We start from the raw sequence: 58498 nt of genomic DNA, 5'->3' as shown, positions 1-58498 counted from the left end.
TGCGTTTAGAAACTAAGACGCATATATGTTAAAGTTATTTTCTTTTGTACTCTGGACATGGCCTTATGCTGAATTCTGTTTTGCGTTACTAAAATAAGTTGCGTTTGGTTACTCATACATTTATATCTGATTTTGACAAGACACTATTTTGAGTTTATTAATTAAGTAAATTGTAGGTGCGTTAAAACATTATCAAAAGGGTTATTTTAGTTATCAGTACCGGTTCTTTTTTTTGTGTTTATTCTTAATATTAAATTAAATGAGGATGGTACATATATCCATATGTTGACGAGACGATAAACCAAGCAATGGGATTTGTAAGTTTGATCGGGTTAACATAGAATATGCGATACGGCTGCGATTGGATAAAGCAGTGGCAGCAGAACAACGTTTGGCATCGCGCTGATGGTGCGAATGATCCGGGTGGACGTCGGGGTATTGTGCGCGAGCGGTGCTGTTTTCTGGCACAAGGTGCCTGGAGTCGGCATGCGATCGTTGGACGTTTGGACAAGCGAGGACCAGCGCTACTTTGATCAACCTGAGCAGACTTGAATTGGTCAAACTCGACCTGGCTAAAGTCGACCTACGCAAAAACATTAGATGGCGCGCACGCGGAAGTCGAAAAAGGGGAAATCACTCCTATAAAAGGCGAGAGCGGACTGGCCTCGAGGTCAGTCGGTCGTTAGAATCAGTCGTTCTTAATAGAAGCTGGTCGGTTCGTAAATTGTAACCCGATCCTGTCTCCGTACAAAGCGGTTAATTTTGTAAATTGAAATACGCGTAACACGGAAAGACTTTTTGTAGAATTGTTGCACGATAAAGAAAGGAAAAGAAGAAGAAGTAAAATATTTAAATTCAATTCAATACTTACCTTGTTGAATACTTACTTCGTCAATTGCCTTTCTTGATCCGACATTGAGCGGACCGTGGATCGAATAGCGGTGCCGTAGACGCGAAGGCTGAAGCTGGAGGATCGTGAAGCTGTGGAGCTGCAGAAAACCTGGATATTTCGGAAAAATCCGGTCAGAATCAGTTCATTCGAAGAAGCTCGAGTCGAGTATTGACCCGGAAAATACTTACCTTTCCACTTGGCGGTTAAAGTGGATGACGACCGTGGCCTGCAATTCAGATGAGAGAGGTGTAGTGTAGGTCTTCGGGGTGTGCTCGGGTAGAGCGTCTTAATAGGCCCTATAGGGGACCAATAAATTTGAACGGTTTGGTCACAACCTAACGTAGGCCATTCCCTCCGCCCTGCGAAATGCAAGCAAATAGAGGGTCATCCTCGAGCGGGAATCGTTGTCCGATGACAGACACGAGAGTTCCGCTCGGGGGTAGTCCCTCCACAGGTGTTCACTCGCCACCGCCAGGCGGCATGGATACTCTCTCCGCTGTGGTCCGTCCACAATCTTGTGGACGAGGACCTCCTGATGGCCATATTTCTCTCGGCTACTTAGCTCGAGAGACCGGCCGAGGGGTCGGACCTCCAGTTGGAGATGGAACGACTCCGGGGCATCATGACTGACGCGTGCAACGTGTCGATGCCCCGGGTCAGGACCGGCCCTGAGACCAAAAAGCCCGCCTATTGGTGGACCGAGGAGATTGAGCGATTGCATCACTCCTCGGTCCGCAACAAGCAGGAGTACTCTCGGGCCAAGAGGAGAAACAGGCCGAGAGAGGTTGTGACACAGATATAACGTCTACCGCGATAAGCGGGACCTCATGCGGGCTGCCATCAGGAGGTCCAAGGCCAGGGCCTGGGAAGAGCTCCTCGCTCTTTTGGATGAAGATATTTGAAGACGCCTGTATCAAATAGTTGAAAAAGTTTCGACACGACAGCCCCCAGCGACAGCGGGAGGGTCCCGTTAGCACACATCCCGATAGCACACAACCACACATATTGACCAATGCCTAGGGTAACCAACACGGTTAGTCAATCAGAAGGTTCAATTGTTCATTGGCCAATTAGCATTGTGCGCTATCGGATCCCGTCCGCGACAGCCACCTTAGCTCCGGATATTTTGGAACGAGCCGTCAGCACATTATTCCCGGATGACCCCGGGACACGTGTCGGCAACGTATTTCCTCTCCCGACAACAGAGGGGGGAACCATAGCTCTGGAATAAAGTCCGCAGCTTGAGGTGACGAGCGAGGAGCTAGGGGAGTGCCGGAAAAGATTCCGGGGTAATAAGGCCCCGGGACCGGACGACATCCCCGTAAGGTCTGGGCCCTGGCCTATGAAGAAATAGCGCCAATACTGGCGCGTGTGTGCAATGCCGCATTGCGCACAGGCGAGTTCCCCCCACAATGGAAAAGGGCCAATGTGATCCTCTTCCATAAGGAGGGCAAGGACGCTGTTACGCCCTCGTCGTTCCGGCCGATATGCTTTTTGGACGAGGCGGGTAAAATTCTCGAGAGAATTATAGTTAACCGTTTCGTTCGGCATATGGGAAGACATGGGCCAGATCTGGATGATCGCCAGTACGGATTCCGCGGAGGCCGATCAACCGTAGACGCGATCTTACGCGTTCGGGCCTTCGCGGAGTCCGCAGGGAAGGAGGGCAGGATGGTGATTGGAGTGTTGTTAGACATTTCTAACGCATTCAACACCCTCCTGCCCTAGAGGTACATCCGGGAATCGCTGGTTCGCTTCCGCGTCCCGGGATATTTCTAGGCGATCATCCGGAGCTACCTCAGCGGCCGTTCCCTGTCATATACCAACAGGGACGCCGTTGAGGTAACACGACAAGTAGAGCGCGGGGTTCCACAGGGGTCGGTTCTTGAACCCTTGTTGTGGGACCTTGCATACAACAGCGTCCTAAAGACCTCCCTTCCCCCCGGCTGCACTGTTGTATGCTACGCAGACGACACCATAGTGCTAGCCGAGGGAGAGGAGTGGGAGGACACGGCGGAGCTGGCCATAGCGGCAGTGGGCCGTGTGGTGCGGGCCGTGAAGAACCTGGGTCTCCGGGTGGCTGCCCATAAGACCGAGGCCATGAGCTTCTACGATGGTCCTCGATCGGGCTAATGCCCCCGGACACCCAGGTCCAAGTGGAGGACGTGCCAGTCCGGGTTGGATCCCAGATGTCATATCTGCTCCGCCGAGGGTGTGCCACTTTGTCGTGGTGGGAGGACTTAACCCCGGGCTGATCATCGGGTCCTAGGACCCATGAATTGGCTGGGGTTGCCAAGAGCACACCTAGGAGAAGGAAGACTCCGATTCAAAGCCGGTGGTTGCCCCGTAGAAGTGGGAAAACACTCCAGCGTCCGAGTCAAGCTCGCTAAAAAACCGGGTCATGGCTTTGTTATGCCACCATTTACAAAACTATGAACATGCAAGAAGAAAAAAGTGAGAAGCTTACCGTCCAGGAGGCTTTCGGACTCTCCAGGGCCGGCGCAAATGCCAATATTGTCCCAGTTGGTGCTGCGTCGTCATGGAACAATGAGCTAACCGGAGTGTTGCTAGCGGGCATTTCGGCGGAATTGGCTACCGCTAACAATTCGATGGATACCACGGAAAGCAAACCGTCAATAGGTTTGGTGCTGAACCCCAGAGTGGTCTTGACCCCAATATCCAGGTCATCCTCGATGACGTCCGTCAAATCGATGGCCTCGAGAAAGAGGAAGGACTTTCCGATGTAAACGAAAGTCGAATAAAAGAGGACTAGAAACACCGGTCCACCGGTTTGTGTGGACCTCACAGACGTCACCTCATCTGGTGTTTATAGTAGCCAGGAGTCTACGATCCCCACGACTGAATACGAGTCCGATAACAAAACCTTCACTGAGAAGGCGACATGTTCTGGAGAAGGAACTGAGTCTACTGAGAAATCAGTAGTCAGGAGGAAAGCGCTCTCCAGGAAGAATAGGAGCATTAAAAAGGCTGGCTCCCATCGAGGCCATTAGAAAGGATCCCAGATAAGTTTGGATCCATGGATATCATGGAGATGACGGCACCTGTCCTGTGCGATCTGGCCATTGAATGGCTGGACGAAATAAACGAAGTCCGAAAGAACTCAGGCAAGCTACAGGGCAGGTTCAGCGGAATTATAAAGTCCAGAGTCTACGGACTTATCGAGGTGGTCAAAACTCTAACGGGCAAAGTGGAGGCTCAAGGAGATGGGGAACTCCTTAGGAAGAAGAACCAAAAGTTGAAAGCAAAACTTGCGACGGCCACCAGAGAAGAGCAACGCCTCCTTAGAGAGCTTAAGAAGGAGAGGAAGGATAGGCTTGAGTTAGAAACCGAAAGGGATGGACTTCTCGATAAAATAAAAGAGGATTCAAAAAAACGGAAATATCACCAAAAAATTGGCAAGGTAGAGGAGGATTATACTCCCACACCGCGGTCCGTCTATGCGGAATCTAAGAAGTTAGATCCAAAAAATGAAAATGCCAGCTGGCCCACCCTTGGTGGCGTGGCCAAGCCACCCCATACACAGCTTAGTACCTCTGTCCTCAGCGACAAGGCCCGTGAGGCTGAGCTGAGTAAGCAGATTGCTAATCTTGTGAGTATAAAGAAGGAGGTCAGAGAAGCTATCACCGCTGAGTCTGCCGTCGAATTTGCAGTCCCCCAGGAACTCTCCCCCGAGACCTGCAAAAGGAAAAATAAGGGGATCAAGGTGGTAGATAACGTTCAGGTTGCCCCACCACGACAGACTGCTAACCCAAAGAGGTTATCTCATCCCGACAGTCTATCAAGCCCAAAGAGGTTGCTGCTAGCAGCGATGCGGATTGGGTAGAGGTCGAGAGATTCAGGAAGAAAAGGAAAAAGCAGGAACAAGCTCCGGCAAGAAGTCGACCCGTCTCCAAGTCTCGCCAGACACTCGCGGAGACCAATAGGAATCCCGCCAAGGGTCTCAGTGCGGCCAAAAAGGAGAGGGCCACTAAAAGAAGAAGACTACCCAAAACCGCAGCAGTGTCCATTAAGGGGTGCACGGAGGACTTCTCGTACGCAGAAGCTTTACGCACCGCACGCGAGAGAATCTTCTTGGACAAGCTGGGAATCCAGTCATCAAAGATTCGCAATGCGGCAAATGATAAGATCATTATTGAAATCCCAGGGACGGGTGAAGCCCGAAAAGCGGATTCCTTGGCCGCCCAGCTGAAGGAAGTCCTACTAGGCATTGCCAAGATAGCGAGAGCAACAATTAATGGAGAGCTAAAAATCTCCGGGTTTGATGTTTCGGTGAACTCAGAGGAAATGATACACGCTATTGCAGAGGCAGGATCGTGTGCTGTGGACGATGTCACGAATCGGCCAATTAGGAGACTGACCAATGGCCTCAACACCATCTGGGTCAAATACCCACTTACCGCGGCATTAAAGATCTCAAAGGTAGGAAAGATCCGACTAGGCTGGGCCATAGTAAGCGCTGAAATCTTGAAAGCGAGACCAGTCTAATGCTATAAAGGCTGGAAATTCGGACATATTAAGGAAGTATGCAAGGCCGAGAAAAACCGTAGTAGATCTTGCTTCCGCTGCGGGGAAGTTAATCACCCGGCGAAAGTCTGCCAGCGGATCCCCAGGTGTGTGGTCTGTTTTAAATCCGGTAGAAAGCCTGGACATCGTCTAGAATCTAACATCTGCAAGGCGACCAAGGAGCTAGTTAAGGCATAATCAGCTTCCAAATTGAGTGAACCATCTCATAGAGTGAAGGACTGAGGAAATGGAGACCAATGATGGTACGGTTACTGCAATGCAACCTTAACCACAGTTGGCGTGCCCATGATGACCTCATGGCTCAGCACATGCTAGAGGCGAAGATCGGTGTGTGCTGTCTCGGAACTCAGACACGTCCCGGACTCTCAGTTTTGGTTAGCCAGCGAGAACGGCCTTGCGGCCATCCACTGGAAACCGGAGCTCACATCAACACCCTGTATGATGGTGAAGAAATGTAAGGATTTTGTTGTGGCCAAATGTGAGGACTTTCACATAGTCTCATGTTACATCTCGTCCAATACTACTAGCGTGGTCCTCTCAGGGTTCCTGGATGAATTGTGAAAAGTGATCACGCGTTTGGGGACTAAGGTTCTGGTATGCGGAGACTTTAACACGGCGTTTATCTTATAGGGATCTACCACCTCCAATAGTAGAGGACATCTCGTCAAAGCGTGGGCCGCGGAGTGCGACCTCCAATTGATAAATGTAGGCTCCACACCAACATGTGTGAGACCCCAAGGGTCATCTGTGGTGGACTTCACTTGGGCATCATACAGCCTTGCTGGTATGACCAGCATCATATATCAGAGATTGGAAGGTGCTACAGGAAACGGAGACCCTATCTGATCACTGTTACATCTTGTTTGAGATTAATATCACCCCGTAAGACAGCAAAAACGCATAAGAACGCGTTCCCGAGATGGAACTGGCGCAGGATGGATATTGACAAATTCATCGTCTCCCTGGAATGGAGTTGCTGTGATGGCTCTCAATTGGAAGGCGATACCATCAACGCTAAAGGTAGAGAGGGATGGCTGCGGAAGACAATGAGGGACGCTTGTGATTCAGCCGCGCCAAGGATTAAGAATGGCAACCCTAAAAAGTCTGCATATTGGTGGAATTCTACGATAACTCACCCGAGACAAAAATGTTGCAGAGCCAAAAGGTTGTGGTTCAAAATAAAATTCAAAAATAAAAGGAGGCAAAACACGGACGAGAGGGAATCTTGTGCTAGGAACTACAAGTTAGCCAGGAACGCCTTTAGATTTGAGATAAAAAAAGCCAAGTCTGCGGCATGGCAGAAACTTCTGCGGACCATCGAGCAGGATCCCTGGGGCTTCTTTGCAAGGTGGTCCTTAACAGATTGCGCAGGGCCTCTTTTGGCCTTACAGAGACCATAAAGGAAGGAAACTTAAACCTCTTGTTGAACTGTCTATTCCCGTGGGATGAGGCATCCAATCCATCCGAACGTTGGGACAATACTTGGGAGTGGAATGAAGAGTAGAAGATTAAGACCTGCAAAACGCGAGCAATCCTAACGAGGAGAGACATTAAGAACTCAGCTCCTGGGCCAGATGGGGTCCTGGCGACAGTTTGAAAGATGGTCCCGCAGGAAATGATACAAGCAGTAACGGACGGGTGGGGGTGACACATTGCTGTGCCACTCCCACAGGGGGGATTAAGGTGGGGAAGATGGGCCGGGAATGGCGTGGGTGGGATGGGTGGTGGGTGGGCTGAGATTGGAATGGGGTTTGGGATGAGAAAAGGAAGTGAGCCTCTCCTTTGGAGAAAGGGAATGGTTGAGAGGTTGGGACGGGGCTGGAGCGGGTGGGAAGATTGGTGGGTGGATTGGGATTGGGACTGGGGTTTGGGTACGGGGAATAGGGATAGGGAAGGGATGGGTCTGGAAAGCGGTGGGAAGATCCAGGAAGGGAGCGCCAAATGGCGCAGTCTGCCGGGGCCACAGTAGTCATGCGGAAAGCAGAGCCCGTGACTCTGGCTACAAGACAAAATGGTGGTCCTGCACAGGAGGGTTCTTAGTCGGTATTCCGTCCGAGGCAGTTTTCCTGTTCGGCGGCGAATCCGATACACCCCCGCCGGAAGGACGGCAAGGTATGCGTAAATGCATTTTCCTCCCTGTCGCAAAAAAAAGATGTCATATCTGGGCCTCCTCCTTTTTTTTACAAGGAAGAAATGCTTTTACGCATCCCCGGTACGATGACGGTGGGCCGGGGTATATGGAACTCGCCCTTCCGCTATTATACGGAAGGGAATACCCACTAAAACCTCCTTGAGTGGCCTATCCCTGGCGCTTAGTGGGGGACTCCCGGAACGTGCACTTGCATTACTTCAGGAGCCTCGCGCGCCCTCTCCCAAATAAGGAAATCTTCTCGGGAAGGATAGGAAGGCAATTCTCTACCTTCCATAATGGTCATCTTGCTGTTATAATGGGAGGGCCACTACCTCCTTCCACCTGACTCTACTGGGGGGAGGGGAAAAGGGACCTTAAGGACCCTTCGCCGCCCCCGCGGACGTGAGTCATCCGACCCCGTCTTTGCTTTTTGCTCGTTTTAGCCGGGAACCTCTCCCGGTGTGAACAGTGGCAGGATGGTCGGGTGGTCGACCTCTGACCCCGAGTTCTCCGGTCGGACTCGGCCATGTTTACCTCCGCAACCATTGGGGGGAGGAAGACCCTCCCTACGGTGCGGATGCAGCAGGCACTAATCCTTAGCGACCTCAGCGGGGGAGGTTTGCAACATGACGTCGCACATCCCTCCTCGCATCTGAGTCGCTCCATCGCAAATATCAGGGGAGATCTGTGACATAAAGTCACAGACCTCCCCCCCGACCCGCGATGCCTCCACAAAGGGAGGCCTGCACTGTCATCCCCCGCGTGGCTGGGCCTCATCCTGGACAATGGCGCTTCATCGCCCATTTTATCTGTCTGGCCCCGAGGCTTGACGCAGCGGCGGCCTCATTGGGTCGCCTGCTGCCCAACCTCGGTGGTGGGCGTGTAAGGAAGCTGTATGGGTGGACGGTCCTGTCCATGGCTCTTTATAGGGCCCCGGTATGGGCGGCCGATATACGGGAGAACCTTTCAGTTCTCCCGATTTTATGCAGGGTCCAGCGCAAGGTGGCCCTGCGGGCCGCCCGGGCGTATAGGACCGTCGCCCATACAGCCGCCGTAGCCCTGGCGGGGACTTCGCCTGCGGAGCTCTTAGCCCAAATGTACGCCGACGTATATCGGCGTATACGGGAGCTTCGTGAAGGGGCGGGACCCAACACCATTATCCCCCACCAGGATGTGGCAGGCGGTGAAGCGTCGCGCTCGGCGATGCCTGTTGGAGAGCTGGCAAGACCAGCTGCTCCACGTTGGCCCCGGCTAGCCGGGCCACAGGATCGCCGACGCGATTGGGCTCTATCTACCAGAATAAGTGGACAAGGTTTTTGATGGCACGTCCTACTAAATGACGCAGGTGATTTCCGGGCATAGGTGCTTCGGGGAATACCTGTGTCGCATTGAGAGGAAGCCCGCACTACGGTGCCACCACTGTGGAGCGAGAAATGATACCACTGACTTCAATTTCTTTGGCGTCAGTAGTATCATGACGGGGGCGGTGGACTCGGCACAGCACACGCTCGAGTACTGCTTGGCGTGGAGCGAGCTTCGCCGGGTTCTTATCGACCAGATCGGCGATGACCTCGATCTGTGGGCCGTGGTGCAAGCCATGGTCCGCAGCGAGGTCAACTGGCGGCCCCTTTAATAGTGCGCCACCTTGACGTGGTGGAGGGACTCTATCCCGAAGCTCCGGGAAACCAGGGTGTAAGGATAGCTAAGAGCGCACCGATAGCCGGATACCTTCGTGGGCCCCGGCTCGGACAGGATGGATAGCACCGGCATGCATACCTGGGTGTCGGACGACTACGACTCGGTCTCCGCTACGGACGTGACGGTCACGGCCGAAATGATGGCGAACGCCACATAGGACATCGGGGCGGAATCCCTTAAGCCGGAGCGTGGCTGGGCGGGGGCTGGGGAGTAACGAAGACACTACGCGAGGGCCTTAGCGTGCCCGCCTGAAGAGCGTCCTTCCTTCCGGAGGAGTCCTCTTCAGAAGAGCCGATCGGATAGAGAGGCGCGCGAAGCTTAAGGCTCCCGGGTTCTGATCCTGAGGTGAGGCTTACGTGTCGCCTAAACCCAACTGGACGGGAGGCAAACGGTTGGGACACGGCTTCTTGAAGGAGGCGGACCTTCGGGTACCGACGAGCCTCCTGGGACGGTCGTTGCTTCCGAGCCGCCCGGTGGTGGGAGGTCTGTCGTTCCTTTGGGGATGGCGGGTCTCACCGGCACTATGCGGTCGTTTTAAAGTAAACGTACACTCTACGATGTAAAGTTTAAGTGAGACCTCGACCTGTTGGCTTGACAACAGGACGAGGCATCAGAGGTCCATTCCCCCCTGATTCGGTGGTTTTGGTGGTGGGTGATACAGGGATCTTCGGCTAAATTCGAATCCCAAAGTCACTCAACACCGCAACAGGGGTTCCTTTTCCCCTGTATAAAAAAATGTCGAAAGGTCCGGTGGCAAGATGCCCAATGTGGATTGAAGGACTACGATCCCGATGGTACACACGGTACGCACAGGGGTCCGCCTTCTTTCCTTGTAAAAAACGCGAAGGCGGGGACACGGGTTAGGAAGCCCGATGTGGATTGACGGACAATGGTCCCGATGCTACACACGGTTCGCACAGGAGTACGCTTACCCCCTGTATAAAAACTCGGAGGCGTTCGGCACAGGATGTTCATCGGCATGCGATAACATCCTGGAAATGGTATGACCTGACCGGCGGCAATCGGCACGTACCGGATTTGGGCGTCGTTGCACAGAAAACCCACTGGGCCAAAAATACCCTTGGGCCAGTTTGTCTCGACTCCTTCCCTGGGAACTCGTCCAAGGGGAAGCGCCCTGCTGGATCGGGGACCTTAAACGGGTACCTGTTAGTAGTGGAACCCCGAGAGGGGTTTCTGCGAAAGCAGGGCCCTGTGGATGAGCCTTATCAAGGTGGGGACCCGTGAAGGTGGCGACCGGTCTGTCAACACAGGCGTCCGTCTAATGGTAACTCGTCTCGCCCACTATAAAAATCGAAAGACGCACGCGAAACGGCTATCCTCCGAGGGTGTACACTGGAGACAGAACGCCAGGGGTGTCACCTGGGGGATGCGAAAAACGGTGTGGCCCGGGCGAGCTAGGAGCCAAAGGGGATATCGCCCGGTCCGGTCAAACGGCACGGCCCGCACCACCGTGTACGTGGCCGGACCATACGGGCCATCTATCGACCCTCTTCGGAGGGTGCACCACCCTGACGGTGCGCCACCTTGTCGTGGTAGGGGAGTTCACCCCGAAGGTGACCCCGGTGTGATCATCGAATCTTAGGACTCACGAACCCTGGGCGATTCAGAGGGGTGTAAGAGCGCACCAAAGAGAAGAAGCACCATGAAAGTCACACCAATTGTGAAGACCTTCGTAGTTTCGGATGCTACGGACCGGCGGAAGGGGGTATCGTCCCTGCCCTCCCTTTGTCGTCATCCTGCGAAGGGCCACCTAGGGATTGACGGCGAGTCCCCCGGGGGCATGGGTTATCGCCAATGAGACGAGGAACCCCATGGTTCTCATTGATATGGCCTTGAGGACATACTTCAAGGGATATTTGAGAGGGGCGGATCTTGAAACCACGATCCGGAAGAGATGGAGGAAATTTTGTGGGCTTGACCCGGACGAGGAGACCCGCGAGTGTGCCCTTGGTCTTGTGAGGGCAGGCGAGGATATCCTGGAGGCGGTCATATACCTCACAGAATTTCTAAGGAAAGGCTTTAGTGGATGGTGCTTGTGTAAGGATCCCTCATTACACAGTGACACTAAGGCCCCCTCGAGGGATGCCTCTACACAAACGGAGGCAACAGCAGTGGACACCCCCACTGATGTGGGAGCGTTCACGGAAGTAAAGAAGGCGTTGTGGCGCCTGATCAGAGAGGAGGTAGGGCTCATCCTTGCTGAAAGGCTGGATGGACCCACACGTCCCCTTCCTCTAAAAGAGAACACGACCATCGTGTCAGAAACGGGGTCATCACCGAGTGGCCCCGTTCCTATGGAGATGGAGGCACCACCCTTTGGGGAGGTTTGTTTCTCCCCTCTTCCTTCTCCTCCTCAAAAGAGGAAGAAGAAGAGAGAGGCTCCCTTTCCGCGGGACTCCCGCCTTCCTTTGGGGGGTGTTAGTTCCCCCGGAAAGATTGGTCCCTCTTTGGATGGAGGGACTCATTTTCCTCTTCGGAGAGGATGGATATCTCCCCCGTCGTTGTAGAGAGACGCAGTCCCGTCGTAGCCCCAGGGCAGCGGTGGCACCTGTCGTGAGGTGGGTGCAGGGGACACTTCCATCCTGACGCCTCTGCGGGGACTTTGGAGTCCCGGCTGCTCACCCTTTGGGGAAGGGGGACTATGCTCCCGTTCCCTGAGGGTGATACCGCAAAAGGATCCTCTCCGCCCGCTATCTAGGAGAACCGGTGGTGGGGATGAGTGGAGAGTAGTGGCGAGGAGGCCAGAAGGGAGAGGAGACGAGAGCGAGGACGGCTAAGCCGTCAAACCGGTGTCCCTCCCTGCTTTCCCTGTCCTTCCTTCCTTGTGGTGACGTGTCTGCATCCCACTTCGGCGGGCGTCTCATGGGGTTGGGGAGGGGCAGTGAACACAGGGTCGGTATATTTAATATGTCGACCTCTCGCCTCTCTGCCGCGGGAGCCGGTCGCAAATGGGGAGCGCGCTGGGGGAGCACACCCCAGTGTCCCCTCCTGTCTCCCCTCTTCCGGAACACCAATCCCACGGCGCGTGTAGGCAGGGGTGGAGGATTGGGGCACGGCGAGTTAACGCGTAAGCGTGCGCTTCTGGGCTCTGACTCCCTCCTCCGCTGGACAGTTAATGTGTGAGCCGTTCCCACGAATGGGAAAGGCCCGTGCTACCTCGCCCTTTCAGGCATACGCCACATATTTACATCTACTGTGTATCGGAACCGCCCCGAGATGGGCGATGGAAAAATCCAGTAGCGCCTGCTGGTTCGTTTGTGCAGGATGGACAGTTTGGCCACGACGAATAAGCCCATCCTTCCTTCCTTAGGTTGACATAAACTCCGCCGGCTGGCATTCGCCACTATCCGACTCCTTCATCCCGCTATCTTATCCGTCGTGCCCACGGGGACCACGGGGAGGCCTGTCCATTTGCATCCCGACCTGGATGAACGCTTCTGACCCTGTTGGGCGAAGGGAGTAGTGGGATAGGTGGGCGTGTTAAAGTAAAGTGGAATCCTACCTAATTCTTTTTTTAACGCGACGCGAACGCTGCTCGAGAGCGTGGTTGTCCCGAGAAGATTACGGGGTCACACCCCCATACCTGAAGGCTCCGACCTCTTCGGTTGAACAACGGACCTACCTTATATATAATCTACGATTCGTATCCCTTCAGCCAGAGGGATTCTCGGCAATTTTCCGCTGGACAGGGAAGGGGACTCGGGCGGGAAACCTGGGTCTTTTTTCATCCAACCTCTCCAGTGAAGAGTGGCGGAGTGATTGGTGCACACTCCGCCATTGGGCCATTAAATAGGCCAGTAAAGAAAATGTGGCCCAACAACATCTGGGCTACAGTGAAGGGAGTTCCCTCTTGGGGTGAACTCAGGCCAGGGAAGGATCGCGGGATAATGCCGCTGGCATGGAACGCATAAGAAGGAGGGAGAGATCAGGCAGGTCATCCCCCCTATACTCCCCGTGGACCCTGACCCCCCGTGGTTCAGTGACGAAGGTAGCGGGGAGGAGGCGAGGAAGGGGAGAGAGCGGATGATGTTAAGAGGGGAGAAGAGTAACTCCCCTCTCATATCCCCCCTCTGGTGCATCGTCTTTATTACCCCTTTCCCTTTCCCTATTAAGCCTCCTCTCTTGCCATAAAGGAGCCGTGAAGTTGGGGTTTACCTTGAATTGGTAACTCCTCGCCCCGACACATAGCCGCCGGGGAAGGGTTGGATGGGATGGAAGAGGCTTTCCCCCTGTTAATCCGTCTGGCCTCCAACCTCTATTAAGCTGGATCCCTCACCATCTCCAAATAAGATCGCACCTATCAAAAAATTTAGTGCTAATTATGTGCTAATTTGTTGCCGTAGTCCGGATTTTGTTACTCTTATCGTTTAGCAGGAATTTACGTTCAAAATGGTGGAGGGGGCCAGCTTGACATTAAGCTAGCCCCTCCCATAATGAAAAAAAATATATAGAGTGTTCGAAACAAAAAATCGTTTGCACTAGAATTTGTTGCTATTTTGTTGCTCTAAGATAACGTGAAAAGAATTTTAAAAAATTATATAGAAATATGAAAACTTGATATCTTGTCGTTGTGTAACAGATACGCCGCGCACTAAAATCATTATAATTCCATAAAAAATGTGTTGCCAGCATGTATATGGTACTAAACTAATCTGTGAGCAATATACTATCGAAATATATATGTTATTGAATTTGTTGCTCGTTATAAAGTATCGAAAATCGACACTTTGTCGTGATACCGACTCTGTAACGACAAAGTGTCGATTTTCGACACTTTAAAACGAGCAACAAATTCAAAAACGTATATGTTTCGATAGAATATTGTCCACAGATTATTTTGCTACCAATAACACACGAGCAATCAATTTTTTTAATTAAGACGCGTAGGGTCTGCGACGACAAAGTGTCGCTTTTCGACACTTTAAAACGAGTAACAAATTCAAATAAAATTTTCATTTATGACGGAGGAATATATTCTTGCTGGGATAGTTAATTTCAAGCCACCTGCAAAACAAACAAGAAATACTATGGATCAAAATATTGGCCATTATACTGCCATTAATTATCGACGAAATAAGTGGATAGAGTACGATGATTGTAAAGAAGCAGAAACAATTTTAAAAGATAGTGGTATTGTTTGCCCACATAGAATTTTATATACAGCATAATTATAAAAAAGAGGTATTAAATATTACACACACATGCACGCGCACGTACATGCACACGCACGCACACACAATAAGCACGCATATATATATATATATGTATATATATATATATATATATAATATATAGACATATGTGTATATAGTAATACTTGTCATACCTTATGTTTTTAGATTATTACTTTTTCAACAATTACACTAAGAGAAAGTCTTCCATGTAGATTTACATGTTGATATATAAAATTAACTTAGAAAATATATTAACTTATATGGATTTGCATATATATATATATATATATATATATATATATATATATATCTGAAAGCTAGTATGCATATACCTTTTGAAATATGCTTTACTAAATAGTATTTCTTTTTTCTTATCATTTATTTTTTATAATAATTATGAAAATGTAAGATTTATAATTGATAAAGTGATTGTTAGTATGTTTTAATTTTGATATACTAACATAATTAATTTGCAAGTATTTCTCTTACGATCGCGTAATTTATTTATTGAATTTCAACGATTCTTATTATAGTAATATATATATATATTTTTATATATTTTAATAGAGAAAATTTTTACTTCTATTTAGAAAATCAATATATAGTAGTACAATGATTGCAATTTTATAAATTTTTTTTTATTGATAAGGGTCAGTATTATTTTGTTAATACTTCTATGTAAGCAAGCAATATCCAATTTAATAGCTATATAATATTTTGCTCGATTAAATATTTTATTAAGCTGAATTTGAGAGATATACGTATATCTCATAGCATGTTTTATAATAATTCTAGCGGTATGTTTATTTTTTGAAAAATTTAATTTGAAATTTTTTTGCGAGACGTTACACGATGTAGATTTACATGTTAATATATAAGATTAACTTAGAAAATATATTAACTTATATGGATTTGCATATATATATATATATATCTGAAAGCTAGTATGCATATATCTTTTGAAATATGCTTTACTAAATAGTATTTCCTTTTTTCCTTATTATTTATTTTTTTATTAATAATTATGAAATTGTAAGATTTGTAATTGATAAAGCGATCGTTAGTATGATTTTGTTATAATAATATAATTGATTTCTAAATATTTCTATTACAATCGCATGATCTATTTATTAAATTTCAACGATTCCTATATTTTAATGAAGAAAATTTCAACTTTTATTTAGAAAATCAATATATAGTAATCTGATGATTGCAATTTTATGATTTCTTTACTGATAAGAGTCAGTATTATTTTGTTAATATTTCTATAAGCAAGCAATATCCAATTTAAGGGGATACCGTACCGTACTACCTTACCGATCAAAACGATTGTTTAGTTTTTAAAAGAAATTATTAAATTGGTGGCACAGAATGAAAAATGCTTCTCCATGATTAAAGTACATATAATAACGAACCAGGTTATGTTCAATTTTCAGTTAAAAACAAGAAAAAAAAATTACAGTTTTAAATTATCAACTGCTAGCGTCAAGTCATACATATATTTGTTTAATATAAAAGTTTTGCAATTTGCGCGTACAAAATAAGATAGATTCCCGCTTGGAAATGCATGAAAGAATATATGTAAACTTTTAGAAATGATTTTGAGATCTAGTAAAAATAATTTCGTTTTAAAACACTTTCGTGTATATTATCATATGAAAATCGAGGATAAATGGATAAAAAAGAGCAGTAGATTAGTGCACCAGCAGATTGATTGGTGTCGCGATAGTCAGAGCTCTAATCTTTTTCTGTGACAAGGAAGGACAATAGTACTATCCTTGTCTGTTTCATGCGTAGAGTAATATACATGCACGCCGGTGATACCGAACCGGACCCGTATGACACACACACAAGCGCGAGCCGTTTACATGTGAGCTTGGCACGTGCGCGGTGCTACATATACACGACTCGCGCTTGTGTGTACGTCATACGGAAAGTGAGCCATGCATCTAATTTGGCATTACTGATGCACGCTCTAATATTGTTTAGTGTAGTGAAGTTATTTGTGTAGTGTTAGTTATTTATGGGTCAACAGCACGATTGGAAATATTTGTCTCTCTGTCAACGTAGAGTTTTCTTCAAGGAAGGCTGGATGAAAAGGTTAATATTTTCATTTATATAAAAGGAAATGTTTTAATGTTGTTATATCATATGTTATTTATTATATTATATTGTTATCCAAATATGTTATGGCATATCGTTTTCGAATGAAAGATTTCATTACTCAAAGAGCGATCTTATTTTCCAATAAATTTATATTTTTTATCAAATATGAATTTTGATTCATAAGTTATATATAAATAATATATACATATACAGGGTGTCCCATAATTCGCGAACCACCTGTTACGTGCAGGTAAAGTAGGTTAAACTGAGTAAAAAAATTATCTACCATTTTGCAATTTTCGCAATAGTTAATGAGATATTAATTATAAGAAATCAGCCAATCGGCGCTCGGCAGGAGCGCGCGGCACAAAGGAGCCTCCCATTGTTACTTGATACTAGGCGCGCCGAAGTGGTGGGAGGAATGCTCTGCATTGACAACATGAAGAGTCACACACACATATCGGCGCGCCTAGTATCAAGTAACAGTGAGAGGCTTCTTCGTACCGCGCGTTCTTGCCGATTGACTGATCTCTTCTAATTAATATCTCATTAACTATTGCGAAAATTGCAAAATGGTAGATAATTTTTTTACTTAGTTTAATCTACTCTACCTGCACGTAACGGGTGGTTCGCGAATTATGGGACACCCTGTATAATATATATATATATATATATATATATATATATATATATATATATATATATATATATATATGTAAAATATAATAATATATAATATTATTTAAATAATATAATATATATAGAGAAAGTTACAATGTCCCATTTGACACTTTCACTTTTATAAAGCACATACTTTATTCTCTAATAATTAAATTATCAAAATAATAAAATAATGTTATCATGTTCTTGAAATTGTCCATTGATCTAAAAATCCAAATATTTCTATTAACACAAGACGGATTTTTAACGTCATTAATCACACTTTTTGAGTGATGACTTGTATCATTTGAAAACGATAATATTTCATAATTTGACTTCCATAAAGTCCATTAAAACATTAGTATTATGAAAATTGTTTTACATTTTTTTCCAAATTATATCTTTAAAACAATTCCTAAATAAAACATATAAGTAGTATATAAAGTCTATTATTAAAATATGGTTTGCATGTGCGCATTAGTTAAAAAATAATCCCAGAGGCAATTTAGTTGTAATCTGGTTGCAATATTTTATGCCAGATGCGGTTTGCAAAACGCACTGGTTAAAAAATTATCCCAGAGGCGATTTATTCGTGAGCTGGTTGTAATATTTCGTACTAAATGTGGTTTGCATGTGCGCATTGGTTAAAAAATAATCCCAGAGGCGATTTATTCGTGAGCTAGCTGCATTTTATGCCAGATGCGGTTTGCATGTGCGCACTGGTTAAAAAATTATCTTAGAGGCGATTTAGTCGTAATCTGGTTGCAATATTCTATGCCAGATGCAGTTTGCAAGGCACACTGGTTAAAAAATTATCCCAGAGGCGATTTATTCGTGAGCTGGTTGCATTTTATGCCAGATGCAGTTTGCATGTGCGCACTGGTTAGAAAATGATCCCAGAGGCGATTTATTCGTGAGCTGGTTGCATTTTATGCCAGATGCGGTTTGCATGTGCGTACTGGTTAAAAAATAATCCCAGAGGCGATTTATTCGTGAGCTGGTTGCATTTTATGCCAGATGCGATTTGCATGTGACATTTTGCGCTGCAATTGTAAAGAACATTTTGTTCCCTCCCTCTATCGATACCGCGGCTATGAAATATAGTTGCGAGAGGAAAAAAATTGCAAAAAAAATTGGACAAAAAATAAGAAAAAGAAGATTAAAACTTGCGGATTATTCATTAATGTTAAAAATCCATGCTTGGGTGCTTCTCCTGATGGGCTCATAGATAAAGATGGCCTGGTAGAAATAAAATAGTCGTTCGAACATCTAAATTTCATTATAATTACCCATTTAGTTTTGTCACTCTAGTTGCAGTACCTCAAAAATAAAAAGGAAACATAATATTAAGTACGCGTCCATAGAATAGCATAAATTAAGTAATAGCGATAATATAAGTCAATGTTCACTCCACCTCGCCGTCATCACTCTTACTAAACACAAACATACACTTACACATCACCATAGACACACGCATCGAGAATTAACCACCACCCGGTATAACAAAAATATAAAGAAAATCTATATCACAAGCTAAAATCACGCAAAGAAAGAGATCACAACTGCGAATAAGCGGAAATACAACTCCCGACATGTTCACCTCAATAAATTGACACCTGGTATATAAACTAACATTGACATTATCGAAACATTAGTATAAAATAGTGTTTAACAACCAACCCATTCATTTCGTTAAATTACATTAACAAATAAAAATTCGGTCAGCTATCATTTATAATTTATTCATATATCAACCATGAAGATAACTCGGTGCATACACATATACATATTTATATATATATATGCGACTCGCTGCAGAAATCATAATCCACAGATATTTTAAAGACAAATTATAATGACCTGACAAGAACTCCTCGAGGCTCAGACAACATTTAAGTGATCAATTAAAACCAATATTAAAAAAAATGGACCACTCATGATACATATATATATATATATATATATATATATATATATATATATATATATATATATTATAGCGAAAACAATATAAATATCCCATAAAAAATTTAAAACGAATAAAGCTCTGGAAGATAACAAAAGTTAGACAGACACAAATATATACAATTAATTAATTAACTCTTACTTATATAAGGTGTCCGAAATAACTTGAACACGATAATATTCTTAAAACCCCGTTTTCATTTTATTGGATATGAATAATACAAATAATTACAATATCCATATGCATAATTAACAAAATGATCATACCTATATACACGGTGGTACAATAACACACACATCATACATTACATAAATCAAGTATAAACGCATAATGAACACCTAGAAATAATTACATAGATACACGCTCCATAAGAAACACACCATAAAATTATATAACAATAGTCACCTAATATACCCGGTGATACAAAAATACGCGCGTTATAAACTTATTATATACACAATATTTAATCAGTATCTGACTATTATAGTTATGTTATCCACCCAGTAACACACAAATATACATATCCTATAAATAATTTATATACACGGTGACGCAATAGTACGCACAAACAACGCATTCTCAATAGACCTATTATAAACTTATTACAGGCATACACATATATTAATATACGCATAATCAACATATCATATACACGGTAACACAATAATTCCGGATCTTATAGCTAATTCATACATATTCCATACACATTATTTAAATTACACACTCGATCTCTCACAATATAAACTTATCACACATTTATGCGTTTATACACATTTACACACTTTTCATCCATTCATTGTAAATAAATCACGGCATATTACATGTACATTTATACCATTATTACTTATATATAATATATAAACTTTTACTACTAGTTATAATGATATACATACATATAGTTATATAACAGCGAGTTTAATGTCTGTAAACTAATTTAGACCTTGTAATCCACAAATAACATTATGCGACATTATAAATAATTGTTAACTAATAAGTTAATTAGCGAAATGCTCTCATATCTCTACAATATGTTTTACTAGCTGTTTTTATCCATTTATTTATTTAGGGGATCTCGCTATCGATCCTTTTCGGTCATTTCTTTGAACATCGATTTCAATATTTAAAACATTTTTTCGTTCCTCGGCCTTCTTATGACTGGTTGGGCAGTTATTGCTTCATCTTTATAGGAGGTAAAGACGTGGAGCCGACAGTGCGTAGCGGCGTTATTTGTTTCTTTCTTAAGATTATGCAGCTGTATTTGTCGATTTATTCATTTAGAGGATCTCACTATCGGTCCTTTTCGGTCGTTTCTTTTGACATCGTTTTTAAATAATGTTTTAAAATATTTTTCGTCGCGCGATCCTTTTTATGATTAGTCGGGCGATTATTGCTTCATTTTCGGGAGGAAAAACGTGAAGCCGACAGTGCGTAGCGGCATTATTTGTTTCTTTCTTAAGATTATGCAGCTGTGTTTGTCTGTTTCGTTGTTTAGAGGATTTCGTTATTGATCTCTTCCGGTATTTGTTTAGATATCGTTTTTAATGAGTCTAAACATTATTTGATGGTAATGGTTCTCTTCTATTGCGCGACCCGTTTTTTGTGACCAATCGGACGATTATTGTTTATTTCGTGGAGGGGGGGGGGAAACGTGGAGCCGACAGAACGTAACATATTTATTATTTATATTTATAGTCAAATATACATGATAATGCCCACCCACTGTGCGAAACGTTATTCTTCAGCGCAAACATCCGTACTGTCGGCGTATATGTTTTCATTTAGCAAAAATTTTATCTCACGCTTTGTCGTATAGATTTGTAACCGAATATTTGTATCGATTTCATCGTACGGCAACCACTTACGGCGCTCGAGAAAGCACGTGGGGACGCGATTTTTAATAATTTTTAGCAGCCTTACATTGACGCTTGCAAAATTACGCCAGAAATACTCCCCTCCTCATTACGGTTTGCGATATTACAAATTGCTCGCAGTACTTTGAATAGTTTAGTATCGCATCAGTTGTCCGTACATAAGGTTGTGCTAAAAAATGTGCTCCACAAAAGAAACCAACAAGATGAATTTTTACATTCCGATTGAGAACGGTGAAATTTAATAAAAAAATGTAAGTTTTATTTATTTTCTAAATATTATTTTTTAATATATATTTTAATATTTTATATAGCGTTTCATCTCATCGTGCGGTTTGCATACTTGGTTATACCTTAACCCCGACATCTTACAAATATTTGGAGATTGGAATAAGCGTTGGAGCTATGTCTTATGTGGAATTGATACTTGGTGATAACCGAAGCAATCGAGTAGTATTGCCTATCGTACTCTGGCACTTATTGATGCAGAAACGTACAGACATTGAACGATATGTACAATTGACTGAAAGTCAGCCATTATAGATCTGCGATCTATCTATCCAAATGATTAAATTAAACTGATCGAGGATTGTTAAATTAACATTATCTAATAAGTCTTTGTATATGCAACCTTAAACATTATTACATTTATTCAATTTTGAAAATTATATCGATCATATGCATTCATGGTTGTGTCAAAATACACATCTCGTGAATGAAAAGTTTAAACAATTTTGTAACGTTTTGCAACGTAACAATATTATTAATGTAAATGATGCTGTGAAAGCGATTCGCGAGGTTAGGTTAGGTTAGGTTCCTCCTCCCGGTGCAAACAGTTGCACCCCCGCCCACATCCTTTCCCGACCAGGATGCAATTCGCATCCTTATTAGAGAGGAAGTGGCTCGGGCTCTCCATGAGAAGCCGAGTTACACTGGAGAGAAAGATCCCAATAGGGTTCCCAAGGTGGGAGAGAAAAGGGAGACAAAGGAGAAAAAGGGACAGGAGCAGGAGTGGAGAGAGGTAAAGAAAAAAAGGAAGTCGGGGAAGGGTAACGGAGAGGTCCGACCCAGTAACACTGAGGGCGGAAAAGATGGGAAGGAGAGGAGAGGGGGTGGCGATAAGATCAAAAAAGATCTACAAGACAGCCCTCTGAGATGTTTCAGGTGCCTCACAGTGGAGCATCTGAGCACCTCCTGCCGCTCTGGAGTGGACCGTGGTAACAGGTGTTACACCTGTTAACCGGTGTGGTACACCTGTAACACCACTCCATGGTGGGATGCAGATCGGCCCCCAGGTGCCCCTTATGTGGGGATCTGGGGGTCGACGACGGTCATACTCTGGGTGGGGAGAACTATGTTCCGTCCCCCCTCGAGCGGAGAATAGGGGGAGGTGGAACACACCTCTCCCTCTGTCATCCCCCAATAAAGGGGGATGACGGTCAAGTGGGGGAGTAGGAAGGGGTAAGACATAGTCTTTTCCCCTCTCCCCCACGGGGCAGTGAACTCGGGGGGTCTTTTACCCTCCTCGCCCCAAAACGGCTTTCAATCAGGCCATTAGCGGGAGCGGTGAGAGTCATATTCTCACCTCTCCCAGGGGTCAAGGGGAAGTAGGTGCGGGAACACCCACTCCCCATTGCACCTTGGCCCCAGCGAAGGCGGCGGGGTTGCGTGGTGGTCCCGCAACGCCGCCGTTAATGCGTCACTGAAGTTTCTCTCAGTGACGCATTAAAAGGCAGGAATCTCTTCCGACCATCTGGGGGAGAAAGGCGGAGGTGGGTCCTGGTTGAATGCTAACGCGACACCAGAGCCCACCCGCCAACCGCCGAGAGGACCACCGTCTGGTTTTAGTGGGTATACCCCGTTAAATAGGGGGAGTCCCACATACCCCCGGGGAGTTCCCGCCCCTCGGGGGATGCGTAACGCATTTTCAGACGAAAAAAAAAAAAAAAAAAAAGGTTAGGTTAAGTTCCTCCTCGTCGTGCGCCACCTTGTCGTGGTGAAAAGGCTTAACCCTGAAACCCATGGAACACCCACACGGCTCCGGCCAAGTTGGGTTAACTTCCGGGGTGGAAGGGGAACTAAGAGCGCACCATACCCTTAGTAAGGGTACAAGGGGAGCCCAGCGATTCCCTTAAGGACTGCGCCCACCCCCTTGGGGGTGGTCTAAAGCGCGAACCCAATCGCTGGTAGGGGTAGGCGGCCCTAAGTGCAATCGCCCGGTGGTACGGCACCGTTGGGGGAGGACTGCTCCTCGCCCGTGACACACCGCTGGGTGCTCCTGGCACATAAGGGTTTCCGCGCGTGTGGGTGTTCCCGCCGTGCGGCGTCCCTCGGGGGGATGTGGGTGCTGGCATGGGCTGGCGTCCCACAATCGTGGGGCTCCATCTCGCGTGCAGGCGGCTCAGTGAGTTCTACCCCTGAGTGCGCGCCGCGAGGGGAGCGGACGAGCCAATGGATCTACGGAACTCCCGGACCCATCGGGCCGGGCCTCTTCCGAGCCGCTCGGACGTTTTCCGAGGACGGGGTCGGGGAGGCGGAGAAGGGCCGGCGCGGGCCGCACGGGCATAGCCCAACGGCGCCGGGTCGGCCCGGCCGTCGGAGCCGCTCGGACGTATTCCGAGGCAGGGTTCGACGGCGGGACGGAGCCCGACGGTGCATCGCGACCGTTTCCCTTCCGAAGCGGTGCACCGTCGGGGCCCTCTGACGGGAGGTAACTTCCGTCAAGGGCGCGTGCAAGCTGGTCGCCATGGCGGGTAAGACTGGGCCGGGGAGCGGCGACCCAGTCCCAACCGTCCATGGGGCCCCCCGGGTGGCACCACCCGCTACGGTATCCCGGAGGTCGGAGGCCGGGAACCCCCGAAAGCCCGTGGAGGCGTCAAAACCTCCATGGGTGAGTAAGGGGCCGGGGACCAGTGCCGGGGATGTATATCCCCCAGCCCGTGTCGTATGTCACTCCTCCGGGGGAACTTGGGGCCCTGTCGTGGAGTGTTGCCGGTCATGTTTCGGGACACTCTGCGGCAGGTGAGGGTACACCCTGGGTGACGGAGCCGCAGCGGGGAGCGGGATTATTCAGAACAATAAATTTCCAAAAAATAAATAAGAAGACCAAGGCGGAACCCACCGCAGAATTGTCTGCGGATGGAGCGATTGAGGAGACCTTTAAGGTCCCCAAAAAACCCGAGGGCTCTGAGGGGAAGGATATGCCTTCGTACCCAGGGCCATCGACATCCGGCAACAAACCTACCATCACGGCTATCCAGGATGGTAAGGCAGCGAGGGAGGCGTTGGAAAGGAGATACCTCCAATTTCCAATGGCCAAAAAGCAAGTGCCCTCAAAGCGCAAGGCATGTATGCCATAGCTGCCGAGCGAGCGGGAAAAGGAGGAAACATACCGATACAGGTATAACTCCTGCTCCTAGTGACGAGGAGTTGGCGTTCCCAGCGGGATCACGCGCCAGTAGCGCGGCGGGTGATCCTGACGAGTACGAAGCAGGATCACACGCTGGTTCGTACTATGCCGGCTCGGAGGACGAACAGTCGAACGTTAGCTCCGTTAAAAGAGGCAGAGAAAGGCCCATCACCACGGGTGAAAAGACGAGGGAGAAAAGAGAGGCAAGGGCCAGAGCGAGGGAAGAGGCCAGAGAGAGAGGGGACACGGAGTGGGCCCTAAGTGCCTCAACGCCCGATGGACAGGCCTGGGAGAGATGCCGGGACAACCAGAGGATGGCGAGGGAGATTCCGCCACTCTCCGACACCGGCTGTGGTGTCGGATACCATAGCAAACTGCGTGACCATTTTCAAGAGTCTGCAGGTCTCCAAGAACATCAAGGGCCCACTGGAAGGGGAAATGAAGAAGGCTGTGGCGTCCATCATGGCTGCCACAGCAGTCCTGCACGACAGGACTGTATCGTCCTCGCCAAGCAACGCTGAAGCGGAGGAACTTTGGCACCAATTGGAGCTCCTCAAAACCGAGAAAGAAAAGGAGACGAGCGAGCTCAAAAAGCAGATGGCGGAACTCTCCGAGGTAAGAGTGCTGACGAACCAGCTCAGTACTCGCCTGATCAAAAAGAGAAGCATCACAAAAAGTGAAAAGGAGAAAAGGGGTAGGAACCTTAGAGGACGGAATCGCATAGAATCTGACCTAGAGTCAGATTCCGACAGCGAAGAGTGGCAGTCTGTTAGGCTGAGGACACCCCAAAAAGTCTCCTCAAAGCAGACCGCCCCGAGGAAGGGCAGACTATCTCCAGCATGCGTGTCCCCAAACCTAATTGGGGACCCCTGCATGGAGGTAGAACTGCAGGCCGCGAGCGTAACGGAGGCACAGGGACCCCTTTTGAGTGGATCCCCCCGACCCCTTCCTCCAATCACTCGCTCTCCAGTACAGGATGAGTTCGCAATCCTGTACGAAGCCCTCAATCAACACCTACAAATCGGTGTTGATTTGAGGGAAAGGATGTTGCGATTCCTCGAAGCAACGAACGGGCAAGGGAAGGCGGTCCAATCTGCCCCCCTAAACGCACATACCCAGCCGCCAATGGGGAAGGAGGCCGAGGCTGAGATCCCCTCGCCAACTCAACCCAAGACGCGAAAAACCGCTCCAGCCAAAAGCAGCCAAAAAAGTAAAACGGCCAAGAAGGGAAAGAAGAAGAAAAGAAGCCAGGTTCGTAACACCAAAATCTCTCCCCCCCCTTCCCTGCCGGTACCCGCAGCCGATGAGAAAATACCTGGAAATAAATCTCGCCAGGATGCGGAACCCTCTGACGGAGGCCCGGGGCCCTTCGACAAGAAGTCGACAGACCCCGGGACATATGGCTTCTCTCCGACCACTGAAACTCCGTGGAGCGTGGTGGTCGGACGTAAGGGAAAGAAAAAGGTAGGACAGACTCCCCTCCCCTCCAAAGCTGTACCCGTTGCTGCGGCCCGGTCACCGCCCAGCGAATAGGATAAGCGAAAGCGGGGGCAGGTAGCGGTGGGAGAGAAACCCGGTAAGAGGAAAGTTCCCAAAACCTCGGCGGTCATGATAACTTACCCAGAAAAGAAATATGGCAAGAACATGGCCGCCATCAGAAAGGAGGTAAAACTTGACCAACTGGGAATCAAGGAAGGAAGCCTCAAGATAAGGTCTCACCGGAGCCTTAATCCTGGAGATCTCCGGCGAGGACAAGGCACGCAAGGCGGGGCAACTCGCCGAACGCGTAAGAGAAGTGACTGGGGACAACGAAGGGGTGCGAGTCACGTGCCCCCAAAAAATGGCCGACCTCCGCATTCGGGGGCTGGAAGACTCCATTACCCGGGCGGAGATTGTTGCCGCAATCTCCGGGGAGAGTAAGTGCGGGTTCTCGGACGTCAAAGTGGGAGCGTTTGTGAAGGCCCCCCGCACCGGCCTCAATACGGTGTTGGTGCAGTGTCCAATAGACACGGCCAACAAATTGACACAGATGGGAAAGATACCGATATCGTGGTATAAATTACCCATCGAGCTGTTGCCGCGGCTCCCCCTCCGATGCTTTAAGTGCATGGAGGAGGGGCATGTGCAGCAGCAATGTGGCAGCGACCGATCTTGTGCCAACCTGTGCTTCCTCTGCGGCAAAGAGGGCCACAGGGCCAACTCCTGCTCGGAGCAAAGAGTGCACTGCGCACTTTGTGCCGAACTTGGGGCACCCGCGGGGCACAGGATGGGGGGCATGAACTGCCACCCCCCGAAAAAACCCAATAGAAAGAAGGCCAAATCGATTCCTCCCTCCAAAAAACCCACCCCGTCGGTAGGAGGGGAGAAGGGGGGAATCGACAATAAAAACCCAATTCCGTCCCTGATGGAAGTCGTTGTGGGAGAAATCCCACAAGCGAACCAAACGGCCCCAGACGAGTCTGCGCCCGCGCCGATGGACACATCGGAGTGTCGCAAGCGGCGCGCGGACTCGGTCAGGGAAGAAAACGAGGAGGGTGCGGGGGGCAAAGAGCTTTGCTCCGACCTCCCCAACCCCCAAAGGAAGCCACGCTTAGGTAAAACTAAGCGAGGCAACGAGAAAGAAGACACCCTTACCTCGGGCGCAATTGAGCCCGTGCATAATGCATCATCGAACGCGGACGGAGCCCCCCTTCCACGGCCACGTGGTGCGAGGTCTGAAACAACGGAGGCCCATCCTACCGACAGCAATGAGGGCCTGTAGATTCATGCAAGCAAACATCAACCACGCTCGGCGGGCGCAGGATTTACTCCTGCAGACTATCGCCGAGCGTGGTATAGGACTGGCGATCGTGTCGGAGCCGTACTGTCCCCCGTTAAAACACACTAACTGGAGGGTGGACGGCTCTGGCACGGTAGCGGTGGTACGCGGCACGGACAACCACAACCCCCCCTGCTCCTTACTCAAGTCAGGAAAGGGGTATGTGGCAGTGAAATGGGGTTCCATCGCGGTGGTGGCGTGTTACGCACCGCCTAGTTGGGGCCTCTCCCAATTTGAGCTGTATCTGGGGGAGTTGGAGCACTGCATACGCAGCATACTCCCCCAGGAGGTGGTGGTGGCCGGTGACTTTAACGCCAGAGCGCAAGCCTGGGGAGACCGGCTCACCATCCCCAAAGGAGAGGTCCTACTGGACTGGATGGGGGCTCTCGGGCTATGCCTACTAAACACCGGCAACGAGCCTACGTGCGACCGGCTGCTGCGGGGGGCGTCCATAGTGGATTTCACTATGATAACCCCCTCCGCGGCACGCCTAAATTGGTCATGGGGAGTGGTCGAGACTTTATCGGACCACCGATATATAGAGTTCGGTTGCACCACCCTCCAGCCCAGGAGCCCGACCGGCGGTGCGCAACCGCCGCGATGAAACCTGAAAAAATTAGACCCGGATAGGTTGACGGCGGCCGTCCAGGCCATCCTCTGGCAACACCATCCGCCAGAGGAGGGAGTGGGGAGCCTGGTGGAAAATGTCGCGCACCTGGTAGACTCGATCACCCAGGCGTGCGACTTCTCCATGCCCAAGAGCAGGCCCCACTCGCGCCGGGCTGCGTACTGGTGGACGGAGGAGATCGCGTCTCTTCGCCGCTCCTCCGTCGCGGCCAAGGGACTCCTCAAACGCGCCCAGCGCCGTGGCGACGAGGCCTGGAAAGCCGAGGCACTCAGCGACTACCGGTCCGCTCGAGTGGCGCTGAGTGTCGCCATTCGCTCCTCCAGGACAAGATCGTGGGACGAACTGATCGCGTCCCTTGTCGCCGACCCGTGGAGGCGCCCATACAAGATAGTGACGAATAAACTACGTCACTGGGCGCCCCCTGTGACGGAAACTCTCCCCTCGGGATCCCTGGACCGAATAGTCGAGACTCTGTTCCCGACCAAACCCGATCCTCGAGGTCTCGATTGGGGCAGCGCGAACACCGGCGCTGCCGAGGCCTGGTCCAGGGATCTCGAAATCACCGAGGAGGAGTTGAGGGATGCCGTCCGGGGGGGGTCAAGAACAACAAGGCCCCTGGCACGGACGGCATCCCAGGGCGCGTCTGGAAGTTCGTCCTGGAGGAGCCAAACCTATCCGGGTGGCTGCGAGGCATCTTCAATAGATGCCTCGCGGAGGAGGAATTCCCCCCAACGTGGGGAAGGGCCAAGTTGGTTCTTCTCCACAAGGGCAGTAAGAAGGAGGGTGACCCGTCATCGTACCGGCCAATTTGCCTGCTGGACGAGGTCGGCAAAATATACGAGAGGATTCTCGTTTGCCGACTCGTCCAGCATCTGGCGCGCGATGAGGTCCCTTCCCTTCACGAGGAACAATACGGCTTTCGTGAGGGCAGGTCCACGGTGGACGCCGTACTGCGCGTCAGGGCCCTCACGGAGTCAGCTGTGGAACGCGGGAGGGTGGCGTTGGCCGTCGCTTTGGACGTGTCCAACGCCTTTAACATCCTCCCGTAGAAGGCAATCGGGGACGCGATTAACACCCACCGCGTCCCCGAATACCTCGTGAGGGGTATTCGAGCCTACTTCGGTCACCGTAGGCTCGAATACAGGGACCAAGAGGGCCGGGGTCACACCCGTCGCGTGTACTGCGGGGTTCCACAGGTCTCGGTGTTGGGCCCGCTGTTGTGGAACCTCGGGTACGACGTGGTCCTCCATACCGCCCTCCCCCTCGACTGCCGGGTCATCGGGTATGCCGACGATACCCTGCTGGTAGCTGAGGGGGACAATTGGGGGGAAGCCCTAAACAGGGCTAACGAAGGGGTGGCAGGCCTCGTGAGGGCCATAAGCCGGACTGGCCTGAGGGTGGCTTCCAGCAAGACCGAGGCGGTCTACTTCTACAACCGCCGGGCTGCTGGGGAGCATCCCCCCACCTCCCGACTAGATGTGGACGGTACTGTTGTCCCAGATTAAATACCTGGGGCTCCACATTGACGGCCGATGGAGCTTCGCGTGTCACTTTGACCGCCTGGTCCCGAGGGCGGAGAAGGCGGCGGCAGCGATTAGCCGCTTGCTGCCGAATCTCGGTGGGCCGGACGGTCGGGTGCGCCGCGTCTACGCGCACACCGTCCTTAGCATACTAATGTATGCAGCACCGGTGTGGGCGGGCGAGGCGATAGCCACCAGACGCATACAGGACGCGATGCGTCGCGTCCAGCGTAGATTGGCCATTCGTCTTGTCCGAGGCTACAGGACGGTGTCGCACGCGGCGGCCACCATCCTGGCCGGACTACCCCCCCTGCATATGTTCGCGGATTCATACAGACGTTTATATGACCGGAAATCCGCGGCACGCAGAAGAGGAGTAGCCAAGATCCCAGCCAGGATACTGGGCACTTGGAAGCTCCAGGAGAAAAAGTCCCTCGAGCAGCGATGGATCGCGTCGCTGCACGAGCGCCCCCCAACATCCGGGGAGAGGACTAATCGGCCGTCCTGCCCTGTCTGGCGGAGTGGCTGGACAGGGCGTGGGGCAACAGTACATTCAGAATGCAGGTGCTCTCCGGACATGGGTGTTTTGGAGAGTACCTGCACCGCATCGGACGGGAGGCAAGCGAGGCCTGCCACCATTGCGGTCACAAGAAGGACACCGCGCAACACACCCTCCAAGCATGCCCAGCTTGGAGGGACGAGGGCGACGTCCTAACCCGGACTATCGGGGACGACTTGGCGCTGCCGAGCGTCGTTGTCAAGATGCTCGGCAGCGAAGACAACTGGAGAGCCGTGGCCGCCTTTTGCGAGGCGGTCATAGCTCAGAAGGAAAGCGCCGAGAGGGAGCGTAGGCCGGGACGGGCGAGGGGAAGGGCTCCTGGCAGGAGACCCCAACCTCCCCCACCACCTGGGCGACTTCCGCCGCACCCGCCGCCGTCACCGTCGCCACCGGCGACAGCGCACCCATCGACACGTATGGGAGCGGCGCCGAGATGACAGTAAGTGGGGGGGAGGGAGCAGACTGGTTCTGCTCGTCCTTCCCCCCTTACTTCCCCCTCTTTTTTGCCCTCCCTGCTTAACCCTCCCAGATGAGAGGAGGGTCGAGATTCTAAATCTCGACTCTTTTCCTCCCCCCCATTGGGGGGAAGAGAAGACACGACGGGAGGAGATAGTGGCCCTTCCGTCGCAGAGTAAAAGTTTGATTTGGAGAGGAGGAGAGTATAAAATATATTCTTTTCTCCCCTCCCTCCCAGGAAGAACTCCAACTAAGGAGTGCGGCGAGGGGAGGCTTTTGAAGTATTGCATCGCTAGTTCCAGGAGTCTCCTCTACAATCGCCGAAGATGCCACTCGTGAGGTTTTTAGTGGGTATGCCCTTAAATAGGGAGAGTCCCACATACCCCCCAGACACCCACATTCCGGGGGGATGCGTAATGCATTTTCCTCACGTAAAAAAAAAAAAAAAAAAAAAAGGTTCCTCCTCGTCGTGCGCCACCTTGTCGTGGTAAGGAGGCTTAACCCTGAAACCCCATGAAACACCCACACGGCTCCGGCCAAATTGGGTGAACCTCCGGGGTGAAAGGGGAACTAAAAGCGCACCGTACCCTTAGTAAGGGTACAAGGGAAGCCCAGCGACTCCCTTAGGGACTGCGCCCACCCCCTTGGGGGTGGTCTAAAGCGCGGACCTAATCGCTGGTAGGGGTAGGCGGCCCTGAGTGCAATCGCCCGGTGGTACGGCACCGTTGGGGGAGGACTGCTCCCCGCCCGTGACACACCGCTGGGTGCTCCTGGCACATGAGGGTTTCCACGCGTGCGGGTGTTCCCGCCGTGCGGCGTCCCTCGGGGGGATGTGGGTGCTGGTATGGGCTGGCGTCCCACAATCGTGGGGCTCCATCTCGCGTGCAGGCGGCTCAGTAGGTTCTACCCCTGAGTGCGCGCCGCGAGGAGAGCGGACGAGCCGATGGATCTCCGGAACTCTCGGACCCATCGGGCCGGGCCTCTTCCGAGCCGCTCGAACGTTTTCCGAGGACGGGGTCGGGGAGGCGGAGGAAGGCCGGCGCGGGCCGCACGGGTATAGCCCAACGGCGCCGGGTCGGCCCGGCCGTCGGAGCCGCTTGGACGTATTCCGAGGCAGGGTTCGACGGCGGGATGGAGCCCGACGGTGCATCGCGACTGTTTCCCTTCCGAAGCGGTGCATCGTCGGGGCCCTTTGGCGGGAGGTAACTTCCGTCAAGGGCGCGTGCAAGCTGGTCGCCATGACGGGTAAGACTGGGCCGGGGAGCGGCGACCCAGTCCCAACCGTCCATGGGGCCCCCCGGGTGGCACCACCCGCTGCGGTATCCCGGAGGTCGGAGGCCGGGAACTCCCAAAAGCCCATGGAGGCGTCAAAACCTCCATGGGTGAGTAAGAGGCCGGGGACCAGTGCCGGGGATGTATGTCCCCCGGCCCGTGTTGTATGTCACCCCCCCGGGGGAACTTGGGGCCCTGTCGTGGAGTGTTGCCGGTCATGTTTCGGGACACTCTGCGGCAGGTGAGGGTACACCCTGGGTGACGGAGCCGCAGCGGGGAGCGGGAATTAACGAAGAAATGAAGTCATTATCAAAAACAAATATGGAGACGGGCGTAAAGAGAAACACTGCGAGTCTCGCGGGAAGAAAAGGAAGGAGAGCCTCGGTCGGGGCGACCGCTAGTGTCCTGTGGTCAGGGAAACTAGGTTACTGACCGACCTGGAAAAAGCGACTTTAGACCCGGTCTTGAGAAAGATGAGGGCGAGACCGCTTAAAAAGGAGAGAAGCGAGAGCAAGAAAGAAAGGACCGGTGAGGTTATCGAGGTGGAGGATGATTCCGACGTTGACGGTTCGGAATCGGCCGGCTCGACGAACTCACAGAGCGATACCGGGTCCTTCCTCTTTGAAAAGAGGAAACAAGGTCGTCCGATAACCACGGGCGAATATGAGGTGAAAAAGACTATGGACCGGATCAAACAGGTTCAGGAAGAACTGGCTCTGTTCCAATGGGTCTATGACAGGTCTGCTCTACCAGGGGAAAGGAATAAAGCCTGGAAAAAGCTAAAATCGCAAAAGGAAATTGAGGAGGAATTGAAAAATTCTCCGGCAGCTGATGTCTGCGCAGAGATTCTCACCGCAACACAGGCGGTGGAGAAGGTGGCGAAGGTCTCCAAGAATCTCAAAGGAGACCTCGTCTGGCTTCTTAAGGAAGCCGTGCTGGTGACCTCTGCGGGGGCGGTTACCCTAGCCAGTAGGGGAAGCATGTCCTCCGATGAAGTAAGGAGGCAATTGGAGAAGACTAAGGCTCAGTTTGGGGCCCTCATTGAGGAAAATACCAAACTGAGAAGGGACGTCGAAGAACTGAAGGGAGCGAGCGGTTCCCTTCAGCGCCAGATGGAGGAGTTGACGCGGAAAGAGACCGCGCTTAAAGAGGAGAATGCACTCCTAAGGAAAAGAGTGGAAGAAGGAACGCCTATCAGGAGGAAAGAACCTCCCCTGGAGGTGGCTCCAAGTACCCCTACCCCTGCCCCTCGTACGAGGAGCAGAAAGGGTACGGGAGTAATTAATTACGCGGAAGAAGGCTCCAGCGAAGAGATGGAGACCGAACCGCTCCTGGGGAAAGGGGCCCCAGAAACCGATTCGGTGGTTCCTAAATCCATGGGGACAAACACATCCCCCGCGGGATCATACAAAGGAGGGAAGTTCCCAAATATAAAAGGAAAGGTGGGACCTGACAAAAGGGAAGGGAAAAATAAAAGAAAAAACAGAAAAAAGGGGGCGGCAAGGAAATTGGAGGTACCGCAACCCCAAGGTAAAGAACCGCCAATCTCCCTCTCGCTCATGGAGGAGGAAGAGATTAGAATCAGGGCCAACCCCGAGGTGGGCTGGAATGTGGAGGAGGTCGTGTCCGAGGCCCTTAAAGTTATCAAAGGGCGGAAGTATCTCAAGGAGGGAGACCCGATGGTAGAGGTTAGGTACGCCGAAAACCTCGCCTCGGGATCGACCTTTATGGGAGAAAATCAGGGCCCTTTCAGAGGGCAAAAAGAAAGAGGAGCGGGAACTAAAGCCGCCATAATTAAAGGCGGAGGAGGACCCGTCCCAAAACCGTCGCGGGCAGCCGACAAGGAGCGACTCACATATGCGGCGGCACTGAAAAAGAAAAGGAAGCTGAGGAGCGGGAAGGAGACCGCATCCCCGGCACCCCCGACAGCCAAGGTAAAGGGAAAGGAGAAGGGGGAGAAGAAGAGACCACCACCACCTGGACCCCCTGATGGGGGTAAGAAGAGAGCTGGTGCCCCCAGGCCGATAAGGGTCCCCCGCACTGCGGCGGTTGTTTTTACGTGCCCGGAGGGACAGTACAGCGAAATGGTCCGCCGTGCGAGAGGTCAGATCGACCTGACTGAGCTCAACATCACGGAGCTCAGGAACAGGAGGGCCCTTACAGGGGCGATTATATATGAAGTGGGAGGTGAGGGAGCCAGCCAAAAGGCTATGGCTTTTGCCTCCAAACTTAGAAAGGCGTTGGAGGGGGCGGAGGGAGTTAGGGTATCCCTCCCTATCAAGACCGCGGAGCTCCTGTTTCGGGACCTGGACGATGCAGTCCAGGCCTCGGAGGTAAGGGACGCAATCGCGGAAGTCGGTGGATGTGCCCACGGGGACATCAAAGTGGGGGCGATAAGAAGAGCCCCCAACGGGATGGGCTCGGCGTGGGCCAAATGCCCTGCAGCTGCCGCCAATCTGGTGGCGAAAGCCGGCAGAATAAGGGTTGGGTGGGCCCACGCCAGGGGTTGAATTGCTGGAAGAGAGGCCCCTCCAATGCTTTAAATGCCTGGGTAGGGGACACGTACAGTCGAAATGCACGGCAACCGTGGAACGAAGATTCGGTTGCTTCCAATGCGGGGAGGAGGAACACCGAGCGGCGGACTGCAGGGCGGCGCCTAGATGTCCCATATGCGCGGATAGAGGGAAGCCGGCAAGACATAGGGCGGGGAGTGCGGCCTGCCCCATTGCGCAGGGTGGTCGCATAACTGGGCGAACTACCGGGGCCCTTAGGGGGGAAACACGCAGGCCCGTAGAGGAGGAAAGCACTGGCCGGAAACCTTCCTCTATAAAGGGGAAAGGATCCTCTATAAGGGAAAAAGGACACGACGCGGCGAAGAGGACAGTGAATGCGGGAACTCCCACACCCCGCGGCGCGTCGACCCCTAGGTCGCAACCGAAGAGGAAGAGAGAGGGAGAATTGGAGAAAAAAGCCAAAGACCTCAACAATTCCTGCTCCTCACCCCCCAACAAGCAGCTGAAAGAGGGGGGGAGGAAATGGAGGGGAATGAGGAAACGGAGGATGTCCCCACCACCATAGAAAGGGAGAATACCCTGGAAGGAGTACCCGCCGGTCAGCGGGTGGTGGGCGGTCTGGGATGGTGGGCGAGACCGAGGCAAAGATGGGAAACAAAGGGGAGGACGAGGATACAAATCTCCTCCCCCTAGACTACCCCCCTGAAGGAGAAGGTACAGGATGGGAAAGGGGTTCCGAAAGCTTCTCTTCATTAAAGGGATCGGAGGCAGGCCCGAGTCATAATTCAAATAATAAATAAATGGCGGCTCGGGTCTTGCAAGCAAATCTCAACCACGCCCGTCAGGCGCAAAACTTGTTTGTGCACACTCTGGCGGAGCGTGGTTGTGGTTTGGGCATTGCTGCGGAGCCGTACCGGATCCCCGAGCACCCTTCGTGGGTGGGGGACGAGTTGGGCTCCGTAGCGATTACATGGAGGGCGGATGCTCCGGCCTCACTTCCTGCCAAACTGGTGGCCAAGGGCAAAGGGTAAGTGGCGGTCAGATGGGGACCCGTTTTGGTCGTCGGGGTCTACCTGCCGCCTAGTCTGGACCTCTCAGGATTTGCTGAGAGGTTGGACTCCCTTACCGCTATCATCAGCGGGATGGGAGTGGGGCGGGTGGTGGTCTCGGGGGACTTTAACGCAAAATCGATGACGTGGGGTTCCCCGAGGACGGACCGCCGAGGTGTCGCGGTCAAGGAGTGGGCCGCGACACTGGATTTAAGGCTGCTGAACGAGGGAGGAATAAGCACCTGTATACGGGAAAGGGGCGAGTCGGTGGTGGACCTTACCTGGGCCTCCCTAGCGACCCTCAACAGGGTGCTAGGGTGGAGGGTGGCCACGGAGATCGAGACTTTGTCTGATCATAGGTACATAGTCTACGGCCTCATGGTCACACCCGAGCAGGTGCTCCAGTCGACGGCTGAGAGAGACGACCTCTCCTAGGCGCTGGAGCACAAAGAAAATGAACGAGGACGCCTTTATGGCCTCGATCCTCTCGACCACGTGGTTGGGGAGAGGAGAACCGGGAGAGGCCAACAGGGACATAGAGCAGGAAGTCGAGTGGATCCGGGGCGCCATGTCTGATGCATGTGACGCGTCAATGCCCCGGATCAAGGCTGGTCCGCAAGGCCGTAGAGCGGCGTACTGGTGGACCGGGGAGATCGCGAAATTGCGGCGGTCATCGGTCCATCAAAGGAGGAAATACGCCCGGGCCAAGAAGAAGGATAGGTCGGTAGAGGAAGTTAGAGGCCTTTACCAGGCGTACAAAGTGGCCAGGGACGCCCTACGCCTGGAAATAAAAAAAGCGAAAGCTAGGGCGTGGGACGAGCTCCTCTCGCACTTGGAAGAGAACCCTTGGGGACGGCCATACCAAATGGTGCTCGGGAAGCTTTGCAATAGAGGGCCACCGGCTACGGAGACCCTTTCCCCGGAAGCCCTGGACCGGGTGGTCGGAGGGCTCTTTCCACAGTCTGAGGAGGAGGATACCCCCTCCCCCATCTTTGCGAAAGGAGGACCTGAATGGTCAGAGGAGCTGGCGTTCTCGGGAGAAGAAATGGAGAGGTGCAAGCGGAGACTCTGCGGCATCAAGGCCCCCGGACCCGATGGACTCCCTAGGAAGGCGTGGGCTGGAGCCTTTGAGGTGATGGGTGGGCATCTTGCACACCTACACACGAAGTGCCTCAGACTGGGAGTCTTCCCCGAGAGGTGGAAGAGGGCCAATTTGGTCCTCTTGCAAAAGGAAGGCAAGGATATGGAGACCCTCTCGTCGTTCAGGCCCATATGTTTGCTCGACGAGGCTGGCAAAATCCTGGAGAAGATAGTCGCCAATCGCCTCGTCGAGCACCTGGAAAGCATCGGGCCGAACTTGGATGACCGGCAGTACGGCTTCCGCGGTGGAAGATCAACCGTGGACGCAGTACTGAGGGTGCGCGCCTTTGCGGAAGCCGCGGTGCGGGAGGGCAGGGTGGCGATCGGCGTGTCTCTTGACATCTCGAACGCCTTTAACACTCTGCCCTGGAGATGTATCCAAAGAGCCATGGCCCGCTTCGGCGTGCCGGGATACCTCCGCCGGATCATCCAATCGTACCTCAGCGACCGCTCCCTACATTACACCAACAGGGACGCGGTAGAGGTTACGAGACGAGTGGGATGTGGAGTCCCACAGGGGTCGGTCCTCGGGCCACTCCTGTGGAACCTGGCCTTCGACGGGGTGGTAAGGACGGCCATCCCCCCCGGCTGCACGGTCGTCTGCTACGCGGACGATACGATCGTGTTAGCCGAGGGGGAAAACAGAAGGGAGGCCTCGGCCCTGGCCACGGTAGCGACGGCGTGTATTACGCGGGCTATCAAGGAGTTGGGCCTGAGGGTGGCGCCCCAGAAGACGGAGGCAATCATTTTCCGGCCAGGTGCTAGAAGTGTGCCGCCGAGCCTTCGGGTTATGGTGGAGGGGGTGGAGACGAAAGTGGGAAATACCCTTAAATATCTGGGGTTACTGCTGGACGGTGGGTGGCGCTTCGCCGCGCACTTTGCCCAGTTAGTTCCCCGCCTGGAGAAAGCAGCTGCCGCGCTGGGCCGTCTATTCCCGAACCTGGGAGGCCCTGACGGTCGAGTCAGGCGGCTGTATGGATGGACGGTTCACGCTATGATGCTGTACGGGACACCCGTATGGGCCGAGGATATCAGCGGCAACCGGAGGACCCAGGGCATTTTGCACGGGGTCCAAAGGAAAATGGCATTACGGGTGGTACGTGTTTACCGTACAGTGTCATTCGAAGCGGCGACTGCTTTGGCGGGGATTCCTCCCGTGGAGCTTCTCGCGAAGATGTACACCGATGTGTACCGACGCATGCGAGGGCTCCGGGAGGCGGGGCGGAACATCGTCCCCCGGGCGAAGATTGCGGAGAGGCGGCAGCACCATAGAAAGATGCTGGAACGGTGGAAGCAGCAGTTGCTCTCTCCGTCTGGCAGAGCTGCGGGGCGTAGGGTGGCTGAGGCCATAGGGCCTCACTTAGAGGCCTGAGTGGAAAAAAGGAAGGGGGGAATGACCTTCCGTATGACTCAGGTGTTCACGGGGCACGGCTGCTTCGGCGAATATCTGGACCGTATTGGGTAGGAGACTACGGGCAAGTGCCACCACTGCACCGACCCCCTGGACTCAGCGCAGCACACCCTGGAGGTGTGTCCTGCGTGGGTGGAAAGCCGGGCGGAATTGTCCACGGCCGTGGGAGAGGATCTCTCCCTCGTAGCCATAGTGAAGGCTATGGTAGAAGGGGAGGATAAATGGAGGGCGGTGGCCTCTTTCTGTGGAGTAGTCTTCAGCACAAAGAAAGAGGCGGAGCGAGAAAGAGAGAGAGAAGGACGAGAGAGACGCCGGGGGAGGGAAGATAAGACCCCTTCTCCCTCTCCCGGGAATTCGGGCGAGAACCCCCAACAGCAGACCCCCACCCTTGGAAGCCGACCCCCACTAGTAAGTGGGCGGTCGGACCAGGGGGCCGGAGCAGGCAGTGGGGTGGACAAGGAAGTAGGACGAAAATGACGATAAAGGGGGGGACACGATTATCCCCCCCCATTACGTCTCTGGTGTGGGAGAGACGCAGAGCCGGAAGTGGGGTAGGAAACGGACATTCCACCTCCGTCTACTGCAATCTGGGAAGGAGAAGACCCCGGTTGGTATCCCGGGGTCGTAATAGGGAAGGGACGCTCCTGCGAGTGCTCGTTGGACCCAGGTCCAAGCGTGTGTGTGTACAAGACGGGCAGGAGGAGGGAAAGTGCCGATGGCGAGGCCCTCCTTTCTGCATAAACCGTCTGGGAAGGATACCCAGGGGGGGTTTTAGTGGGTATTCCGGTGCTTCCTCTATAGCGCCGGCGAGTCCCACATACCCCGGCCAACCAATACCAGGCCGGGGATGCGTAAAGGCATTTCCCCCTCGTAACAAAAAAAAAAAAAAAAGGTTAGGTTAGGTTAGGTTAGGTTAGGTTAGGTTACCTCCCTACTCCTTCCCGATGATGCGGCACCTTGACATGGTGGGGAGGCTCTGTCCTGAAGCCCGGGAAACCGGAGTGGAGAGATAGCTAAAAGCGCATCTTTAGCCGGATTTCCTCTTGGACCCGGGCTCGGGCAGGATGCATAGCACCGGCATGCATACCTGGGTGTCGGACGCGTACGAATCGGTTCCTGCTACAGACGCGACGGTCGCGGCGGAAATGATGGTGAACGCCACATAGTACGCCGGGGGCGAAAGCCCTTAAGCCGGAGCGTGGCTGAGCGGGGGTTGAGGAGTAACAAAGACACTACGCGAGGGCCTTAGCGTGCCCGCCTGAAGAGTGTCCTCTCTTCCGGAGGAGTCCTTTTCAGAAGAGCCGATCGGATGGAGAGGCAACCGATGCTGATCGGGCTCCCCGGGTGCCGATCCTGAAGTGAGGCTTACGCGTCGCAAATCCCAACAAGACGGGAAGCGAGCGGTCGGGGCGCGGCTTCTTGGAGGGAGGCGGATCTACGGGTGCCGACGAGCCTCCTGGGACGGTCGCGCTTCCGGGCCATCTCGGTGTCGGGGGATCCTCCGGCTCTTCGGGGACGACGGGTTTGGCCGGCATCGCTTTGGTCGTTGTAGGGTAGTCGCCACCCTACGATGCAGGGTTCGGGTAGGACCTCGACCTGTTGGCTTGACAGCAGGGCGAGGTGTCAGGGGGTCGCTCATCTCTGATTCGGGTCTTGGTGGTGGGTGATGGAGGGATTTTCGGCTGGATCCGAGTCCCAAAGTCACCAAACACCGCAACAGGGGTCCTCTTTCCTCTGTATAGGAAACTCGAAAGACGGATCGGTTGACAGGACGCCCGATGTAGGTTGAAGGACCGCAGTCCCGATGCTATACACGGTACGCACAGGGGTCCGCCTTCCCCCTCATATAAAACACGGAGGCGACCGGGGCAGGGTGTTTATCAGTATGGATAACACCTTGCATATAGGATTAAGTTAGTACAACCCTACGATGAGGTTCCGGGTAGAACCTTGGCAGTTGTTTCTACGTGGAAACAATAGTACAAGGAACAGGGTTCGCTCTCCCCTGACGGTGACAGGACGCCCGATGTAGGTTGAAGGACCATGGTCCCGATGCTATACACGGTACGCACAGGGGTCCGCCTTCCCCCTCGTATAAAAACGCGGAGGCGGGGACACGGGTCAGGAAGCCCGATGTGGGTTGAAGGACACTACCGTCCCGATGCTACACACGGTTCGAGCTGGGGTGCGCTTACCCCCTGTACAAAACACGGAGACGTTCGGGGCAGGATGTTGATCGACAATGCGATAACATCCTGTGAAATGGCTGGTGCCTGACCGGGGGAAACCGGTTCGCGTTGATTGGGGCGTCGTTGCACCGAAGACCCCTCCGAGCCAAGTGCCGTTGGGGCTAGTACGTGTCTCGACTCCTTCCCTGGGAACTCGTCCAAGGGGAAGGGTCTGCTGGATCGGGAACTGGAAGCGGGAACCTGTTAGTAGTGGAACCCAGGAGGGGTTCTGCGAAACCAGGGCCCTGCGGAAGCTTCTCGTCAAGGTGGGGACCCATGAAGCGCGGCCGGACCGCCAATACAGGAGTCCGCCTAGTGGTGATTTGTCTTGGCCACTATAATAACCGAAAGACGCACGCGAATGGCTACCCTTCGAGGGTGGACACCGGAGGCAAGAGTGTGAGCCAGGGGTGTCACCCGGGGGATGCCAAAGAGGTGTCTGGTCCGGGCGAGTTTAGGGCTAAAAGGGATGTCGCCCCGGTCTGGTCAAACGGCACGGCCCGCACGACCGTGTACGCGGCCGGACCACTATGGTATAATTAAATTATTCTATTATTTATTTTTTTTGAATTAATATGATAAAATTTTTATTTTTTTTTATATTTATAATTTTATTAATAAAAAATAAAAAAATTATATTTTTTTATAATTCATGTTTTATTTTTAGATTTTTATTTTTATTTAAATTTATATTTAAAGATGATATTTGAATTAGGGTGAGAATATTTATAGGGTTTGATTTTTATTCATTTTTTTTATTAGCTTTAAGATTTTGAATTTTAGCTTTAATAAAAATAGTTATTCAGTTGGAGGAGAGGAGTGGTAGGCTAATTAAAATAAATTATGAGAAAAAATTGTTAATATTTGAAATTATATTATTAATTTTAATTATTTATTTTTCTTCTATAAATTTAATATTATTTTATTTAATGTTTGTGAGTTAAGATTAATTCCTATGTTTATTGTCATTATTTATTGAGGGTTAAATTTTGAACGAACCTCTGCATCTTATTATTTATTAATATATACAATATTTATTTCTTTGCCTTTATTAATTTATTTATTTGAAATTTATAAGCATAATATAACATTTGATTTTAATTTATTGATAAAAAATATAATAATTAATATAGGATTTTAAGATTATTTAGTTTATTTTATAGCATTTTTTATTAAGCTACCAATTTTTATTTTTCATGTTTGGTTGCCTAAGGCCCATGTTGAAGCGCCTGTTTATGGGTCAATAATTTTAGCTGCTGTTTTATTGAAATTAGGGGGGTATGGTTTATTACGTTTTATTATAATATTTATTTTTCAAAGGAATAAGTATAGGTATGTAATTTTTAGAGTTGGGATTGTAGGAAGGTTGTTTATTGGTATTTTATGTTTAGTTGAAATTGATATAAAAAGTTTGGTGGCTTATTCTTCTGTTGTACATATAAATGTAATAATATGTTCAATATTAACAATAATAAAATTAGGATTTATTAGTGCTTATATTTTAATAATTTCTCATGGCCTATGTTCATCAGGTTTATTTTTTATAGTGAATTTATATTATGAGCGATCAGGGAGTCGGTTGATTTTTTTTAATAAAGGAATATTAAATATTTTTCCGTCTTTAAGAATTTGATGATTTTTATTATGTGCTGCTAACTTTTCTTTTCCTTTTTCTTTAAATTTTTTTAGAGAGATTTTTATAATTAGAGTTTTAATTAGATGAGAGATATCTGTTATTATTTATATAATAATGATTTGTTTTTTTAGGAGTGCTTATTCATTATATTTATATTCATATATTCAGCATGGATTTAATTATTTTGAAGAAAAATTTCCAACAATTTATTTATATAAAAGATTATATGATTATTTTGATTCATTTAATTCCTTTAATTTTAATAATTTTAAATTTAAGTTTAATACATTAATTTTTTTAAATAGAATTTAGTTTTGTTATATTAGTCAATATAGATAATATTAATTATTAATAAATAAGTAATGTTTATTATTTATTTATTTTATTATAATGTCATTATTTAAGTAGTTTAAAATAAAATATTAATTTGTGAAATTAGTGATATAAAAAAAATTTATCTTAGATTATTATAAATTTATTCATTTTTTATAATAATTATTTTTATGTTATTTTTTTTTATAAGATTATATTTAAATTTAATAAATTTAAGATATATAATGGAATGATTATTTTTTAATTTTAATTCAATTAATGTCGAATTTTATATTTTATTTGATTAAGTCTCATTGTTCATTGGGGTAGTTATATTAATTTCTTCAATAATTATATTACATAGAATAATTTATATAGGCGATGACATATTTATTGATCGGTTTATTAAGTTAGTAATTATATTTGTTTTATCAATAATTTTAATGATTATTAGCCCTAATTTAATTAGAATTTTATTTGGGTGAGATGGGTTAGAATTAACTTCTTATTGTTTAGTGATTTATTATCAGAATTATTTATCATATAATTCTGGGATAGTGACAGTCTTATGCAATCGAGTGGGAGATATTGGGTTATTAATAAGAATTGGATTAATATTTACATTTTGAAGTTGGAATTTAAGTTTTATGGAAAATTATAAGTTAATTTTAAGAATAATTGTTTTAGCAGCAGCTACAAAAAGTGCTCAGATTCCTTTTTCTGTTTCATTACCAATAGCTATGGCCGCCCCGACTCCAGTATCAGCCTTGGTTCATTCATCAACTTTGGTTACTGCAGGGGTTTATCTAATAATTCGTTTTAATAAATATTTAATGAATAGGGGCATTGAGAAAATTTTATTATATATTTCAATTTTTACTATATTTATAGCTGGGTTGATGGCAAATTTTGAAAATGATTTAAAAAAAATTATTGCTTTTTCTACTTTAAGTCAATTAGGGTTAATGATAATAATTTTAAGTTTAAGATTTAATTTTTTAGCCTTTTTTCATCTATTGACTCATGCAATTTTTAAGTCATTATTATTTATGTGTGCAGGAGTTATAATTCATTTAATGAATAATAATCAGGATATTCGATTATGTGGTAATTTAAATGAGTTTATTCCATTTACTATAATAAGATTTTATATTTCTAGATTAGCATTAATAGGAATTCCTTTTTTAGCCGGATTTTATTCTAAAGATTTAATTATAGAAATTATCTATTTAAATAATATTAATATTTTTTTATTAATAATAATTACTTTATCAATTTCTCTTACTGTGTCATATTCTTTACGATTGATTTATTATATTTATTTTGGCTCATTTAAAAATTCAAGATTTTATTATTATAAAGAAGATAAATTAATGAATTTATCGATGTTTGTTTTATTAATCTTAAGGTTAATTAGAGGATCTATATTAATGTGAATATTTTTTTTTGATAATTACTTTTTATATATGAATGTAAATGTAAAAATAACTACAATGTTATTATTATTTGTGGGAGTATTATTAAGGTTGATTATGTCTATAAAAAATTTAATTAATTATATTAATATTTAATTATATTAATATTTAGTTATTTTTTTAGATCTATATGATTTATAAATTATATATATATATATGAATTTATAGTCCTATTATAATTTGTAGATTAAACACCTATAGGATAGATAAGATATGGATTGAATTTATGGGAAAGAAAATTATTTATAGGATAATAAATAGATTAGTAATTAAGATAAAATTATTTAAAATTTATATATTTATTTTTATTTCAGTATTAATTTTATTAATTATTTTTTTTATTAGTTAATTAATTTTTAAAGTAATTTATATTTAAATAGCTTAAATTTCGTAAAGCATAATATTGAAGATATTAAGATAATAAGATTTTATTTTTAAATAATTTATTTATAAATAAAGAAAAATTTATTATTTTTATAATGAAAATATAAGGTTTTTATTAATTAAACTATATAAATGAATAAAAAAGAAAAATTAACTAGAATTTTTTTATAGATTCAATATAATTATTAACAATAATTTACCTCTTTTTTGGTTTTAGTTAATAATTTTTAATTAGATATTTATTAAATTTATGAAATAAAATGAAACCTTTCATTGAATGTTGAGTTAGAAGCTCAAAAATATTATTATTTCAAAAAATAAATTTTATTCGATGTGGTTCTTTTAGATTAATTGAAATTAATCAAATTTTTAGGTCGAAATTAAATGTAAATATTTACTTTAAAAGAAAATTAAGATTTAAATATTAAGATATTTAATTTTTAATTGCAATTTAAATGTTATTTATGTTTAACTAAAATCCTGAATAAAATTTATCAAGAATAAAAAATAAATTTATAAATGTAAAAAAATTATAAATTTTAATTAGTTTTTCAGTCAATTGATTTTTCTAAATATTCAATGATTAGGCCAGAAATTAGAATGAAAATGAACAATAATGAGGAAAAAATAATAATTTTATTTATAAAATATATGTAAATTAATGGGATTAAGAGAGTAATTTCAATGTCAAAAATTAAAAAGATTAAACTAATTAAAAAAAATTGAATTCTAAATGGGAGACGAGAATTAGATAGAGGATCAAATCCACATTCAAATGGTGAGATTTTTTCTCGATTTGCTAATGATTTAGATGAGATAAGTAAATTAATTAATAAAATTAGAGTTGATAGAATAATAAAAAATGTAATTATATAAATAAAAGTTAAAATTATTTATATTAAAATTTTATTAATTTTTTTAATTGGAAATTAAATGTAATATGAATATACTATATAAATTTATAAAATAATAAATTAATTTAAATTAAGTAATATTTTAGTATCTTCATCAATAAATAGAAATATATAAAAATAATCAAACAACATCTACAAAATGTCAGTATCAGGCTGCTGCCTCAAAACCAAAATGGTGAGATTTTCTGAAATGAAGAAAATTTATGCGAAGCAAACAAATTGAAAGAAATAGCGTCCCAATAATTACATGAATTCCGTGAAAGCCTGTAGCTAGAAAAAAGGTTGACCCATAAATAGAGTCAGCAATTGAAAAAGGTGACTCGAAATATTCAATTATTTGAAGGGAGGTAAAATAAATCCCAAGTATAATTGTTAATAAGAGGCTTTGATATCTTTCATTAAAGTTTTTATTTAAGATAGAATGATGCGTTCAAGTTACTGTTATCCCAGAGGATAAAAGAATAATAGTATTTATTAGAGGGATATCAAATGGATTGAATGGTTTAATGCCTAAGGGGGGTCATAATTGACCAATTTCTATGGAAGGGGCTAAAGCAGAATGAAAATAAGCTCAGAAAAAGGAAATAAAAAAGAAAATTTCTGAAATAATAAATAAAATTATCCCTAAGCGAAGGCCAATATATACATTAATTGTATGAGATCCTTGAAATGTTGATTCTCGTGTTACATCTCGTCATCATTGATATATGCATAATAATGTGCAAGGAATAGAAATTATAATTAGATAATTTAATTTATGAAATCATATAATTATTGAAATTAAGTTATTAAATAATCTGAAAGAAATAATAATAGGCCAAGGTCTAATTGATACTAAATGAAATGAATGATTTTGATGTAATTTTGTCATAATGATAATACTATAAAATTTGATTATAATTATTTATTATTTATTTATTTGAAATAGTAAAAATTAATTAAATTTCTCTTCTATATAATGTAGAAAGAATGGAAAACACATAGGCCTGAATAATTGATACAGATAATTCAAGAATAAATAATAAAAGTTGAGAGGAGATTATAATTAAAAAAATTAAGAAATTATTAATAATTTGCCCAGAAAGATCCTAATAATGATAAAAGTAAATGTCCTGCAATTATATTTGCTGTCAGACGAATTGCCAACGTGAGAGGCCGGATAATCAGACTGATTGATTCAATAATGACTATAAATGGTATTAGAATGAAGGGAGTTCCTTGAGGGGTAAGATGAGAAAAGAAATCATTAGTGTAATTTAAAATTCTAAATAACATTATAGAAATTCACAGGGATAAAGATAAAGAAAGACAAAAACTTAAGTGACTAGAAGATGTAAAGATATAGGGGAATAAGCCTATGAAATTATTTACAATAATAAATAAAAATAAACTAATAAAAATAATTAAATTAGAATAGGAATAATTAATTAAAATTTTAAATTCTTTTATTAGAAAATTTAATAAAAAATTAAAAAATATATGTAAACGAGAGGGGATAAGTCAATATTGATATGAAAAAATAAGAAAAATAATTAAAGTTCTTAATCAATTTAGAGAAAAATTAATTCTAGTTGAGGGGTCAAAAATAGAAAATAAATTTATTATCATTTTCAAATTCATTTTTTAGGATTTGTTAAAATTATATTATTATAATAATTAATTTTTAAGTTGATAGGATAAAAATAAATAATGCTTAAAATCATAAAAAGTGAAAATATAGATAAAATTAACATTATTGCTCATATTATCGGTATTATGTGTGGTATAAAAGAATATTTTTGTGGGGGTGAAAATATTTTTAAATTGACAATTTAATGTTTTTTAATATTAAACTAATTCTTTACATTAAAAATAGGGTGTTAGATCTATTATAATTTGACTTAAAAAGTCAAAACTTACTTTCAGTCATTTAATGAATGTAAAAATTATATTTTATATTTATTAATTATTCAATTAAAATAAAAAAAATTAGTTAAAAGGTAAGAAGTCAGTCTTTGAAGTTAGGAAAGTTTGTTGATTCAATAACAATGAGTATAAATCTATGATTTATACCACAAATTTCAGAACATTGGCCAAAAAAAAGACCTGGTCGGTTTATAATTAACATTGATTGATTTAGTCGTCCGGGTGTAGAATCTATTTTAATTCCTAAAGATGGGACTGTTCAAGCGTGAATTACATCTATAGATGTAGATAAAACACGAATGGGATAATTATATAGAAGAATACAACGATTATTTACGTCTAATAGACGAAATTCATTGGGGTTTAATTCATTAGTAGGAATTATAAATGAATCAAATTCAATATTTAAAAAATCTGAAAGTTCATACCTTCAATATCATTGATGTCCCATAGATTTCAGGGTAATTTTATTATTAAATATCTCATCAGTTAAATATAAAATTTTAATTGATGGGATGGCAATAAAAATTAAAATAAATATTGGAAAAATAGTTCAAATTAATTCAATAGTGTGGCCTTGAAGTATAAATCGGTCAGTAAATTTATTATTAATTATTGAAATTATAATAAAAAGAATTAATAAAGTAATGAAAATTAAAATTATTATAGTAAAATCATGAAAAAAAATTATTATATCATATGTAGGTGAATTAGAATTTTGAAGGGAAATTATTCAAGTATTTATTTTTAATAAAAGAATTTATCTTTATATATAGAGTTTAAATCTATTGCACTAATCTGCCATATTAAAATTTTTTAAAGTTGATAATTTTTAATTAAATTGAAGGAATTTTATTATATCTGTGATTAACAGGTGGTAATTTTCTTAGTCATTCTAATGAAGGATTAAGATAGAATATATTTAAGACAAGACGTTTAGATGATAGGGATTCTCAAATTAAATATATTAAAAAAATTAATCTGATGATAGAAATTAATGAACCAATTGAAGAAATAATATTTCATGAGAGGTAGGTGTCTGGATAATCTGAGTATCGTCGAGGTATGCCTCTCACCCCTAAAAAATGTTGTGGGAAGAATGTTAAATTTACACCAACAAATATTGAGATAAATTGAATATTTAAAAAGTAATTATTTAAAGAATATCCTGTAATAAGAGGGAATCAATGAATAAATCTTGCAATAATGGCAAATACAGCTCCTATAGAAAGAACATAATGAAAGTAGGCAACAACATAATATGTATCATGAAGAATAATATCAATTGAGGAATTGGATAGTATAATTCCAGTTAATCCCCCCATTGTGAATAAAAAAATAAATCCTATAGCCCATCAAAGAGAGGAATTATAATTAATTTTTGTACCATGAAGTGTTGTAATTCAACTGAAGATTTTAATTCCTGTTGGAATTGCAATAATTATTGTTGCTGAAGTGAAATAGGCTCGGGTATCAACATCTAGCCCAATAGTAAATATATGATGAGCCCAAACAATAAAGCTTAAAAATCCAATTGCTATAAGAGCATAGATTATTCCTAAGGCACCAAAAGTTTCTTTTTTTCTTCTCTCATTTATGATAATATGGGAAATTAGCCCAAATCCTGGGAGAATAAGAATATAAACTTCGGGGTGACTAAAGAATCAAAATAAATGTTGATAAAGAATAGGATCACCCCCTCCTGACGGATCAAAAAATGATGTATTTAAATTTCGGTCTGTTAAAAGTATTGTGATTGCTCCGGCTAAAATTGGGAGGGATAAAAGTAAGAGAATTGCTGTAATGAGAATTGATCAAACTAGAAGGGGTATTTTATCAATTGCGAGATTTTTATGATGTATATTTAAGATTGTAGAAATAAAATTAATAGCCCCTAGAATAGAAGATATTCCGGCAATATGAAGAGAAAAAATTGTTAAATCTACTGAAGGACCATTGTGAAATGTATTAGAGGCTAAAGGGGGATAAATTGTTCATCCAGTCCCAGTTCCATCATTAATAAAATTACTTAATAAAAGTAGAGAGAGTGAGGGGGGTAGAAGTCAAAAACTTATATTATTTATTCGAGGGTAGGCTATATCAGGTGAACCAAGTATTAGAGGGACAAGAAAATTTCCAAATCCCCCAATTATAAATGGCATAACTATAAAGAAAATTATAATAAATGCGTGTCTAGTAACTATTGAATTATAAATTTGATCATTATTAATTAGTGCATTAGATGATCCTAATTTTAAACGAATAATTATTCTTATAGAAGATCCGATTATCCCAGCCCAAATTGCAAATAAAAAATATAGAATGCCAATATCTTTGTGATTAGTTGAATAAAGTCACTTATTCATAGTATATTTTTATTGATAATAAAATTATTTACTAAGTTTAAGTGAGATAATAATAGATATCATGTCTGATTTAAGTAATAAATTGTAAATTTATTTAAGAAAATTTTAATTTTCTGATATTACATTAAATGTGTTATAAAAATAAAAATTTTTTATATATTTTATAGTTTAACTAATAAGAATATTAAATTGCAAATTTAAAGAAATTTTTAATAAAAAATTAAAATATTAGAATTTTTAAAATTTAAAAATTTTTAAAAATTTTATTGTGTAAACTTTGAAGGTTTAAAGTTTATAAATTTAACTTAAAATCTTAATATTTAAAATTTATTGATTAAGTGGGGTGAAAATTATATATCTAATTTTAAAAAATTGTATACAAACTAAATTGAAATTATAATTAATGAAAAGATTAAGCTTAAAATGAAAAAAATAAATAATCTATATGAGTAAGAAAATTTATATATGTATATTGGTTTATTAAAAAGCTTAATTTTAATTGAATAAAAATATATTATTAGATTTATTAAATTAATATAAACATAAATTAAAATGAAAGAATTTAAAATCATTAAAATAAAAATAAAGTAAAAATTTGAATTTAATAAAAAAATATAGACTATAGTTCATTTAAAAATAAAAAACGTTAGTGGGGGAATTCTGGCTAAATTAAAAATTAATAACAAACAAATTAAATTAAAATTAATTGAAGGAAAGTTATTACTTAAAGAAAATCTAAATGAAATTTTAAAATATATAAAAATTATAATAATAATTAATGGGATAAGTGTATAGAATATTAAATATGAAAATCAGATTAGGGTTTTAAAATAAATTAAAATTAATATTCATCCGGTTAATTGAAAAAAACATTTGGTTAATTGAAGAAAATCTTAATAAAATTTTAAAATTTATTGAATTAATTATTTTAAAGGCGGAGATAAATGCAGATGTTAAAATTATAAAATATAGTAAAAAAATTGGAGGGTTAATAAGTGAAATTATGTATAAAGGAATAATTTTTTGAATTGTTAAAAAAATAAATAATGAATATCAATCTAAAAAAATAGCAACAGAAGGGATTCATGAATGAAATGGGGGGATCCCTAATTTAATTATAATAGAGATAAAAAAATTGATTATAATAAAATTTATTTGTATATATATAAAATTATTAATAATTAAAGTTAACATTATTATTAAGGAAGCTAAAGCTTGAATGAGATAATATAAAAAAATAATTTTTTTATTTTTTAATTTAATTGATAAAAAACAAATGAATAAAAAATTATTAATTTCCATAATAAATCAAATTATTAATAAATCGTATAAAAATAAAGAAATAAAAGAAAAATAAATTAAATAAGACAATAAAAAAAATTTTATGAATAAATTATGATGCATATAAATAAAATTAATTTTTTAGTTGTATTAAACTTTGAATAAATATTGAATATTAATATTATATTTTAATGTATTATAAAGCATAAAAATTTTTGAAATTTTTTGAGATAGTTTAAATCTATTAAATATAAAAAAATTAATTTAAATGAAAACATATATAAATTATGTATGATTTATTCTATCAAAATAATCCTTTTATCAGGCATATCATTAAATAAATTTTTAGTTATTAATAAAATTTAAATAGCAAAAATAATTAATTAAATAAGAGAAAGATAAAATTTCTATATTTAGGGTATGAACCTAAAAGCTTAGAGAATTAGCTTACTTACTTTAATTAAATAAATATAAATTAGTATAATATTTTTGAAAATTGACTATTAATCATTAGTTAAAATTAAATATGATAAGTAAATTTAATTTAAAAAAAGGTTATAAGTAAATTTAAATAAATAATTTAAATTAAATTTGTATTAGTAAAAATAATAAAAGAATTTATTAAAATTAAAGTAGTTATAAAGATTAATTAATAAATTAAATAATAAAATATTATAAATAAAATTATTATAAAAATTGATTTTTTAAAAATAATTAGTTATTATAGAATTAAAAAAGTATAATTAGTTAAAATAAAATTCAGAGGGAGAGAGTAATTTTATTTAAATTTAATAATTGACTATTTTAATTATATGTATTTATAAAAAAAAAATATATTATTAAAATTAAAATTAAAAAACTTATCTATAAATAAAATAATTAATAATAATTAAAAATCTTATTTATATAAATTTAAGGAGAGTATTTTATAGAAAGTAAAAAAAATTAAAAATTTAAGTTTTTATTTATATATACATTAATATTATTTAATAATTATTATTTAATGTTAATAAAATATTTTAATTATTTTTATAAATATATAATTAATTATATATATTTAAAATATTTAATTAACATTAATTATTTAATATTAATTAATTAAAACTTATTAATCATTATTTTAATTTAAAATATTAAAAACCTAAAATATAGAAAAAAAAAATTATTTATTAATAAAATATTTTAATATATTTAAATAATTATTAATAATTAATAATAATGATAATAATATAAAAAAGGGGGGGGGGAATATTATTTAATTTTTTTTTATGTATATTATAAATTAAATTTTATATTCATATTAAATTTAAATTTAAATTATTTTTATAATTTGTTTTTAATAATTAATAAATATAATTAAAAATTAATTTTTTTTTAAATTTATTTTATAATTTAAAGTATAAATAAAATTTTAAAAAATTATATAAAATTTAAATAATTTAATAATATATAAATTAGTATTTATAATAATTAATTAAATAAAAATTTATAATAGAAAATTATAATTTATTATTAATAAATAAAGTGCCAGCAATTGCGGTTTATACTTTAAATAAAAATAAATTTAAATAATTATATATAAATATAAAATATATAAATAAATAAATATATTTAACTAATTTATTTTTTTATGGTGAAATATGAATAGATATTAAAAGTTAAATAATTTTATTTAAATTAATAATAAAATTAAAAAAATTTTATAATAAATTAGGATTAGATACCCTATTATTTAAATGAAAATAAAATATAATTAAATATTAAATGTTAATCATTAAAAATAAAAAATTTGGCGGTATTTTATGATTTAGAGGAACTTGTTGATTAATTTGATAATCCACAATAGAATTACTTAATTTAATTTTTATATATTGTTGTTGAAAAATTATATTAAAAGATTAATAATTAAAAATTAATTATAATTATAATTCAAATCAAAATGTAGAATAGTTAAGATTTAAATGAGTTACATTTAATTTAATTAATTGAAATAAATTTTTAAAGTTTTATAAATATTGAATTTAATTATAAAGTTAAAAAAATATTTAAATTGAATTTTAATTAAAATATGTACAAATTGCCCGTCATTTTCATTAATAAAAATTTATGGAAAAAGTCGTAACAAAGTAAATATATTGGAAAATGTATTTAGAATAAAAAAAAATTTTAGTTTAAATAAAAATTTTTCATTTACATTGAAAAGATTAATTAAAAATTATTAAAATTTTATTATAATTAATAAATAAATTATTAATAATAAATAAATATAAGAAAAAATATTATAAATTATTAAATAAAATTATATTAAAAAAAAAAAAAAGTTTTAGTAAAAAATTTTAAAATAATTATTTTAATTTTAATGATAATGTAATGTAAATGAAAATAAAAAAATTTTTTAAAGTAATTTTAGTTGAATGTACCTTTTGTATCAGGGTTTATTAAAAAAAATTATTGATAAATAAATTTCTCGAAAGAAAAAGAGTTAAATAAATAAATAAAATTTAATATGAAAAAATTATTTTTAATATTTATTTAGAGAAGATATTTTAATCAATTTTTTTGATATTTAATTTTTTTTTATATAAATTTAATTTAGATATAAATTTAAATATGTAAATTTTTATTAAAGTTTAAAATAATTTTTATTTACAATAAATATATTGATTTATATTAAAAATTTATGGGATAATCTATAAATTAATTTTAAAATTTAAAAAATTTATTAATATTATTTATAAAAATTTTATAAAAATGGTTTTAAAATTTAAAATTTTTTGAAAAAATTTAATAATTTATTTATTTTAGCATAGTTTAATTATAATTTTAAAATTAAAATAAATTTAATAAATTAAAAAGATATTTTTATTAATTTAAATTAAAAATTAATAATGATAAAATTAGTATTATTTATAAAATTTATTTTTAAAAATTTGATAATAATTAATAATTTATATTTAATTAAAGAATTAGGCAAAATAAATTTATTTAATATATTTAAATAAAATTAAGTCCACCTGTTTAATAAAAACATGGTTTTTAGAAAATAATTAAAGATTTGTTCTGCTCAATGATGTGTATTAAATAGCCGCAGTAATTTGACTGTGCTAACGTAGCATAATCATTTGTCTTTTAATTGGAGGCTGGAATAAAGGAATGGATGAGATTAAGCTTTTTAAATTAAATAATAAAAATTTAAATTTTGAATAAAAATGTTCAAATAATATTATGGGACGATAAGACCCTATAGAATTTAATATAATTTTTATTAAAATACATTAGTTTTTAAATTTAGTATAAAATTATATTTAGTTGGGAGGATTAAAAAATTTTTTAAACTTTTTTAATTTTATTTAATAGATAATCATATATTTATGAAAATATGAATAAGTTTTAAAAAAAATTATTGAAAAATTAATTACCTTAGGGATAACAGCGTAATATTTTTTTTAAGATCATATTATAAAAAATGATTAAGACCTCGATGTTGAATTAAAATAAAAATTAGATGGAAAAATTTAATTATTTAGTCTGTTCGACTATTAAAATTTTACATGATTTGAGTTTAGATCGGCGTAAGCCAGATCGGATTTTATCTATAATTAAAGTGTAAATAAATTTGTACGAAAGGATTTTTTATTTGAAATTTTTTTTAAATTAAAGAATAATATTAATTTTATAAAAATTGTAGATTACTTTGGCAGAATAGTGTAATAAATTTAGAATTTATAAATATATAAAAATAATTTATATAAGTAATAATTAAAAATATTTATTATTATTTAGTTATAAATTTATTAAATTTATTAATTTTATTATTAATTTTATTGTTAGGGATTGCTTTTTTAACTTTATTAGAGCGGAAATTTTTAGGATATGTACAAATACGTAAAGGTCCTAATAAGGTCGGGTTAGTTGGTATTTTGCAACCTTTCAGCGATGCTATTAAATTATTAAATAAAGAATTATTTTATGTTTATAAATCTAATTATCGATTATTTTATTTGACTCCTTTATTGAGATTTGTAACTATATTATCTATATGATTATTATATCCGTTTGCTACTAATTTTTATTATTTAAATTATTCTATTTTATTAATAATTATTTTTTTATCTATTGGCGGGTATTCCCCGAAATACCCGTGGGCTCAGAGAGGAAGGTTATGCCTTCGTACCCAGGGCCATCGACATCCGGTGGCAAACCTACCATCACGGCCATTCAGGATGGTACGGCAGCGAGGGAGGCGTTGGAAAGGAAATACCTCCAATTTCCAATGGCCAAAAAAACGAGCAAATGCCTTCACAACGCGAGGCATATATGCCACAGCTGCCGAGCGAGCGGGAAAAGGAGGAAACATACCGATACAGGTATAACTCCTGCTCCTAGTGACGAGGACTTGGCGTTCCCAGCGGGATCACGCGCCAGTAGCGTGGCGGGTGATCCTGACGAGTACGAAGCAGCATCGCACGCTGGGTCGTACTATGCTGGTTCGGAGGACGAGCAGTCGGACGTCAGCTCCGTCAAGAGAGGCAGAGAAAGGCCCATCATCACGGGTGAAGGGACAAGGGAGAAAAGGGAGGCAAGGGCCAGAGCGAGGAAAGAGGCCAGAGAGAGAGTGGATACGGATTGGGCCTTGGGTGCCTCAATGCCCGATGGACAGGCCTGGGAGAGATGCCGGGACAACCAGAGGGTGACGAGGGAGATGTTCCTCCACTCTCCGACACCGGCTGTGGTGTCGGATACCATAGCAAACTGCGTGACCATTTTCAAGAGTCTGCAGGTCTCCAAGAACATCAAGGGCCCACTGGAAGGGGAGATGAAGAAGGCTGTGGCGTCCATCATAGCTGCCACAGCAGTCCTTCACGACAGAACTGTATCGTCCTCGCCGAGCAACGCTTAAGCGGAGGAACTTCGGCACCAATTGGAGCTCCTCAAAGCCGAGAAAGAAAAGGAGACGAGCGAGCTCAAAAAGCAGATGGCGGAACTCGCCGATCAGGTAAAAGTGCTGACGAACCAGCGCAGTACTCGCCTGATCGAAGAGGGAAGCATCACAAAAAGTGAAAAGGAGAAGGGGGGCAGGAACCTGAGAGGACGGAACCGCATTGAATCTGACAGGGATTCAGATTCCGACAGCGGGGAGTGGCATTCTCTCAGGCTGAGGACGCCCCAAAATGTCTCCCCAAAGAAGACCGCCTTGAGGAGGGGCGGACTATCTCCGGCATGCGTGTCCCCGGGCCTGGCTGGTGACCCCTGCATGAAGGTAGAACCGCAGGCCGCGAGCGTAACGGAGGCACAGGGGCCTCTCTTGAGTGGATCCCCTTGACCCCTCCCACCGGTAACTCGCCCTACAGTCCAGGGCGACTTTGCAATCCTGTACGAAGCCCTCAATCAGCACCTACAAATAGGCGTTGACTTGAGGGAGAGGATGCTGCGATTCTTCGAAGCAACGAACGGACAGGGGGAGGCGGTCCAATCTGCTCCCCTGAACGCACATACTTAGCCGCCAATGGGGAAGGAGGCCGAGGCTGAGATCCCCTCGCCAACTCAGCCCAAGACGCAAGGAATGGTTCCTAAAAGCAGCCAAAAGGAAAAAGCGGCCAAGAAGGGAAAGAAAAAAGGAGAAAGCCAGGTTTGTGCTCACACCAAGATCTCTCCCCCCCTTCCCTGCCGGTACCCGCTGCCGATGAGAGAATACCTGGAAAGAAATCTCGCCAGGATGCGGAACCCTCTGGGGCCCCACCCTCTGGCGGAGGACCATTAGGTCCGGGGCCCTTCGACTAGAAGTTGACAGACCCCGGGACATATGACCCCTCTCCGACCACGGAAACTCCGTGGAGCGTGGTGGTCGGACGTAAGGGAAAGAAGAAAGTAGGACAGACTCCCCTCCCCTCCAGAACTGTACCCGTTGCTGCGGCCCAGTCACCGCCCAGTGAACAGGGTAAGCAGAAGCGGGGGCAGGTAACGGGGGGAGAGAAACCCGGTAAAAGAAAAGTTCCCAAAACCTCGGCGGTCATGATAAATTGCCCAGAAGGGAAATATGGCGAGAACATGGCCGCCATCAAAAAGGAGGTAAAACTTGACCAACTGGGAATCAAGGAAGGAAGCCTCAAGATAAGGAAAGGTCTCACCGGTGCCTTAATCCTTGAGATTTCCGGTGAGGACAAGGCACGCAAGGCGAGACAACTCGCCGAACGTGTTAGAGAGGTGACTGGGGACAACGAAGGGGTGCGAGTCACGTGCCCCCAAAAAATGGCCGACCTCCGCATTTGGGGGCTGGAAGACTCCATTACCCGGGCGGAGATTGTTGCCGCAATCTCCGGGGAGGGTAAGTGCGGGTTCTCGGACGTCAAAGTGGGAGCGTTCGTGAAGGCCCCCCGCACCGGCCTCAATACGGTGTTGGTGCAGTGTCCAATAGACGCGGCCAACAAATTGACACAGATGGGAAAGGTACCGATATCGTGGTACAAATTACCCATCAAGCTGTTGCCGCGGCTCCCCCTTCGATGCTTTAAGTGCATGGAGGAGGGGCATGTGCAGCAACAGTGCGGCAGCGACCAATCCTGTGCCAACATGTGTTTCCGCTGCGGCAAGGAAGGCCACAAGGCCAATTCCTGCTCCGAGCAGAAAGTGCACTGCGCACTCTGTGCTGACTTCGGGGCACCCGCGGGGCACAGGATGGGGGGCATGAATTGTCGCCCCCCGAAAAAACTCAACAGGAAGAAGGCCAAATCGATTCCTCCCTCCAAAAAACCCACCCCGTCGGTAGGAGGGGAGAAAGGGGAAATCGAAAACAAGAGCCCAATTCCGTCCCTGATGGAGGTCGTTGTAGGAGAAATTTCACAAGCGAACCAAACGGCTTCAGACGAGTCTGCGCCCGCGCCGATGGACACATCGGAGTGTCGCAAGCGGCGCGCGGACTCGGTCAAAGAAAGAAACGAGGAGGGTGCGGGGGGTAAAGAGCTCTGCTCCGACTCCCCCAAGCCCCAAAGGAAGCCACGCTTAGACCCTAAGCGTGGTAACGTGCAAGGAGACACCCTTACCCCGGGCGAAATTGAGCCCGTGGGTAATGCGCCATCGAACGCGGATGGAGCCCCCCTTCCACGGCCACGTGGTGCGGGGTCTGAATCGACGGAGGACCTCTCTACCGACATTAATGAGGGCCTGTAAATTCATACAGGCAAACATTAACCACGCTCGGCGGGCGCAGGACTTACTCCTGCAGACTATCGCCGAGCGTGGTATAGGACTGGCGATCGTGTCGGAGCCGTACCGACCCCCATCAAACCATCCTAATTGGAGGGTGGACGGCTCTGGCACGGTCCCAATCATACGAGGATCGAACAGCCACAACCCCCCCTGTTCCTTACTCAAGTCAGGAAGGGGGTATGTGGCGGTGAAATGGGGATCCATCGCGGTGGTGGAGTGTTACGCACCGCCTAGTTGGGGCCTTTCCCAATGTGAGCTGTATCTGGGGGAGTTGGAGCACTGCATACGCAGCATACTCCCCCAGGAGGTGGTGGTGGCCGGTGACTTTAACGCCAGAGCGCAAGCCTGGGGAGACCGGCTCACCACCCCCAAGGGAGAGGTCCTACTGGACTGGATGGGGGCTCTCGGACTATGCCTACTAAACACCGGCAACGAGCCCACGTGCGACCGGCTGCTGCGGGGGGCGTCCATAGTGGATCTCACTAAGATAACCCCCTCCGCGGCACGCCTAAATTGGTCATGGGGGGTGATCGACCAAGAGACTCTATCGGACCACCGATATATAGAGTTTGGTTGCACCATCGTCCAGCCCGGGAGCCCGACCGGCGGTGCGCCACCGCCGCGATGGAACCTGAAAAAATTAGACCCGGATAGGTTGACGACGGCCGTCCAGGCCATCCTCTGGCAATACCATCCGTCAGAGGAGGGAGTGGGGAGCCTGGTGGAGGATGTCGCGCGCCTGGTAGACTCGATCACCCAAGCGTGCGATTTCTCCATGCCCAAGAGCAGGCCCCATTCGCGCCGGGCTGCGTACTGGTGGACGGAGGAGATCGCGTCTCTTCGCCGCTCCTCCGTCGCGGCCAGGAGACTCCTCAAACGCGCCCAGCGCCGTGGTGACGAGGCCTGGAAAGCCGAGGCACTCAGCAACTACCGGTCCGCTCGAGTGGCGCTGAGT

General features: G+C 44.2%; 4 protein-coding genes and 3 pseudogenes across 4 annotated transcripts; 5 read left to right on the top strand and 2 right to left on the bottom strand.

Annotated features, from left to right (window-relative positions):
• Window positions 1-27235: 27235 nt before the first annotated feature.
• On the top strand, window positions 27236-27892 carry LOC140664989 (uncharacterized). Its single transcript, XM_072890627.1, has one exon. It carries the CDS (start codon window positions 27236-27238, stop codon window positions 27890-27892), a length of 657 nt encoding a protein of 218 aa, XP_072746728.1.
• Window positions 27893-28039: 147 nt separating this feature from the next.
• LOC140664988 (uncharacterized) lies at window positions 28040-28965 on the top strand. Its single transcript, XM_072890626.1, has 2 exons — window positions 28040-28687; window positions 28786-28965. The coding sequence occupies exons 1-2, from the start codon at window positions 28040-28042 to the stop codon at window positions 28963-28965; spliced, it is 828 nt and encodes a 275-aa protein (XP_072746727.1).
• A 427-nt stretch (window positions 28966-29392) lies between these two features.
• On the top strand, window positions 29393-30151 carry LOC140664987 (uncharacterized). The gene has a single exon (XM_072890624.1). The coding sequence runs from the start codon at window positions 29393-29395 to the stop codon at window positions 30149-30151; it is 759 nt and encodes a 252-aa protein (XP_072746725.1).
• Window positions 30152-35036: 4885 nt separating this feature from the next.
• On the top strand, window positions 35037-35720 carry LOC140664986 (uncharacterized). Its single transcript, XM_072890623.1, has 2 exons — window positions 35037-35263; window positions 35375-35720. The coding sequence occupies exons 1-2, from the start codon at window positions 35037-35039 to the stop codon at window positions 35718-35720; spliced, it is 573 nt and encodes a 190-aa protein (XP_072746724.1).
• A 6537-nt stretch (window positions 35721-42257) lies between these two features.
• LOC140664984 (NADH-ubiquinone oxidoreductase chain 5-like) lies at window positions 42258-43583 on the top strand (annotated as a pseudogene).
• Window positions 43584-44855: 1272 nt separating this feature from the next.
• LOC140664983 (cytochrome c oxidase subunit 3-like) lies at window positions 44856-45656 on the bottom strand (annotated as a pseudogene).
• A 2698-nt stretch (window positions 45657-48354) lies between these two features.
• LOC140664982 (cytochrome c oxidase subunit 1-like) lies at window positions 48355-49032 on the bottom strand (annotated as a pseudogene).
• Window positions 49033-58498: the final 9466 nt, after the last annotated feature.

The sequence above is a fragment of the Anoplolepis gracilipes genome, chromosome 4 (assembly GCF_047496725.1).
Source record: "Anoplolepis gracilipes chromosome 4, ASM4749672v1, whole genome shotgun sequence".
Classification (NCBI taxonomy): domain Eukaryota; kingdom Metazoa; phylum Arthropoda; class Insecta; order Hymenoptera; family Formicidae; genus Anoplolepis; species Anoplolepis gracilipes.
The sequence above is the reverse complement of the archived record's forward strand: the minus strand, read 5'-3'. Positions and strand labels throughout refer to the sequence as shown.

Bases quoted from the DNA above. Each gene is read 5' to 3' on its own strand.
- LOC140664989 (XM_072890627.1), top strand. From the start codon at position 27,236: ATGCAAGCAAACATCAACCACGCTCGGCGGGCGCAGGATTTACTCCTG.
- LOC140664988 (XM_072890626.1), top strand. From the start codon at position 28,040: ATGCCCAAGAGCAGGCCCCACTCGCGCCGGGCTGCGTACTGGTGGACG. The intron at 28,688-28,785 runs GTAAGAAGGAGG...CGACTCGTCCAG, and splicing joins GGTTCTTCTCCACAAGGGCA to CATCTGGCGCGCGATGAGGT.
- LOC140664987 (XM_072890624.1), top strand. From the start codon at position 29,393: ATGTGGACGGTACTGTTGTCCCAGATTAAATACCTGGGGCTCCACATT.
- LOC140664986 (XM_072890623.1), top strand. From the start codon at position 35,037: ATGGCGGCTCGGGTCTTGCAAGCAAATCTCAACCACGCCCGTCAGGCG. The intron at 35,264-35,374 runs GTAAGTGGCGGT...CGCTATCATCAG, and splicing joins CTGGTGGCCAAGGGCAAAGG to CGGGATGGGAGTGGGGCGGG.